This window comes from Stegostoma tigrinum, chromosome 10, assembly GCF_030684315.1.
Source record: "Stegostoma tigrinum isolate sSteTig4 chromosome 10, sSteTig4.hap1, whole genome shotgun sequence".
Classification (NCBI taxonomy): domain Eukaryota; kingdom Metazoa; phylum Chordata; class Chondrichthyes; order Orectolobiformes; family Stegostomatidae; genus Stegostoma; species Stegostoma tigrinum.
Window position 1 is genome coordinate 58,971,374 of NC_081363.1, and position 72,089 is coordinate 59,043,462.

At 40.6% G+C, this 72,089-nt stretch overlaps 1 protein-coding gene across 3 annotated transcripts; it reads left to right on the forward strand.

Moving 5' to 3' along the window:
• Positions 1–6,447: 6,447 nt before the first annotated feature.
• egln3 (egl-9 family hypoxia-inducible factor 3) lies at positions 6,448–50,711 on the forward strand. 3 transcript variants are annotated; one of them, XM_048538208.2, is made up of 6 exons: positions 6,448–8,021; positions 41,119–41,238; positions 42,190–42,326; positions 48,023–48,096; positions 48,189–48,268; positions 49,047–50,711. In XM_048538208.2, exons 1-5 carry the CDS (start codon positions 6,639–6,641, stop codon positions 48,218–48,220), a joined length of 1,746 nt encoding a protein of 581 aa, XP_048394165.1. In that variant the 5' UTR covers positions 6,448–6,638; the 3' UTR covers positions 48,221–48,268; positions 49,047–50,711. The 3 variants fall into 3 exon arrangements, with proteins under 3 accessions (XP_048394165.1, XP_059505182.1, XP_048394167.1); XM_059649199.1 differs by lacking the exon at positions 49,047–50,711 and having other exon boundaries at positions 6,449–8,021; positions 48,189–49,038; XM_048538210.2 differs by lacking the exons at positions 6,448–8,021; positions 49,047–50,711 and adding an exon at positions 11,411–12,063 and having other exon boundaries at positions 48,189–49,038.
• Positions 50,712–72,089: the final 21,378 nt, after the last annotated feature.

Here is a 72,089-nt window from a genome sequence, read left to right on the forward strand (position 1 = left end):
CTAGAGATCCTGCAGTTGGTGCAAATGTAGTGCTTCCTCCTTCACTAGGCCAGCAATGGAAGCCACAGCCAATGTTCACACTAAACCTTGTGCACTAGCACAGCTGCTACAAGGTTCTGTGCCTGCCATTTAGCACTGGTACACTACTCACAACATTCCCTTCCAGCTGTAGAAATCACTGCCACACATAGGTCCATACAGCCAGAAAGAAAATTAGACAGTATGTTGGCCACAACACCAGGCAAGACAGGTTACCATTGGGTTACAGCCAGCTCAGCCATTTGGAAGAATTCCTAGCACTTTAGGATAAAGATCAATTCGTTCTTCTTCCACTTGCTAATGCATGTGCCACCAATTTCTCTCTGATACTTCACTCACTCTGTCTCTGCTACTGTTCTCATCACCTACCAAGGCTTATGCTGTACCACTTAGTTTTGCCTGCAACATCTTCCATCACTTACCCTAATTCCTGATATCACTAACCCTGCATGCTGTCTGCGCAGCCTGCTCGCTCACTTGGGACACCTTCCCACCTACACCAAAACTGCCATCCACTTCATCTCCAGTAATACCTGCACCTCTCATGCCAGGAGGAAGACAAATCCAATAAGGTAGAAACAGTCAAGACAGGTGGTGGGCTGCCCAACATTTGGCTTCTCACTCCTTATGTGGACAGAACTCTGTGGACTGGTACTGAATGTTGTCCTTCACTTTCTATGCTGGCATCCACAGTGCAAAGGTCATTCTCCTTGACTTGACTGAGGTCTGATAAAAACCGTGACAAACTTCCTGCCTTTTTTTGTGCTAAACAGGACTATAAGACAGAAATTAAATAAGCCTGATAACTCTCGCACAAGGGCAAGCCAAGGATATGCATATCAGGGATGCTGTGACCATCCAGGTAGGTTAAAAGTGCAAGCAAACCGCAAGCAAAGATACCAGAGATGCAGCTTGGTCCAGTCCATGACCAGGAAGATGTGGGTTCAAGTCCATCTGCTCCAGAGGTGTGTCATAATGTGTCTAAAGAAGTTGATTAAAAATTTCAAGAAGGTAGCTCCCAAAGTCACAATAGGTGTAAATAAGCTTCTTGATTGATTGAATTTTCAAATATCAGGGGCTATGAGGGTGATGCTGTGTCTGTTGTCTACCTGCTTCTGCTGGAGCTTTATCACTGACAGTGTAGGTGTTGTGTGGTCTGCCTGACTTTTAGGTCAGTTGAGGTAATTGGTTTCATGATGGTCTGGGTGAAGAGAAATACAGTACTCCTCACTGCAGCAGAGGCTCTCTTGTGGCACAATGGTAGTGTACCCACCATATCCACAATGTCTCTCACATTCAGGCAAATATATTCAGATATTCAAATATCTGCTGAATATTTGTATTTGTGCTGAGTTGGATTAGAAAGAAGAGGTAGACATGTCTACATCTGGAGTAATTGCTGGCCTATTGTCTTCTTACTGTCTACATCTGAAGTAACTAGCAAGACATGAAGTCCATATCTCATAAAGGTTTTAGTAATAGACTGATAGTCCGAATTTACTGAGGGAAGGTGCTCAATCTTTTTGACCTATTATACAAACCGCTCTTCTGAAATCAGTTATCCTATTACTGCACTCACTTGTTAATTATATTCTTACTAAATTAATGTTCAGCATGTTTCTTTTAGCGTCTTATTTTCATTGATTTTGCAGCAGTCAGAAATTAATGGAAGAACTCATTTGTTAATTATATTCTTACCAAAATTAGTGTTCAGCTTATTTCTTTAAGCAACTTATTTTCCATTGACATTGTAGCCATCAGAAATTAACGGAAGAACTCAAACTGCTTTTCATGCACGTAGCAACAGTAAAAAGGTTCATTGTTCAGTCTGGTGCACTATGTCCTAGATAATGTGTACATAAGGTTACACTTCAATTCATAAGAAGTGAGGGCAGAAATGTACTTTTGCAACAGGCTTGTGTAGAAATTATCAGAAGAAGATTGCATTATAACAACTTATTGGGCAATAACTTTACATGCCATAAAAAAACAGAAATGTTTAGTAGGTCTGGCAACAGCTGTAGAGAGAGAAACAAAAACAATTGGAATTTTAACACCATCTTTAGGAAGGAGACGGGCAAGCAGAGAGCAGCATAAGATCGGGTGGCATAATGGGGTAGGGGACTGCAGGGGTGATCCTGTGTCTGTTGTCTAGCTGCCTCTGCTGGAGCTTTATCAGAGGCAGTGAAGGCGTTGTGTAGCCTGCCTGCCTGCCTTTTAGGCCAAATGAGGTAAATGAGACCATGGTGGTCTGGGTGAAGAAGAATATGGTACTCATCACTGCAGTAGAGGCTGTCTTGTGGTACAGTGGTAGTGTACCTACCATGTCCACAATGTCTCTTAGCAATTTTTACAGATGCACCTAATTTTGGGTCCAGTGACCTTTCCTCAGAACTGACTGGTATTAGGAAAAAGTTGGTATATATGCTGAAGATGGGATGGCAAAGCAAGGGAAGGAGTAAATGATAGGCAGAGATGAAGACCAGAGAGAATTAAAATTGAACAAAGGAATGGGTAAAGGTCAGTTTAAATAAATAGCTGCTAATTGGGACTATTAGAAACTGGCAATGTGATGGTTGTGATAGTAGCTCATGTAATGATAAGGCCTGGTGTATGAGGGTTGGGGATATGGGAGATGGTGAACAGGCTCTAAAATTATTGAACTTTATATTATATTGAACTTACTCTGAAGGTTGCAGAGTCCCCATGAGAAAATGTTATGCTGTCTTTCCAGCTTGCTTTGAGCTTTTTTGGAGCATGGCAGCAAGCTTGAGACAGAGATGTTGGCCAGGGAACAGGGCAATGTTCTCTAGTGGAAGACAACAGGGTCATTTTTATGAACAGCATGTAGGTGCGCTGAAAAGTGATTGCACAGTGTGCATTTAATCTCCACAATGTAGAGGAGAACACATCTTGAGCAACGAATACATGGACTACATTGAATAAAGAGCAGGTAATTTGCTAGGTGTGACTGGGGTCTTAGATAGTGAGGATGGAGGAGGTAAATGAGCAAGTGTTACCCTCTCTGCGATTGCGTGGGTAAGTATCGGGGGTGGGGAGGTGTTAGGAGTGGAGGAGGAGTGAACTGGGATGCTCCAGGGATTACCAGGTGTAGAGCTGGACGAACACAAAAGGCCAAGCAGCATCGAGGAGCAGGAAGGGTGACGTTTTGGGCCTAGGCCCTTCTTCAGAAGAAGGGTCTAGGCCCAAAACGTAAGCCTTCCTGCTCCTCTGATGATGTTTGGCCTGCTTTGTTCATCCAGCTCTACACCTTGTTACCTCAGATTCTCCAGCATCTGCAGTTCCTACTATCTCTGACCCAGAGATTAATAGTTGTTTGGTAGTACAGATCAAACAACGCCTCTCACCGGGACCTGACATACCTCCCTTGCCCTGCAGTTTCTGAAACCACCTTCCTTGGAACATGACACTCTTCTTCCCTGGGAGCTAACTTCTCTCCCTCCAAGCTGGGACTCAACACCTTCCCAGTGCCACACTTGACACCCATCTCTCAGTCCAAGACCTGACATCTGCCCTTTCTCACAGGACCGGACACAACCTCCACCTTACTTTAGATGCGACAAGGCCATCCCTCACCAGGTTTTGGCATGTCCCTCAGCCTAGAGCCCAAAACAATTCCCTCTGACTCCAGGATGTGAAAACACCTCTCATCTCGGATCCCCTGGCTCTCCTCCTGCCAGGAGCTGAAATCCCTCGCCCATCACTGGACCCAACACATTTTTCCCTCTCCAGCTACACTCAACACCCACCACTCACTTGGGATCCAGGACCGCCTTCTCAACTTGGATTTGACATACCCTCCTCCCTCTGTGACCTAATTACCCCTCTCCCTCTGGAGTCAACTATACAGTTCCCTTCATGATCTGACATACCTTTCTTCCCTCCCCTACTGCTCAAGATCTGCTTTTCCCCAGGACCGAAAACCTCCTTTTCCTCAGAGACCAAAGCTGGCACCTCTACTCCTCCAATCACTTCCTCACCTATCCAAGACATGACACCCTTTTCCCCATTACTGGATATGACACTCCACCTTTTGCAAACAGTCCCGATAGTGACTCCCCCACCACCACTTACCTGGTATCCTATACACTTGAAACTCTGGGATCCTACCAACCTGGCATCCTACGTACTTGCTTGGCACCTCACCCACTTCACACTTTACTTACCTGGCATCCTTCTCACCTAGCACTCTGCTACGTTAACCCTACACTTACCTTCATACTTACCCTTCCACCATTAGATGTGAAAGAGCTGTCTGTGATGCTGAAGATTAAAATCACATAATATGGCAACCAGTGTTGTGAAAAAGGTGGGGGGGGGGGGGTGGCTTGTCTTTGCACAACTATTCCGCACGATGAGAATACTGTTGGACTTAAGGTACACCCCGCATTTCTGCAGGATCCATGATCAGAATTTCCTGCCCGAACCTCCTACCCTATCCCCAACCTACAAATTGGGAGTTCTTCCTTAACCTAGAAAAATTAGGAGCAAAGTGACAATCTATAACTGCCTCTCCTGAAAAAAAACTGGTACAATAGGTTTTATTAAATAATTATCTCGCCATTTTGCCACACTTTACAACTTACATTAAGTGATCTGACTCTTCTTTGGTATCCCAAGTCATGTCATTTGCACAATATCCCTCCTATGCCATCCTTATCCCATTCCTTTCACTTCTCCGCTTCCCCGACCACCTCCCGAGGTGCTATCCTCAACAATCTTGCACCATTACAATCCCAAACTTCATGGAAACAATCTCTCCAATGAAGATAACATGTTGGCCTCCCCTTATCATCCAGTTCTTAATCGGTATTACCATATACCCTACCCCCACACGACAAATTAGGAGTAGGAATAGGTCATTCAGTTTTGAGTCTGCTTTGCCATTTGGTAAGGTCACAGCTGATCAGTGGCAGTCTCAACACCACATTCTTGCCTACCCTTGTTAAACTTTGACCCCTTAGTCAAAAATCTATGTAAATCTTTCCTTTACGTAGTTAACTGTTACACTTGACTTGCATTAAAATTGATAAAATTCAGTAAGTTATCTCCATATTGTTGATTTTCAATTAACATAAAACTTGGAAGAATTGTATATTTTGATGTGTGATAAACTTCAACAGCAGTGAGACAAATAAAAGGTGAAAGGCAATGCACAGAAAAGCTAAGTGATTCCTTTCGGTTGGAAGAACATGGGTTGATAATATAAAACAAAGTGGTGGGATTTAGAGTATATTGGGCTATTATCATTGATGAAGCAGGGTATATTGAGAGTGGTTAACAAAACATATGGCACCCTGATTTTATGAATAAAGACACAGAGTACACAAACTAAGAAGTTATGATGAAGCTGTATACAGCTTAGCTCACTGGAGTATTGTGTCCTAATTCTGGACGTCCCATTAAAGGATGTAAAAGCGTAAAAGTGGATGCAGCAACGATTAATGAGAATAGTTCCAGGGATGATAAACTTCAGCATTGTGGATAAATTGGAGAAGCTGAGGTTGTTGCCCTTGAAGAAGAAAACATTAGGAAGAGATTTAACAGAGGTGTGCAAAATAATGAGGGGTCTGGACAGATCAGATAGGGAGAAAGCGCTCTCGTCACCAGAAATGTTGAGATCGACGGGTTACAGATTTAAGGTGATTGGCAAAAAGCAATGGTAAGAGATAAAGTTTTGTTTTACATTGCACATGTTCAGGATCTGGAACGCTTTGCCTGAAAGTGTGCTGGAGACAGATTCAATTAAAGCCGTCAAAAGAGAATTAATTCCTTATTTTAGGTGAGTTGTCCTTCCATAACGCACGCAGAAAAGTGACCAATTGTTGTGTATTTTAAGGCATCGCCCCTTATTCTCACGATTTGTTGGACATCCCTCGAGAAATGTCATTTGCCCTTTATTTCTCTGACAGTTCGTGTGAGATTGAGTTTAGGAATCTCCTTTTGACTTCTGTATGCTTTTTTTTCCGTGAGTGTGCACTCCTCCCGAATGGTCATTAGGTCTTCAGCAATGGACTTTCCCAGTCACACCCTTAAGATAACCAATCACCCTCTCCATCACGGTCAGGACGGCTTTCATCTATGCTATAAATATAACGTGCTTCTACTAATTTCGTAACAATACTTAAGTTTGTGAAATGGTATTCGTTGAAGGAGTGCTATCCCACACATAAACACGTATAAAACATTAACCTCCCTTGCTACATTCACTTTGATCAGTTTTGAGTTTGTCTTCCTATATAATGTATGCTATCATTCAATTCCCAAAATACATTAGTCACATGGGTGGGAGTATAAATAAGAACAGCCTGGTAGAAATCCAGAGTTGCGATACCTTCTCATGCGTGCATTTCAAACATTCATTCCCCAGTAAGTTTTCTAACTTTATAAAATCGTTTTAAGGATGGGGTGGGCGGAGGAGGTAGATGTCCTTTGGGAAACGTCTTAGCCATGGAAAGCGCTTCGGAAGCGCGTTCACGTGAAGGTTGCTTCAGGTACAATGGAGTTTTGTTAATGCAGCATAATCCGTGATTGACGATTTGTCAAACGTTGCAATCGGTCCGTGAGAATCTTTGGAAATGTTGAGCTGGTTCAGGGACGCTGCAAAGCGGGAGCGTGGCACTGGCCACGTGCAGGAACGACTGGAAAATGACAGCGTCTCGCGGAACCTCGACTGCTCCGAGGGAGAGCCCGTTACGAGCACGCGCACCAGGTTCGAGGAAGAGAAGCAAACGCGAGATCGGGACTGTTCAAAGATCGATGCGAACTGGCTCGACTTTGGCTTTGACTCAGTCTCCTTGCTCCACCGGCGAGACAAGGGGAATGGCACGCGAGACGGTAACCGAGCGGGCGGCAGAAAGCGAGTTTCTCTGGCGGAGACTTGCTCCCGGGTTCCAGAAGTGAGAGGCATGGATAACGAACCCGACAGCGATGACACCGGGGCTCGCGGCGCGTTGGGCACAAGGCGCAGGTCGGGGAAAGTGGCTACGGAGCTCGGGCAAGGTGACGGTGCAGGCGGCCCGCAGCGGCTGGCTGTGGAGCGCGAGCGCGCGAGCGAGATCCAACGGCCGCCCGTGGAATGTGAGGGCGCGAGCGGGCTGGCGGTGGGAGGCGCGACGAACGATTGTGCGGTCCGGCGCGTGCAAGCCGGTGACAGTTGGCACCGCCTGGAACTGCGCTGGGATCATGGCAACCCTGCGAGCGCGCCGTTGGCAGGCTGGGACGCCGGGGAGCCACTGCGCAAACGCCCGTGTTCCCAACAAGTAAATAAACAAGCGGACATGTCGCTTTACACGTACAACACGAACCCTCCACATGCCAGCACGGTCCACAATCCTCCAGTTGTGCAACCCCAAATAGCAACACTACGCGGAAATTCTTTGGATCCACTGAACGTATCTTTCTCCAAAAGTTCGGGTAGTTTAGAAATCAACAAGAAAGTGCGGAAACAAGATACAAGTAGTGAGGATGAACTACCAAAGTGCTCGAAGGCAGTTTCTAATAACAAAGAGGATCAATGTCAAGTAAAATGCGAATCGTGGATAACACCTGACACCTTGAATAAACATCTTTGTACCAAAACCACAAGTAGTAAGAGAATGAATCTGTCAAAGTTAGTGTTAGATCACATAGCACCTTGCATGAATCAATACGGGTTGTGTTTTGTCGATAACTTTTTGGGGCACAAAATTGGCGACAAAATTTTGCAAGAAGTTGTAACTCTCTATCAGAGTGGCAGTTTTGAGGATGGAACGCTGGCAGGGCAGAGTACCACTTCAGATAAAGAAGTAACTGCACCTTCTGGCACTTCCAATAAAACTATTCGTGGAGACAAAATAATGTGGGTACAGGGTACTGAGCCTGGCTGTGCATCTATAGGGCTTCTGATGCAAAGAATGGATAAACTTATATTACATGCGGATGGGAAACTTGGGCACTACAGAATCAGAGGAAGGCACAAGGTCAGTGACTAAAATTTGCATAATGATTGAAAATGTCTATCAATATAAGCAATTTTTTCTGTTTCAATGGAATAAACTTATGATTATGTTTTTACAATGTATTCTACAATACATGAACATGTATTTTGCTATTTTGTTTGCATCAGTAAATTATATAGGAAATTTTTTGATGTATCTTTAAATCAAATATAATCAAATATAAAATATTAATTAAGTATGTACATAAAAAGAGGCATTTCCGAAATTAGAATCTGGTGTGTTAAATTGGAAGTTATAACACAAGAATTGTCGTCACATAGAACCGTCCCACCACATGTGCCATTACTTCCACATGCAATAAAGTTGTTAGCTATTGCCAAGTTATCCTGTGATTTTGGCCCTTCAGGATTTAGAATGCTGAATGTGAAGGGATAATTATTGTGCCAGCATGAAGGCCTAAAAAGCCTGGCTTAGTCTGTACCTGCACTCTGGCCTGCTTCTGTGAGAATCAAACATTACAATGCGTTGAAAGTCTTAGAACAGCATGGCAACATTGAAAATCGATATCTTATAAAACTGTCACAAATTCCCATGTACAGCAGCATTTCAGCCCTGAAGAGGCAAGAGAGTAGAGGGACCAGGTGGGAGAATATAAATGTAAACCAAGTAAGGGCAAAAAGTCTAGTGTGGAATAAAGGGATAGAGTGACAACAGTCAGTAGGAACTGAGGAAGGTGGACATAAACTGCCACTATAAATTGAGAGCAAAAGGAGCAGGAAAGAACTATTATAAACTGGGAAGGGAAGAAGAATCCTAGTATAAAATGAGAAAAGTGCAACCATGAACTGGAAAAGCTTACTACAGCAGCTTGCATTTTGATAGGTATTAAAGTGGTAGATTGTCTAAAGGAATTTCACAGGAGTGTTAAGAACAAAATTTAATATTGAGTCATGTAAGGATATTTCAGAATGGGTGACCAAAAGTCTGTTTTGAAAACTGGTTTTAAGGTGCACTATAAACCACAAAGGAAGATGAGAAAGGAAAGATTAACAAGTCAAAACAGATTGTTTGGGAAAAACGTAGCAGGTCTGGCAGCATCTATGTAGAGAGATACTGGACTTGAAACCTTAACTGTTTATCTTTTTGTCAGAATTGAAGGGGCTGGAAAGTAGTATTTTTTATGTTGTTGTCAAAAGGCAGGAGGAGCAAGTGGAACAGAGGTGATGGCACCCAGATCAAAGACAAAAGGAGTGCTGATGGTGGTAAAAGAGCGAAACAAATACAGATGGTTCACATCGCTGCACTCAGCCACTTTACCTATTTTGAAAATATTTTATTCATGTGACTGCATTGTTGTTTCCACGCAACTCGTCAACTCATTTTGTCTTTTTCTCTCCAAACCATCACATACAAGCACCTTCAAAGTTATCTTAAATATTTGTGCAGAAGACTAACTTTGTTTGAATTGTTTTTTTCAGATTTCGATTTTTTTGTTTCATGAAATGTCAGCATCTTTGGCAAATATTGACCATTCCTAATTGCCCTTGAACTGACTGGCTTACTAGGCAATTTCAGACAACAGTAAAGAGTCAACTCATTGTTTTGGGTTTGGGGTCATGTGGATCATACCTGCTAAGGATGGCAGATTTCCTTCCCTAAAGACCATTGGTTAATCGATGGGCTTTCTGCATTAATTGAAAATGGCTATCTTTTACTGAGATTCATCTGCCATGATGGAATTTGAACCCATGTCCCCAAAGCGTTAGCCCGGATGTCTAGATTTCTAATCTAGTGACAGTAGTCCTGTCTCTGCCTTCAGGATGGAAAAAGGCCCAAATTGCAGAAAATTAAACACAAAGTACTTTAAGGAGTGTTAGATAGGGTATATAGCAAGGTGGAAAAGAGAAGTGGTTAAGGAGAAAATTGACATGCTGAAATAACACTTTGGCAAAAAGAACAGATGGAAAATTTATGAGGTTTGGAAAAAATAGGTTCTCACCTATATAGAACTACATGTCCATCAATTGATAGCGTTTTGTTTTATTTTACTTCAACCATTCAATGTAACTGTATTCAGTTTTCATAATCATTCACTTTCAGATGGTTGTTCTCCCCTTTTGTAAAACTTCTATTTACTTTCTTTATATGGTAACATACTATAGCCACAGAATCATTATTTTTAATGCAGTTATACCTCAAGTTTTGCCTTCCTAAATATAACTGCCTTTCTACCTTATTTTGTTAATTTACAAGATGTTGACATCATTGACAAAACAGCATTTATCTGTTCCTAATTGCTGGAGAAGGTGGAAGTGATGCACCCTCTTGAACAGATAGCCTGTGTTTAAGGTACTGTTACAGTTTTGTGGGTATTTTCCTGATTTTGACCTCAGACTCTAAAGGAATGGTAATGGGGCGTTGTCTGAAGGGGAACGTATGTGGTTATGTTGCTATGCACATAGTGGGCTTGTCCTCCTTGGTCACAGGCTTGGGCAATGCTGATGAAAAAGATGGTGAGTTGTGCATTCTTGGTACATATTTCAGTCAAGATTTGCATGCTGACAGTGGAGGAAGTGAATGTTTAAGTTGGTGGACAACGACCTTTGAGACATTCCTTAAAACCGATGTGTGATCAAATTTTCAGTCAGTTCTTTTTGGCTGGGTCTAATTTCTTTTATTTTGCTGTACTGCTTAATTGCGCTTTGGGATATCTTCTTTAAAATAATGCTGAAATAAAACTTGCAGATATTGCATTATTATACTTGTTTGGTGACAAAACCAAAAATGAATACGAAAATCAATCTGAGAGGTTTCATTCGGAAAAATGTCACTGCTTTGTTCTGGTGCCTTGACCCTGAATTCAGAGTGCTGTACTGTATTTCGGAGAATTGGTGCGAATGCACCCTCAAGTTTGTTTAACATCGAGTTACTTAATCAAAACATTTCTTTAAAGTCCTTATAACACGTTTATTGATCGTGTTACTTTAGAAGATAGTGATTGGTTGATGTCGTTCCCACTTTGAAGTAGCCAAAAAAGTGGCGAACTTTATTTGCGTTCCCTTCATTATTTCAGAGGTAGTAGGTGCTGGAGAATCTGAGATAACAAGGTGTAGAGCTGGATGAACACAGCAGGCCAAGCAGCAGCTCCTATGATGCTGCTTGGCCTGCTGTGTTCATCCAACTCTACACCTTGTTATCTCCCTTCATTATTCATTCATATTAGTGACGGTCAGTGTTTCCCAACCATAACGAAACCGACCAAATATGTCACCATTTCTTTTCACGGTTCATCTTTGTGTGTTCCGGTTCAAATGAAAGAGCTGTGTACTGACAGACTCGCCCCATGAAACTTTGTCTACATGCTCTGCCGAAATTCCTCAATGGCGGCTCTCTCCTTCCAGCTCCTCCCACCGTCACACTCCGCACGTCGCTTCCAGCGGTTAAAAACACGTCGTTTGCCTGAAGCTCAACACTTAGTACAGGGTGTAAGTTTACCATCGTTGGTGCTGGAAAGCCAGGTTTAGGATTGAGGTGCTGGAGTTTCTGCTCTTTTAAGTCATCTGATACGGAAAGTGTTATTAGGATTCTGAACCAGAGGCGGAACCCTCGATATTAGTGATCTCAAAAAATCTTGCAAGCTCGTTAAGGGTTACTCAAAACTTACAGTAATTGGAAAAGTAACATACTGGATTCTCTGATAAGATTCGATTTACGATTTCACGAGATGGTTTTAGATCTTGAGAAGCTAGCGAGGGAGAGCGTCGTACCTCGTTTAAATGAACACGGTTATTATTATATTGATAATTTTTTGGGAAGTGCAGTCGGAGATTGTGTTTATGAAGAAGTTCGTGACTTGCATTCTGTTGGAGCGTTACGAGATGGGCAGTTGGCCGGTCAAAGAGCTGGTTACTGCAAAAGACATCTACGGGGTGATCAGATCGCTTGGGTGAGAGGAGTCAAGGACAGATGTTATGCAATAGACTTCCTTCTATCGTTACTAGACAAACTTATTATTCTTTGTGGAGGAAAACTCGAAAATTACAACATAAAAGACAGATCCCAGGTAAATTTTCCGAATACATAAGGATTTTTCAGTCTGTATGAGTTTGACTGAGCTAGTCAATTGGTATGGTTAGAATGGGCTTTTACAACTGTCAGAACAATTTTCTTGAGAAGCTGTCATTAGCTACAGTGTCCAATTCAATGTCTTGAATTTAAAAGAGATTTTGTGCAGAGAAACAATATTGCCCTCTGTTTCCCAAGTGTTATATTTGATCAGATTACTTTTTACCATTTGAATCTAGAAAGAGGTTTCATGATCTCGTGAGTGAGGTAGAGAGAGAGAGAGAGAGAATAATTTTTTTCTTAATTTGATTTGTATTGAGGATATAGTGCCACAATCACAGTGATTTGTATACACTGCTAGGCACAGGACCATGCTTCCAGCTGTAAAAAATGTGATGGCCATCATGGGGTAGATTCACCAATTACTACTTGGTGTTTTTAGTAGATGTTATAGAAGATACGTCTTGGTATGCTATACCAGGAGCAGTTTGTACCACATTATTTTGTTTCTAAGTGATAGGAAATTAGACTTGTGGGAAATATTAGCAAACTATTTTCAGGCATGAAAAGGAATTTGAGAACTATCGTTATTGAGTATACTAAATAGTCTGGAGAAAGTAACCCCAGAAAACTAGTTCAGGTTAAATTGTAAGTTTAGAGCAAAGAAACAGAAGTTCACACTAGTTGCACAAACTTAGACAAAAGTGTGGAATGGACTTCTGGATAGAATAAGAAGCGAGAACCACATAACAGCAAAATCTTAACTTTTTCAAAGCACTTTTAAGATAGTAGTAGTAAAAATTGAAATGGAACCATACAAGGATATATTATAGCAGATGAAAAAGTTCCGGTCAAAGAGAACTTAGTTGAAGGAGGCAGGAGAAGTCAAGAGGCAGACAGATAATGGAGGAGATTTATTATATTATGATTATTCAGTTCCAGACATGTAGTGCCACATATAAACTACTTGGCCTAAGTAACTGGAATTTATTTGCTAAAAGATCAGTTTGAGATGTAGGACCATGCATTTTGCCATTGCATAGGGAGGACAACCACAAGAACCTGTCCAACATAGATAACTGCAGTTGAGATTGCTAAAGGGCTTTTGAAGAACATGATGAGTTTTTGATGAGGTTGTATAGACTACATGTTGAGTCAAAAGTAGATGAGGTACAAAGAGGTAGATACAGCGGGGAGTCCAATATAACTGGCCCTACAAATTAGGTGGGCCCATAATAGAGAGAAGGCTTCAAGTGAGAAACCTGGCCAATTTGTTTGTATAAGTCAATAGACAATAGGTGCTGGAGTAGACCATTCAGCCCTTCGAGCCAGCACCACCATTCATTATGATCATGGCTGATCATCCACAATCAGTATCCTGTTCCTGCCTTATCCCCATAACCCTTGATTCCACTATCTTTAAGTCACAGGGAGAGGGACCACTAAGTGCACAGGCAATACTGAGATCACCATGCTTTTGGCAAATAGGTGGCATAATAGAATGGTCAAAGGCTTCCACACAGTTGGGGTGCCACCAAATGTAAGGATGGCAGCAGTTTGCAATGAGGGGCAGTATCTTCCACAGGAAAGCAGATCTCTGGACATAAGAAGTGTACAGGAAAGGAACTAGGATTGTGGGTATTATAGTGATAATGGTAACTGTAGATGCTGGAGAATTCAAGATATTAAAGTGTGAAGCTGGATGAACACAGCAGGCCAAGCAGCATCTCAGGAGCACAAAAGCTGACGTTTCGGGCCTAGACCCTTCATCAGAGAGGGGGTTGGGGTGAGGGTTCTGGAATAAATAGGGAGAGAGGGGGAGGCGGACTGAAGATGGAGAGAAAAGATAGGTGGAGAGGAGAGTATAGGTGGGGAGGTAGGGAGGGGATAGGTCAGTCCAAGGAAGACGAACAGGTCAAGGAGGTGGGATGAGGTTAGTAGGTAGGAAATGGAGGTGCGGCGTAGGGCGGGAGGAAGGGATGGGTGAGAGGAAGAACAGGTTAGGGAGGCAGAGACAGGCTGGGCTGGTTTTGGAATGCAGTGGGGGGAGGGGAGGAGCTGAGCTGGTTGTGTGGTGCAGTGGGGGGAGGGGACAAACTGGGCTGGTTTTGGGATGCAGTGGGGGAAGGGGAGATTTTGAAGCTGGTGAAGTCCACATTGATACCATTGGGCTGCAGGGTTCCCAAGCAGAATATGAGTTGCTGTTCCTGCAACCTTCGGATGGCATCATTGTGGCACTGCAGGAGGCCCATGATGGACATGTCATCTAAAGAATGGGAGGGGGAGTTGAAATGGTTCGCGACTGGGAGGTGCAGTTGTTTATTGCAAACCGAGCGGAGGTGTTCTGCAAAGCAGTCCCCAAGCCTCCTCTTGGTTTCCCCAATGTAGAGGAAGCCACACCGGGTACAATGGATACAGTATACCACATTGGCAGATGTGCAGGTGAACCTCTGCTTCATATGGAAAGTCATCTTGGGGCCTGGGATAGGGGTGAGGGAGGAGGTGTGGGGGCAAGTGTAGCATTTCCTGCGGTTGCAGGGGAAGGTGCCGGGTGTGGTGGGGTTGGAGGGCAGTGTGGAGAGAACAAGGGAGTCACGGAGAGAGTGGTCTCTCCGGAAAGCAGACAAGGGTGGGGATGGAAAAATGTCTTGGGTGGTGGGGTCGGATTGTAGATGGCGGAAGTGTCGGAGGATGATGCGTTGTATCCGGAGGTTGGTGGGGTGGTGTGTGAGAACGAGGGGGATCCTCTTTGGGAGGTTGTGGCGGGGGCAGGGTGTGAGGGATGTGTTGCGGGAAATGCGGGAGACGCGGTCAAGGGCGTTCTCGACAACTGTGGGGGGAAAGTTGCGGTCCTTAAAGAACTTGGACATCTGGGATGTGCGGGAGTGGAATGCCTCACCCTGGGAGCAGATGCGGCGGAGGCGGAGGAATTGAGAAAAGGGGATGGAATTTTTGCAGGAGGCTGGATGGGAGGAGGGGTATTCTAGGTAGCTGTGGGAGTCGGTGGGCTTGAAATGGACATCAGTTACAAGCTGGTTGCCTGAGATGGAGACTGAGAGGTCCAGGAAGGTGAGGGATGTGCTGGAGATGGCCCAGGTGAACTGAAGGTTGGGGTGGAAGGTGTTGGTGAAGTGGATGAACTGTTCAAGCTCCTCTGGGGAGCAAGAGGCGGCGCCGATACAGTTATCGATGTAACGGAGGAAGAGGTGGGGTTTGGGGCCTGTGTAGGTGCGGAAGAGGGACTGTTCCACGTAACCTACAAAGAGGCAGGCATAGCTGGGGCCCATTCAGGTGCCCATGGCCACCCCCTTTGTCTGTAGGAAGTGGGTATTATATGCTTGTTTACCCTGCATGGATAAAAAGTAACTATAGTTTTACGTCTATTAGTGGAAAAAAAATGTTAGTTAGTTATAAAGGAGGTACCAGCATTTGGAAATAGATAGAAAGTATGGCTACACAAAGAAAAAATTATCCCTTCAATTTTCAGAATTCTTTGAGGAGGTATCCAGCAGGACAGATAAAGGAGATGCAGTGGATATAATTATAACAAAACAGGCATTTTCAGAAGGCATTGGTACGGTGCCTCACATTAGGCTACTCCATAAGAGTCCATTGTGTCTGAAGTAATGCATTAGCATGGATAAAGGATTGGTTAATTTATAGAAGACAGATTTGGGATAAAAGGGGCACATTCAGTATAGCAGCCTCTAACAGCTGGAGTGTCACAGGATCAGTACTGGGGTCACAATTATTTACAAAATATATTAATGACTTGGATGAGGAAAGTGAATGACGAGTTTACATGTAACAGAAAAATAGTTCAGAATGCAAGCCATTAGAATGATACAGAGTCTGCAGACAGAAATAGACAAGTTAAGCAAGTGGGCAAAGTTTTAGCAGATGGAATATAATGTGAGAAAATAGAGGTCATGCACTTTGTTCTGAAAAAATAGAGGAGCTGAATGACATTTAGACGGAGAAAGACTACAAAAAGCCACAGCATAGAATAGTGTATAAAAAGTAAGGAAGTATTGCTAAAACAGCTGGATTACGATGAACAGTTTTGGGTCCCCTAACTAACAGGTACAGTGGCATTGGACAGTCATAAGAAGATACACCAGGTTCATCCTGGGTATGGAGAGACTGTCTTTTGAGGAGAAGTTGAGTGGTAAGGTCCTCGGGAGTGTTACTGAACAAAGAGACCTTGAAGTGCAGGTTCATAGTTCCTTGCAAGTGGAGTCCGAGGTAGGTAGGATAAGAAAGCATTTGGTATGCTTGCCTTTATTGTTTAGTACATTGAGTAAAGGAATTGGGAGATCATGTTGCGCCGTACAGAACATTGGTTAGGCCGCTATTGGAAAACTGCATTTACTTCTGGTCTCACTGCTAGTAAGGATGTTGTGAAACTTGAAAGAGGTTAGAAAAGGTTTACAAGGATTATGCTAGGGTTGGAGGATTTGAGCTATAGGAAGAGGCTAATTAGGCTGGAGCTATTTTTCCAGGAGTGTTAGAGGCTGAGGGGTCACCTTATAGAGGCTTTTAAAATCATGAGGGGCATGGATAGGGTGAATAAACACGGTCTTTTCCTTGGGGTGGGGGTGTTCAAAACTAGAGGTTGAAGATGAGAGGGGAAAGATTTAAAAGGGATCTAAGGGGAAACATTTTCATGCAGAGGGTGATGCATGTATGGATTGAGCTGCAAGGGGAAGTGGTAGAGATGGGTACAATTTCAACATTTAAAAAGCATCTGGATGCCTATATAAGTGGGAAGAGCTTAGAGGGATATGCTGTACATCTCAATGACTCTGAGGTTGGGTCTGTGCTCTTTGAAATTTAGTAGAATGAGTGGTGACCTTTTGAAACATACTAGATTCATAGCAGACTTGACAGGACAGATGCAGTACTGTTGTTTTCCCCTAATGTGAGAGTTTAGGAACAGAGGGCGTAATTTCAGAATAAGGGGTCACACATTAAGAGAGAGACAAGGAGAAATTTCTTCTCTGAGCATACGTAATTTGTGGAATTCTTTACTGCAGAGGTCTGTGTTGAAAGTTGGCGTAGATTTTTAATCAGTAAGGGAATGAAGGGAAAAGTCAAAAGTGGAGCTGCAGATTCTATCAGCCCCATTGAATGGCGGAACAGATCCAGTGCCAAAATTGGACTGTTTGTTGGACTGCAGACCTGTGACCAGCGCTGTGCTGCAAGGATCAGTGCTGGGTCCACTGCTTTTTATGACTTACATAAATGATTTGAATATGAATGAAGGACGTGTGGTTAGTAAGTTTGCAGATGACACCTGGATTGATGTGTAGCAGACAGTGAAGAAGATTACCCCAGAGTACCACGGGACGTTGATCAGGTCGCCAATGGACCAAGGAGTGGTGGATGGAGTTTAACTTAGGTAAGTGTGAGGTGTTGCATTTTGCAAAGGCAAATCAGAGCAGGACTAGTACACTTAATGGTAGGGTCCTGGGAAGAGTTATTGAATAAAGACACCATGGGGTGCAGGTTCATGGTTTCTTGAAAGTGGAATCGCAGGTAGACAGTGCAGTGAAGAAAGTGTTTAGTAATGTTTGCCTTTATCGGCCAGTGCATTGAGCATTGGAGTTGGGATGTCATGTAGCTGTACAGGACGTTGATTAGGCCACTTTGGGAATATTTGGTCTCCCTACAATAAGGAAGATGCTGTTAAACTTGGAGCTCAGCAATGCCTAGTACTTGCAGGCTTCTGCCACGTGACTTTGCATATAGGGACACAGATGTATCTATATATATTCATCTTCTGGCACTAAGCTTCATATCTAAGGATCACTCACTTTGTGCTTATTTGGAGGCGGCTAACCTATATGACTTGCACTGCTTTCTAGCGCATTGGAAGAGGCAGTATTTTATGTTGGCTTGGAGCGCTGAACAGTCGGACATGTTGCTGTATGGCATCATTCTCTGTCACACCTTCAGCATGTAACAGCAGCATAGCGGCAAGCATATTACGTGTGCTTCAATCAAATGGCCATATGTGAAAATTCAAAGGGCACCAATCCTTTGGGGTCAAGGTTAACTATATTTAGGATTACCCCTGCAGCCAATAAATAGGCTTGTTTGATTTGAGTTCAGGCACATGGTCAGTGTTGTAGATCAGTTCAGGAATTACAGATACATCATTTTGAATGCCCTGGAGACATCTGTATGGGAGGACAGGCCAGACTGAATGTGATGACAGTGGATGGAAAAGCAATTAATAGTGATGCAGGAGCAGGAGAGGGAGAGTTGCCTTCAGCGATTCAGTAGGAAGCAAAGAGGGTAGGAGGGGTAAGTAGTTTGGGTGTGTGAGGTGGCTGAGACCCATTGAGTGAACATGATACTTGAAATAATGGGAAATGTAGTCCACAAGCCTTGGTGAGAAGCATTTGCTGTAACAGAGTTAGTGTTTGGTGGCCTTGTGACTGTGATGTAACAAAGAGAAGATGATGTTATTTAAGATAAAGTGTGAAGCTGGATGAACACAGCAGGCCAAGCAGCATCCTAGGAGCACAAAAGCTGACGTGTCGGGCCTAGACCCTTCATCAGAGAGCTTAACTTTGCAGTGCAGAGAAGATCATAACCTTCTTCCTGTACCCAGACACTGCACTCAGCCAGCTTCTGTCTGAGTCCAGGGTGTTGGACTGGTGCTATGGCCTTCTTTACTGGTGGGATGCAGCTTCTGCATGCACTCAACACCTTCATACCTCGGTCACTGAAACGAGGCGCTAACTTTCCTTTCTTGATCATTTTTTTGGGGATAATGGTGCATAGCCACAATATGAAAGACTGTTTGTGTTTTGTAGCACAGAAGTGCTGTGGAGCTAATGTTTAAAAATGGCACCAGTAACATGAAGGTTGAAAAATCATGGCAGTGGTGAGGACTCCAGCGTCTCCTTTTGCGCACATGCATGAAACAGGCACCAAAGAGGCTAATTGCATCACCTAATGAGACGAAGAGTGGATGTTCGTGGGAGAAAATTTAATGTGGGTCATAGAAGACTGGCTGCCATGAATCCCCTTTGCCAACTTGGGGAAACTTAGCCCATTTTATTTCATTTACATGATGAGTTCTACTGGGCATTTAATTTTTAAAAGATGTGATCTTAATCTGTTTAACTGGATTTTTCCGCCTTTTAAACAATCATCAACATTCTGAAAACGCTTGAGCTTTTTACTTTTAAACTGCTCATAGATATTTTGTTCTGTAACTGTAATTTTAAAGATATGTAAACACACATATTACCTGTTTTTGGCTAAGTGTAAGTTGCATCAAGTCTGGTGGAGTGATTCTTGCCATGTGGCTTTAGGGTTTCCTTGCCCTATTTTGTCAAACACGCATTTAAGTGAAATTTTAACCCTTATGGCAACTATCATGTCCAATTTCCATCATGTCTTGCCACACACTATTTCCAGAGCAACTCGCCACTAACCTGACACCCAAACTGGCCATCATCCCTGGGGTATTGTTGGCATATTGTAAGGCCCTGACGTACAATTTGTCAGTCTGGAGGTGCTCTGTAAGATTTCTGACGTCTGCCCCAAAAATGACAGAAAGCGTGAAATTATTGCCCTGCTTTGGTGAACATGGTCTTGGAGCTCCTCTTAGCTTTGAATAAATATTTATTCTTCACATTGCATCAGCAGTGGAGAACATGATACCAGACCATGTTAGCCTGGTCTGAACTTGCCACTGAAGTTAGCAGTCACAGGCAAATGGGGGAATGCCCAGCACTGTAGGAAAAAGGTCATTGTGCTTCTCTACTCTGCCAGCTTCTCTCCAAAATTCACTATCACTCTATCTTTGCTACTGGGCCCACCTCCCACCAAGGCTCATGCTCTATCAATCCCACATAACAACATCGTCTCCACTTACTCTCGCCCACCTCAACTTGTGACATCGTTAACCCCCTGTGTGCCTAACCATTCACTTAGGAAAACTTCCCCACCTGCACCAACAGTAATAGTTTTGCCACGCTCTTTCATCTTCTGTGATATCTGTCTTTTTCTCATTCCAGGAGCTAAACAGGTCATAGTAGGGCACAGTTGAAATGTGTGATGTGCTGCCTATCATTTGGCTCCTTGCCCATTATTAGTAATGAATCCTGACTCTGACCATATTGATATGTGAGGCTGCCCTTGACTTAATGTGCCGGGATTGTCTAAGTGAAGGCTATCCTCTTTAATTGGACTGAAATCTGCTAATAAATGTTGCAAGCTTCCTGACTTTGAGCTAAATGGTATGTCACCAGATTACTACTGTCTTGAGATGTACTACTCACTAAGGCAGGAGTATACAAAAAGGCAAGGCAAGGCAGTGCAAGGCAGGGAAGCTGCACAGACCCAGGTAGGTTCCGAATGAGACAGTGTTAAGATAGCAAGTAAAAAGCCTGGGGATGCAGCCTGCCTCCGTCCATCGCTGGGTGCATGACCCCGAATGCAAAGTGTCCCTTCTACAAAATTACAGTGACAGTGGTGTAGCCCAAGGTGCATCATTAAAGTGCAGAAGTGTGCCTTCAGAATGCAGAGGCTGGCACATGTCGAATGTCAATATCTGTGAACTACCAACCTGCCCCTGAAACTATCATTGAATGGAGGACTGGTGGTGACACTGCCCCAACCACAGTCTAATACCCAGACATCATCCCATAATATGAGTTGATGAGCAGCTCTGTGGATTCCATGTAGCTGTCTCATACCGCATGCTTGCAGTGATGGACTCTGTTGTGTGAAGTCTAGAAGAGGCCAAGCTTGAAGACCACTCTGGTGCATCTGAAGAAAAAGGAACAACTTTTGCAGACAGGACAATTGACACTTTAAAAGTGTTGCTGTTGTGAGAAACACTCACCTAGTCAGTCAGTAACAAAATGCAATTAAAAATATGTCTGTCCGCACAGGCCCATTGAAGCAGTACTAATTAGTAGCTATACTCTGAAATAAAAAGACAACTTGACCTGGGAATGAAAGTGCAGAGAAGCCAGTGTGGGTTATTCCTATATTTGACAAGAAGGGAACAGGCCTAAGTTGGGATAATAAAATGTGAGGCTGGATGAACACAGCAGGCCAAGCAGCATCTCAGGAGCACAAAAGCTGACGTTTCGGGCCTAGACCCTTCATCAGAGAGGGGGATGGGGGGAGGGAACTGGAATAAATAGGGAGAGAGGGGGAGGCGGACCGAAGATGGAGAGTAAAGAAGATAGGTGGAGAGGGTGTAGGTGGGGAGGTAGGGAGGGGATAGGTCAGTCCAGGGAAGACGGACAGGTCAAGGAGGTGGGATGAGGTTAGTAGGTAGCTGGGGGTGCGGCTTGGGGTGGGAGGAAGGGATGGGTGAGAGGAAGAACCGGTTAGGGAGGCAGAGACAGGTTGGACTGGTTTTGGGATGCAGTGGGTGGGGGGGAAGAGCTGGGCTGGTTGTGTGGTGCAGTGGGGGGAGGGGATGAACTGGGCTGGTTTAGGGATGCAGTGGGGGAAGGGGAGATTTTGAAACTGGTGAAGTCCACATTGATACCATATGGCTGCAGGGTTCCCAGGCGGAATATGAGTTGCTGTTCCTGCAACCTTCGGGTGGCATCATTGTGGCAGTGCAGGAGGCCCATGATGGACATGTCATCAAGAGAATGGGAGGGGGAGTGGAAATGGTTCGCGACTGGGAGGTGCAGTTGTTTGTTGCGAACTGAGCGGAGGTGTTCTGCAAAGCGGCCCCCAAGCCTCCGCTTGGTTTCCCCAATGTAGAGAAAGCCGCACCGGGTACAGTGGATGCAGTATACCACATTGGCAGATGTGCAGGTGAACCTCTGCTTAATGTGGAATGTCATCTTGGGGCCTGGGATGGGGGTGAGGGAGGAGGTGTGGGGACAAGTGTAGCATTTCCTGCGGTTGCAGGGGAAGGTGCCGGGTGTGGTGGGGTTGGAGGGCAGTGTGGAGCGAACAAGGGAGTCACGGAGAGAGTGGTCTCTCCGGAAAGCAGACAGGGGTGGGGATGGAAAAATGTCTTGGGTGGTGGGGTCGGATTGTAAATGGCGGAAGTGTCGGAGGATAATGCGTTGTATCCGGAGGTTGGTAGGGTGGTGTGTGAGAACGAGGGGGATCCTCTTGGGGCGGTTGTGGCGGGGGCGGGGTGTGAGGGATGTGTCGCGGGAAATGCGGGAGACGCGGTCAAGGGCGTTCTCAATCACCGTGGGGGGGAAGTTGCGGTCCTTAAAGAACTTGGACATCTGGGATGTGCGGGAGTGGAATGTCTTATCGTGGGAGCAGATGCGGCGGAGGCGGAGGAATTGGGAATAGGGGATGGAATTTTTGCAGGAGGGTGGGTGGGAGGAGGTGTATTCTAGAATACACCTCCTCCCACCCACCCTCCTGCAAAAATTCCATCCCCTATTCCCAATTCCTCCGCCTCCGCCGCATCTGCTCCCACGATAAGACATTCCACTCCCGCACATCCCAGATGTCCAAGTTCTTTAAGGACCGCAACTTCCCCCCCACGGTGATTGAGAACGCCCTTGACCGCGTCTCCCGCATTTCCCGCGACACATCCCTCACACCCCGCCCCCGCCACAACCGCCCCAAGAGGATCCCCCTCGTTCTCACACACCACCCTACCAACCTCCGGATACAACGCATTATCCTCCGACACTTCCGCCATTTACAATCCGACCCCACCACCCAAGACATTTTTCCATCCCCACCCCTGTCTGCTTTCCGGAGAGACCACTCTCTCCGTGACTCCCTTGTTCGCTCCACACTGCCCTCCAACCCCACCACACCCGGCACCTTCCCCTGCAACCGCAGGAAATGCTACACTTGTCCCCACACCTCCTCCCTCACCCCCATCCCAGGCCCCAAGATGACATTCCACATTAAGCAGAGGTTCACCTGCACATCTGCCAATGTGGTATACTGCATCCACTGTACCCGGTGCGGCTTTCTCTACATTGGGGAAACCAAGCGGAGGCTTGGGGACCGCTTTGCAGAACACCTCCGCTCAGTTCGCAACAAACAACTGCACCTCCCAGTCGCGAACCATTTCCACTCCCCCTCCCATTCTCTTGATGACATGTCCATCATGGGCCTCCTGCACTGCCACAATGATGCCACCCGAAGGTTGCAGGAACAGCAACTCATATTCCGCCTGGGAACCCTGCAGCCATATGGTATCAATGTGGACTTCACCAGTTTCAAAATCTCCCCTTCCCCCACTGCATCCCTAAACCAGCCCAGTTCATCCCCTCCCCCCACTGCACCACACAACTAGCCCAGCTCTTCCCCCCCACCCACTGCATCCCAAAACCAGTCCAACCTGTCTCTGCCTCCCTAACCGGTTCTTCCTCTCACCCATCCCTTCCTCCCACCCCAAGCCGCACCCCCAGCTACCTACTAACCTCATCCCACCTCCTTGACCTGTCCGTCTTCCCTGGACTGACCTATCCCCTCCCTACCTCCCCACCTACACCCTCTCCACCTATCTTCTTTACTCTCCATCTTCGGTCCGCCTCCCCCTCTCTCCCTATTTATTCCAGTTCCCTCCCCCCATCCCCCTCTCTGATGAAGGGTCTAGGCCCGAAACGTCAGCTTTTGTGCTCCTGAGATGCTGCTTGGCCTGCTGTGTTCATCCAGCCTCACATTTTATTATCTTGGAATCTCCAGCATCTGCAGTTCCCATTATCTCAGGCCTAAGTTGGGATTTGGCTACAGAACAAATGAACAACATATCTTCCAAAAACTCGTACTGGCAGACTGGAACTACAAGACAGGAGTAGTTGCTGGTAAAATTAGCATTTTAAGTTGCAAATGGATGCCATCAGATATAGCTGCAAAATTTAAAATGGTACTGTAACTTTTTAATTAACACTGAAGTGTGAATATTGGGAATAAATTTAAACATCATGAATCCACTGAATAACAAGTTTTGCATTGGTAAAGCATTTGAAATGCAATTTAAAAATGTTGGAAAATTAGAACCTATTTTACTGGCAGAAAGACAACAAATATTTTGTCAGGGAAAATAGGCATGAATCATCTCAAGAAGAGAACAAGGTTTTTTTAAAAAAAAGCAAACCTTCCAGACAAAGCATCAAAGGCCATTATCTTCCACTTTGATTCCACAAACTTGGAAGATTATGCTGTAAAAATCTTGTGGCATATTTAACATGATTTAAAACTTTGAAACACTTTAAAGAATTTTAAAAGCCTTATTACAAGGACATTGCTACAGTAATGAATTTTAAAATTCTGAGCAATTTTAAAAATGAGGTTTCTGAAGAAAGAAAATTTTAAAGCTGAGCGGTAAATCACGACAGAACAACCAACTGTTTTGTAAGAACTTAATATAATTCAACAGTGATACAGAATTATCAAGGATGGGCAAATAGCAAAAAAGCTACAAAAGACAGTGGCAAATTTTATAGTATTTGAAAATAAAATTGTATTTCTGTATAGAAGAAGATAAGAGTATAGAACATAAGATGCAAAACAATATTGAAATTATTCAGATTTAAAATGCTTTCCCAGCAATAAGTTTAATCAATACATTATGAAGAAATAGAAAAAGTCAATATGTTCTAATAGGTTCAAGATCAGAGATAGTCCTAAAGAGCACAAGATTGGACCAAATGGAGAAAATGGCTAAGAGACAGCATTGTTTCAAAGATTAATGTCAAATCAGAATTGGAACAAGTTAATGCACAATTAGGTTGTACAGCTGATGAAATTATAAATTGTCGGAAGGTTAAAAAAGATTGACAATAAAAAGTTTTGAAAATTATCTTAAGAACAAATGGAATTCTTGAATGGATAAGATTTAACAGAAGAATTAATCTTCCGGAAGAAACTGCAAACAATTTCATTCACGACTTCTGAAATTAAAGGCATATTATGAGTGTCACTACAACGTAAAGAATAATATTTGAGAATGTGTATCATCCGAATCAAGAAAGCTTACCCCCCAATGAAGAATTGTGTTGTGCCTTCACCATTCTGTAATGAATTCATGCAGTTCAACCACTTCATCAGAAAACTACCATTGTCAGACCTATGAAAACACACAGTCTGTGGAAGACTTTATAGGTTTCCTGAGATTAATTGCTGAACCTGAGAAGTTTCAACCATCACAAATCATTTATATTGGAGTTTGATTTATTTCACACTATCAGCAAGGAAGAAAACACCAATTTCACAGGGTTACAGGAAATGTTTTCCATCCCTAACAATACTGAAAGTTATCCTTAGAAGATTGTTATCAGCAAGATTTTTTATCAAAAACCAAGTACAAGAGAAAGTAAACCGTACAATCCACCTGAGCACATGTGGAACTTTTACTTGAACCTGTACAGCATCTTAGTCTGCTACACTCCACGATGACACACAACAGTCAATACCACTGATGACATTCATGTGAAAGAAATTACCACACCAAATAAAAGAACAATAGTTTGATTGAAGACTTATTCCACAGTTATTCCTGGAACTATCACTCACTGTACAATTGGCTACATTACAGTTAAATGATCTTTTATAATGCTAAAATAATTTTCCATAAAAATTACTGTTAGTAAACTGTTCAATCTGGACCTCAATGTCTACGTAGTTCTTATAAAGACAGAGCATAAAAGTAATAGATCCATTTGATCTTCTGGTCAGTAGTGCCAGTAACAGATGTTACTCTTCATTTATCAACACTGCAGACCTATTGAGTGTATACAGTATTTTCTGTTTTGGTTTCATGTTCTTTGTTGTATATATTTCAATACTGTGTGGCTGAGCTCTTAGATCTTGCATAATCTGGTAAGATCATTATTACATGCACACTGCAAAGAGAAGTTCAGAGATACTTACAGGTTGGAGAACTATGATCTTTGTCACTGAATCGCCCTGATTGGCACCTTCCAGTTTTTACTCCAAATTGTAGCTTCTTCCTAATACTAAGAACTGCAGATGCTGGAGTCAGAGATAGCACAGTGTGGAGCTGGAGGAACACAGATGCTGCCTGGTCTGCTGTGTTCCTGCAGCTCCACACTGTGTTATCACTTCTTCCTAACCCTGATTCCTCGGAGTTTCTTGTAAGAATGCTTCTATATTTGTTCAAAAAAATTGTTTATATATTTCATTGTGTGGTTTTACCAGATGGTCAATACACTGGATTGTGTGACTATAAACAAAAGTTTATTAAAGTTGTTTATTTGATATGTCTATTTTTTCTACAATGGACAAGCTCCCATTCAGAGTCATCTCTTGCACCTGGGTCTTGTTTTAATTATGCAAAGGCTGCATTTATGGATACCATATGCATATGTACTATCATGCCGACCATAGGAAGTATGGAGAGATTAGTACAGCTCATCCCAAAATGGGGGTTGGGACCACAAGTGGTTCTGAGCTTTGAGGAAGAAGGGGGCGATGACTAAATTGTATAAACAGTAGTGCTCTTGCTCCAACAGACCCCTGCTCTCAGGATCTACCCCCTCCAGTTCAATGTCCCAGTTCTCACTGAGGGGTTGTAAACAATTTTCAGGTCTCAGTTCAGCATCATAGTGGGAAAATGTTCGGGGAAACAGTGGCTGATTACTTGGTAGATTGGGCTAGATTTAGACTTTGGTAAGAGAACATCTACAATACTGTTTACAAAGCACGCTCAAGAAGTGCAAACAGTAATTGGCCTACAAAAAATTTTGATTTCCTACATGTTGCCTCTAGCATAAGAAATGCCATAATGCTCAAAATAAATCTCCTAGGCCCTTCATCTCAAAGGTTCCAGAATTGATCTTGTCTAGATCCTTGGGTGAGCCCTGCTTTTGCTGCTTTAGTCTAGATACTTTTTTTTGAGACCAGGCCTGACTGCTCCAATTCGCAGTCCATTCTGACTATGGGTGTGGAGTGGGAAACACTTCTTTCACCCGCAGCTCCAGGCACTGCTAGCTTTTTAAGGTTGAGCAGAAAAATACCTGTGGAACCAGCTGAATTTATGATTGTTCTGATAGACTTAAGCTCAATTTTCAAAATTTGCTAGGAACAACCATGGATTTCTGGCCAATGATATACAATCAATCTACACAAATAATCAGCATTTGTATGCCTAGGAATGTAAGATTAAGCACTTGGTGCCTCTAAAACCAATGTTTTCAAACTTTGACTAAAAAACAAAAGGAACTGCGAATGCTGTAAATCAGGAACAAAAACAGAGTTTGCTGGAAAAGCTCAGCAGGCCTGGCAGCATCTGTGAAGGATAAAACAGTTAACATTTCAGGTCTGGTGACCCTTCCTCAGATTGCCAGACCTGCTGAGCTTTTCCAACAACATTGTTTTGTTTTCATACATTGGCATGATATCATGAAGAGGCACAAAATCATTTCCACACATGCCTTTATCTTTTTCTCATTTTTCTTTTACTTCTTCAAAGTCAATCCCGGTTAAATGCAATTCTTCTGCCATGATTAAACCAGGACCTCTAAATTAGACTGTTAACATACATTTCAGTGCACTGCATTCATTTGAACTCTTGCAACTAGTCAATATTTGGCTATCAATATAACTTGCATATATATTTGTTCAGCTTTTATCAGAAGACAAATTTTGATCACCTCAATAACCTTTACAGAATGTGCCCAACAAAACACCGTTTTAAAATTTCTATTCCATTTTCAAAACTGCAGTCACCTAGTAAAAAATGAATAGCCATTTTCAACATGCTGTACCTGAGTTGCTATTAGATGTCCATTTTAAACTTGCTCCATTCAATGAAACAACTTTGTACTTACAAAAATGTTGGTATAGTTCAGTAAATTCATGGAACTAGGGAATTCATCGTGTTTGTTTTTTTTGCGTTTTAATTAATTAAGTTCACATGTTGATTCTTAAGAAATGTCCGATTTTTAAAACTTGTTATAGCCCTCTGAAAACAGGATATGAAATACATGTTTTTATGATAGTTTTTATATTATGGTTTACAAAGGCAATTAAAAAAAATCTGATTTGCTTTTAGATTTCACACCTGAGGCTTTAAAATTACTGTTAACTTATCCCAGAATAGGCACTTTATTTATTTGCAGCATTGCCCTGTCAAGTTCTGCTTTGATAGAGGTGTTTGCTTGTACGTTAAGTTACTTCACTGGAGTTAGACTATCACTGTGTTCACGTTCTGCACGTAGCACTGTCGTTAAGTCAACAGGCAGTTGGCTGGGAGCCAGACCTCACCGGAAGCAGCTCTCCTGCTCCCAAACTGTTCATGATTATTTTGCAAAATATATGAAGCAAGTTACATCCATTGATAATTATATTCCATTATTATAAGTACATTGTTGTAATGCTTTTAGATATCTTCATTTTTTGTTCAATTTACCAGTTATAGTTTTATCTGATCTTTAACTGAGAAACTCTCAGTTATTCGTAGGCTGAAAAAATCCCTCTATCTAATGCTGATTGCATCTCATTCTTGAGTTGATGTTTATTACTTATAGGAAGTTTAGTTTCTCTGATCGAGTGGGGTTTGTAGTAGAAAGCTGCCGCGTTTGTTTATAGATTTTACTCTTGATTTATCTTGGTTTATGAATCACGTGATTTGTGAAAGGAGGTAATGATTAACTTCAAAATACAAAATCTAGTTCTGTCACCCGATTTTAATTGTTCTCATACTTTTCTTGCAAATATCTTTGTTTGAATATCCTATTTTGGAGGTGTTGACTTCTTTCTGAGATCCAGAAAATGAGGCACAATCTCATTTTTGAGATGCAGATTCATAGGTATCTTCCAGTAACTCACGCAAGTCAATCATCAGTGAAATTTGACATTAAGTATCAGTAGGCTATTCAATTAAGAAGGCAGTGCAACAAATCTCAATTTCATCCTAACTTGACATCCACATGCATCTTCCAGCATGAATCTTTGAATAGTTATTGAATGTGGAATCCTTGCCTGAAATACCATTTCTTAACCCAGGATGCAGAAGCAACTAGGTCACAGAATCACCCAAGGTTACGACAAGAAGAAGGTAATTTGGCCTATAGAGTTTCTATTCACTCTGTCAAGAATCAAGTTACCTGTACCACTGCCTTTTCCTGTGTAGTCCTCCAATGGTTCCTTTTCAGATAATAATCCAGTCTTCTTTTTAATGTCTCAGCTGAGATTCCTCCACACTCTAAAGCAGTGCATTCCAGCCTCTGACCAGTTACAGCTTTAAAAGATTTTCCTCATGTCAACATTGCCTATTTTGTCAAAGTCTGTCCTTTTTTTTCTCGATCTTTCCACTAATGGCAGTAGTTGTCCCAATATGCTATGTCTAGACTTACCATGATTTGAGTACCTCTGTCAACTGTCTCTCGACCTTGTGTTTTCCATTTTCTTTATCTTTTCTGTGTAACTGATATTATTTATCCCTGGAGCCATTCTTGTGATTTTGTTTTCTGCACATCCTGTACTGCTTCCCTTTTTTATAATGTGGCGATCACAACTGGACACATCATCAGTTGAGACTAAACCAGTGTTTCGTACAATTTTTAATATAACTCCCTTGTTTCTCTCAATACCGTTCTGATTTACATATTAACAATTCTTTCAATTTGACCTTCAATCGTTTATGCGCATGGATAGCTGGGACATCTGTTTCTGCACCTCATTTACAAATGCATGCAATCTTTCTTTAATAGCATTTTTTCCTATGACTACTCATTTTGTTCCAAATTATCATTTCTAGAAACTTGCTCAGTACCAAGGATAAACTTTTTCTAGCCTCAGGTTGCTGGGCTTTTTTTGATCAAGGATGTAACGTTTACAATTCTTCACTTTGGATTTTCTTCCGCAGAGCACTGTGGAAGCTCAGACTTTGGATATGTTTAAAGTAGAGATTGAAATCAGAAATCTGTCAATGGTGTAAAGGGTTTGGGGGGTGTTGTGGGTAAAAAGCATTGATGTTTTTAATCAGCCATGCTTGTATTAAATGCAGAGCAGAATGATGGACTGAATGGCCTACTCCTGTTGCTTTGTTCCTCTTGCAACATCCTTGAATCTAAGGAAGACTGGAAGGTTATGGCCAGTGCCTCTGCAATTTCCACATTCGCTTTTTTTCAATTGGTCCTGCTGTCTGAGGAAATTTAAGTGCAGAGATTCTATCCAATACTTCCTTATTGAGTTGAGACTAGTTGACTCAGCACAGACCTGGAATACTCCCATCATTTTGTTTTAAAATTATGAAGCTTTACTTTTCCATTCCAGTTCCTGATTCAGAAATGAATGATCCATTAATTAACTGGGAGTCAGAAGCTGTGGGAGATCAGTCACAGTAGCTGCTGTGAATGGAAAGATATGTATTTAACTTTTTCAGAAATGGCAACATGTGTTCTTGCCCTTTGTGTTCTTGTTCTTTCAAAAAGAAAGTGTAAATCCAAAAGTGCACAGCGTCTTCTCTGGCAGTTCAATTAAAAAAAACAAATATGTGTAAAGGCGGGCTTTTAAATCGCTGCAAAATACAGCAATATATATGTAAATAACCATGAGATTGAAATCACTATTGCATTTCAGCATTCCCAGCCTGATTATTTTTCCAAATCAATGGTAAACTGAATAGTTACAGAAATTGATTTCATTGTTTTAATTGTGCTTGAGATAATTGGCCGTAAACTTACTGAAAGTAAGCAGCTGTGATAATTAGGAGAGACAGAGGGGTGGGGGCTGAATATTAGCATGTTGATGAATAGTGAGAAGTAGTAGTCAAGCCCAAACCAATCTTTGGAAGGAGACCGCCTAAAGAATAAAGGGTCCTATTTGTTGTGCCCTGGATACCATTGGAGGAGCCTTAATCAGTACGGTGTACCTCTTGCATAAAATGGAATGTGGCATATATACCAGTCTATGCCAACATATTTTGTGCAAACAGGCAATCTGTCTGCGACTGATATTTGATTATATAGAATTAATAAAACCTATCAACATGAATAAATGCAATAACATCAGACGTTTTAATAGATATAATTAGCATTGATTGTTTAAATTGCTGCTGAACTAGTGACATAATAAATTAACATTTTGTTTCAAATTTTAATAAAAAAATTCAGTAACATAAAGCACCATTATTTGAGTGGATTTACTGTTCCATCAAATCAATCTTCAGTCTTAGTTTTGGTGCTAAAAATGATATCTGTTTAATGGCCTTATGTTTATTTAAAATTCTGATATGGTGACTTTTGATAGAATGCAATTGAATTCTTATGTTATATTTCTTTATTCTTGTTCGTGCTTGGAATATGGAAGTCACTGGCAAGTGCAGCTATTATTACTCACTCCTGTTATCAAATGCTTGCCACAAAAGCTTGAGTTGCTTGTCATGGCATTTCAGAGGGCAATTATGAATCACATTGGTGTGGGATAGAAAGTCACATTTCAGCCAGAATGGATAAGGTCATTGTTAAACCAGTTGAGCGATCTCAACAACTAACCTCAACAGAAACGACAAGGTGTAGAGCTGGATGAACACAGCAGGCCAAGCGGCATCAGAGGAGCAGGAAAGCTGACATTTCGGGTCTTCATTTCCTGAAGAAGGGTCTAGACCCAAAATGTCAGCTTTCCTGCTCCTCTGATGCTACTTGGCCTGCTGTGTTCATCCACCTCTACACCTTGTTGTCTCAGATTCCCCAGCATCGGCAGTTCCTACTATCTCTCTCAACTAACCTCAACAACTGTTTTTGTTTCTTTGCAGATTACTTTTTAAATTCAAATTCTCAAAACTGCCGTTAGTGGGATTTGAATTTGAATTTTGCTTAGTAGCCTAGGTCTCTAAAGTACTAGTCCAGGAATGTGTAGTAATCACATTACGATGATTGCAGAATGTAAATATAGCTTGACATTACAACCTTCATTTTTAAAATTCCACTAATTTTATTTATAAAAACTTACTGTAAAGGGTTAATTACTCATTTAAAAAATTTGCCATATGAAAAATAATTTTACTTACTATGTATTTTTAAAATATATGGATCATTTTTCACATAGGGTGCTCAGTATGTATGGTAGCAATTTATTAAAACTGCTTTGCATAGTGTTTGACAATCTGATAGTATTATCTGAAATCATAAAGCAGGTGCTGTTATTGTTAGTGAATTTCTGTTGTTGTTTAGTAGTTCTATTTGTCTCTTGAATAACATAGATATCAGTGTATAAATCGACTTTTAAAATCTCAAAAAAATCCTTTAATAAAAAATAAACTAAGTGTGGGTGGTCACCAGCTTTGGATGTTTGCAGCATGGGGTCAGCTCTGTGTGGGTGAGGAAATTGAGGCGAGTACTAATATGAATTTAGTACTCTCTGGCTGAAAAATTGAAGTTGGGATTTAAGTGATGGTAGGTGTATGTGAAAGCATTATTTTTGGGGCTGAAAAGTTTGGGTCAATTTATATGTTATGATCTATTTTACTTACACCGCAAAACAAACCTGGTAAAGTCTGTACATCGTGGATTTGGTCCCTCAGCTGTGTTGCTTGTCTTTGCAAAGCCAAACTGAAGCATAAATTATTGGAATGAAATCAATAGTTTTGCAACTGCTGTGGCTTTCAGTTCATGATTGTGAGCACGTACTGCACTATATACTTAAGGCATGAAGTATTTGCAGATCTACACAGAGGAATAACACTGACCTCATTCCATTCAGCTTACTTGCCAACAGAAACTGTTCTTTGTCAGTGGCAGAAGATAAGATTGGAATATTTTGAGTTTTGAAGAAAATACTCTACTAATTTTTTTGTGCAGCTGTTAATTATATGCACGATTTGCGATCAATGCTTGTAATGTGGTTGATCCAAGTATTAGGTTCATCCATCTTCTAAGCAGGCTATTCATGTAGTGCAGTGCTATCAAATAAATTTCAATGTCTTGAAGCCAAGGCTTTTTTTGTCACAATATCTTTCATAAAGTTTAAATACGGCATCATTAAATGAGTGTAATGACTGATTTTGCTTTATAAATGTTTCTGTAGTTTTCTACTTGCTTTCTAAGATTTTTTAAAATTCAATTTTGGATGTAAAGTCCTTCTGAGAAAAAATGCTAATAGATACAAAAAAATTTACCATGGATTAAGTAAAAAACAAATTAAATATATTAGAACATCAGAATATGCTAAATCTGTTCTTGTTGGGGTTGTAAATTGGTTGAGATCAGAAAATTACAGCCATTCATGATGACATTTGCCCTCTTGTTCCCTAGTCTTTAAAATCATTAATAACACTTGAATGATCTGGATTCAAAGGAAGTAACTTTAAGATAAAAGATTTTTAGTTAATTGTGATTGCATTTCACGACTCCTCTTTCCTACAATGAAAACTTCATTCTCTGAACCACAATACTGATAAAATCACCTTTTTGTGACTGTACATTTTTTTTTCCTCAAAAGCAGAAACATCCAATCCTCCCTTTTTGAATCCAGCATATTTTTTATCCTGGGGTACACATTGTGCTTAGATTGCAGGTGTATGACCAATTTCGGTCCCATGCTTAATACTAGAGTGTGCGTTAGAATAGGTTGAGTAGAATATAAAACTTGGCATTTTGCAAATTACACTTAGAACTTAAAATGTTCTACATTCCTCGTACAAGACACTTCTACTGCATGTAATTTTTTATTACATAATTCATGCAGGGCCTCTACCACCACCAACCCCCTTGCAGTTTGTGGCTGGGAGGCTGTAAAATTAGATGAGTACAATGGGTGCTCTGCTCATCACTTTTTTGCTACACTGGCATTTCCCACTTGCAGGTCAGGTAGAGTGCAGTCTGCCAACCTTTTAGGCCAATAGAACTCCTTCGATGAACCATTTATTGTTTTGTGCTGTGGTGGTTGAGCTCTGTGACGCCTAGAGAGGCCAATTTGGCAGCCTCTTTTGTAGGTTTATCGAGGGTGGAGAGGATTGGATCCCCCTGATTTAGGAACCTTATGGTCCACAGACACCTTCTCCAGTGTGTATCTCTCTTGAAAGATCTCCAGCCCTTGAAATCAACCCAACCAATTTCCTTATCTCCAGCATTCAGCCTGATTGGTCCGAGAGAGCCTTGAACCCATTTTCTGCATTCTGGGCTTCAGTAGTGACTGATTTGGGGACTTATGCACTCCTGACCAAGGGCACAATGACAGTGTTGGGTTGGAAAGCTGCTAGCCCTGTAAGTGGTTTACAGCTCTTGGATGTAGACATCAAGTCTTCCACAGCTTGGACACAGGCTTCCCCGAATCTTTGACCACTGTATTCACTCCATCACATTGTGTGCTGATTCCTGAATTGTTTTGAATTATTCTTGCATACATTTTTGATAATAAGGCTCCACACCTGCCTGGAATTAAATCCGAAATGGGTAAAATGAGACCTACGGGATCAGGATTTCAAGTTTACTGTATTCTTGACCCATACCATCTTATCCCAGTTTGAAATCTATTGGGTTGCAACCCCACAAACCCATCGTGTGATGCTGGGTTTGCCATTATAAGAGCTAGGTAACGTCTGAATTTCATATTGTTATCCTGACATAAAAGATTAAAGGAGCCAGTGGGAATGCCATTAGGTAAATTCAGTTTGTGATTGGGGAAGCCTGCTGAGGATTCATGAACCTTTTGACAAGTAAGCTTTCTTTTAAAATGTCTTAACAATACCCCAGTATTTACTCGTTTTGCTCCATACCTTCTCTTCCAATATCTAGTACATGAAGAACCAATGAACTGTATAACTATATAAGTTTTTGAAATGCCCCTACAATTGATAGATCCAGCAAACAGATGTCGATAAGCTGTATTGCAAAAAAACTTATGATCTTATAATGTCATAAAATTGTCAAATCAACCACAGCTATTCATAGTATCAGTGAATCAAACTTAATTGTCATTAACAATTTTCCAAAATGTCTTTGCTAATTGCATTGGTTTCAGGACTATTTCAAAACTTTCCAAGCTTGCAAATGGCTCAGTAGTTCTGTTAATACTGCAAGAGCGGGGATGGAGAAACGATGGAGTGGCATGTGTACAATAGTTAAGGTATCAAAGGGACCTGGGGCAATGAAAAAGAAATAGAAGGAGAAAATCTGACTGGAGGGGCCATGGGATATGAAAGACATATGAAGGGCATGGAAGGGTCAGGGAGACATGAGGGATGAGGAATATGAAGTCTAACAACCCTGTATAGGATTGGAACAATGCCCTAGCATACTGAGATGGACCTTCTGGTTAGCTTGCCTTCATGCCTGTGTTGCTACCATGTGCCTGCTTCTTGGTGTGACATTACTGACTGCAGCCTGACCCTGACTCCCAGAGAGTTAAAAACTTGAGGGAGTTTCTTGATTTTCAGAAATCATAAACAGAGTGTTGGAAAATGCCTCACTTTGTGTTTCCTGACTCAAAGGAAAATATCTGATCTGTATATTTGAAAGAGAATTGATTAGATGAATTTCTGTGAAGCATTTTATATAAACTAAAACTTTTATCCCAAAGCAGGCATCTTTAACTTTAAAAGATCTGTAACTGAAAATATAACAATTGCAGATGCTGGAAATCAGAAACAGATTGCTTGAAAAGCGCAGCAAGTCTAGCAGAATCTGTGGAGAGAAATCAAAGTTGACGTTTTGGGTCCAATGACCCCTCCTTCAGTCCGTTAACTGTATTATTACAACAATTTTTTCCATTAAGCAGTATCGATGGGACTAGGAGTATGCCGATTGAACAAATATGAAAATTAATCAAGAAGTCTGTATAATTAAAACACTAAGTAATAAAAGCTTTATGCGGGGATATACACATCACTACTATATTTACAGCATAAATCACTTAATGCAACTTTATTGTAATAAAACTCTTAAAGCCTTCTTACCTGCACCCTCAACGGACATTATGTAGATTATGATAATACTGTATTTCAGGTGTATAATTTTTGCCACTTTTTTGAGTTGCTGTATTTTTGACAATCAAACAATGTGTTTATATCCATTGAACAGAATGGGCCAACAATGATTATTATGACAAGGGTATGATCAGCCTAAGCCTTTCAGTCTAAAGCAGCTGTTCAATGACATGGCGTTACCCAGTAATCGATTCTGTCTGGCCCCATTAGTAGGGCATTAAGTAATTCTAATTTTCAATGAACACATACAAGTGAAACTTCACATTTGCAGCAAGCAAACTATGGCTAAGATTTTCCATTTTGCTGCCTCTGTATGGGAATAGGTGTGTTCAATGGTGACTGACTCTCCATCCACACCAACCAAGAAGCTTGTTGAATTGAATTCCAATGATCCTGTGAAGATCTTGACTGCCAAAATCTTGTTAAGAGTTGACCAGCAAGTTTCTTGGGAAATTACAGGCCGTGATATTGAAATCCAATCTTGCCAGAAACAGTTTGCCATTCAGAGGCGAGCATCTTTTATGCCCTAGAGGTCATTGCTGAAGACCTTGTCTTCAGGGGATCCAGTGGCGAGAGCTAAGTCTTTTTCAGGACTCGCTGGGTGGGGACCATGGGGAGAGTGATGTTGGAGGCAAGAGCAGAGGTTGGTGTTCAGTGACCACCCCTCAATCTTGCCCCCAATTGGTTCTTCTTGGCATTTCTCCAAGATCAAAGAATTCAGGAATGTTGAACTCATTGGTTGCAGGCTCTTGGGTACCTACTCAAGCCTATCTGTGATTGGCATATGCACCCACAGCAGATGCAAGTGAAGATGCAGTTGCTGCTACAAACAAATGGATTTAGTCTCCTCTGCCTAGTCTCTGACAGCGTGGTACTTTGCTGAATCTCAAAGGTGTCTACAGCACTTCTGATGCAACATCTCCAGGCATCATGATCTATGGCTTGTTTCCTGCTTGCAGTAATCACCGTGCTATGCAGAGGGACCTCTGCATGAATCCTTGAAATATTTGCATGGGGCTCTGCCAGTCCACAGTTCTACCACTGACCAGCTGTCCATACAATATGATCGTGGGCAAGTGACTATTTTTCATCTTGTCTACATGACTAACCCATGCAGTTGGCAATGACATTTGTGATATTGGAGCTTTCAGGCCTTGAGTATTTATGATGCAGTCCTGCCAGTGGATCTTGAGGATGCTAAAGAGTCAGTGCTGATGGAAGTGCTGTACAAAGTGTACAGCATTTGTTATTCAGTACCATACAGAAGAGTGTTAAGACCTATCGTTTTGTACCTTCTGAGTTTGTTTGGTCTCTAAGGCTGTGGCTACTCCACACTTGTTTGTAGAGATAGCCAAATTCATTGTTTGCTTCAGCATATCTATTGACCACTTCATTCTCAATAAGTTGCATTAAACAAGATGATGCTCCCAAATAGGTAAATTGTTTCTTAGCATTCAGTGCCGTTCCCTCGATGGTGATGCTTAGCTGTTCATATTCTTCTTGGGAGGAAGGACTTCAGTTTTCTTTTTAAATTGATTTTTAGTCACCGGAGAAAACTATGTTGTTATATGTTGCAGGTCTGAAGGATTGTGAGCCTGGAGAACATAGTCATCCGTAAAATGTAGTTGACGGATGTGATTTTTCCTGTGTTTTTTCATATAAACTCCAAGATACCCAAGGATGAAAAATCAACACTCCACTCAGGAGCATATATAAACTCTGTCCTTAAGTTCTGTACCCCGAGATGCAACGTCATACTAATGAATATTGTGAATACGGTCAATTCTAGCATAGAAAATAAGAGCAGTCCTTTGGGCCTTCTCAGCTATTCGATATAATCATGATGATCGTCCAACTCAATAGTCTATTTCCCTCCATAAACTATGTTCCCTTCAGCCGCAGGTACTATATCCAACTCTTTCTTGAAATCGTACAGTGTTTTGCCCTCGACTGCTCTATGTGATAGCGAATTTCACAGGCTCACCAGTATTTCGGTGAAAGAATTTCTTCTCATCTCACAATCCTTAGATTGTAACTTCTGGTTCTGGACACCCCCAGCATCAGGAATATCTTTCCTGCATCCTGTTTAGATCTGTTAGAATTTTAAATGTTTCTATGAGATCCCACCCTCATTGTTCTAAACTCTAGAGAATATAGTTGATTCATCTCTTTTCATACATCCATCCTGCCATCTCAGGAATGGGTAAGCTTGCACGGCCTCCATAGCAAGAACATCCTTCCTCAGATGGGGAGACCAAAACTACACTCAGTATTCCAAAATTGTCTTACTAACCCCATTATAATTGCATTAAGACATACTTATCCTGTGGCTGTAAAGGCAGACACACCATTTGCCTTCTTCACTGTCTGCTGCACTTGCATGCTTACCTTCTGTGACTTGGACACCCAGGTCACTTTGCACATCTTCCTTTCTTAATTGATAGCCAATCATGTAATAATCTGCCTTTTTGTTTTTGCTCCAAAAGTGGATACCGTCACATATATCCACAATATACAGTATCTGTCATGAATTTTCCCACTCGCTCAGCTTGTCAAAATCACACTGAAGCATCTTCGCTTCTTGCATATAGCTGACTGCCCCCAGCTTTGTGTCATCTGTAAATTTGGAGATACGCCATTTAGTTCTCCCATCTAAATCATTTATTATATTGTGATTATCTGGCATCCTAGCACTAACTCCAGTGGTACCTCATTAATCAATGCCTGCCATTTGGAAAATAACTCCTTTCATTCCCACTTTTTGTTTCCTGTCTGCCAACAAATTTTCTGTCCATTTCAATACATTGCATCCAGTCCCAAGCGTTTTAATTTTGCAAAATGAACTGTTATGTGGGACTTCGTTGAAAGCCTTCTGAAAATGCAAATGAAACACATCCTCTGGCTCCACATCAAGTTTATTAGTTAGTTGGTTGAAGAATTCCAATAGATTTGTGAAGCATGATTTTCCTATTAGAAATCCATGCTGATTCTGCCCAATCCTGATCCTGTTTCCAAATGCTATGCTTTTAAATCTTTTATAATGGTGTTTAACATTTTCCCACTAACAATGTCAGATTGACTGGTCTATAACTAGTTTTCTTTCAACCTCCCTTTTTAAATAGAGGGGTCACATTAGCATGCTTTCATTCTGTCAGAACTCTTCCAGAGTCCATAGAATCTTGGAAGATAACCATCAATGCACCTACTATTTTTAGGGGCACTTTTTTCAGTACTCTGGAGTATGGATTTCCAGGCCCTGGGGATTTATTGGCCTTTATCCCATCAATTTCTTTTCCAGTGCAATATTCCTAATATTCTTTCCCTACTACTACTGGTTTCCCTCAGTTCCTCCCTCTCACTATACCCTGTGTTCTGCAACACTTCTAGTATGTTACATATGCTCTCCTTCGTGGACACAGGATCAAAATATTTACAGAGTTTGTCAGCCATTTTTCGTTCCCTATTATAAATTAGCCTGTTTCTGCGCATGTGTCTTCACCAATCTTGTTCTCTTCACATGCCTATAGAAACTTTTGTAGTCAGTTTATATGTTCCTGCAAGCTGACTCTTGTACTATATTTTTCCCTTCTTAATCAATTGCTTTGTCCTCGTTTGAATCCTAAACGCTCCCTCCCCTGTGTGTTGCCAGTTTATATGCCATAGAGCCATTCAGCATGGAAACTGGCCCTTTGGCCCAACTCGTTCATGCCAACAAGGTTTGTTAAACTGATGTAGTCTCATTTACCTACGATTGGCCCATATCTCTCTAAACCTTTCCAAATGTCCTGGAAAAATATTTGTCTCAAACTGTACTTAAATATTGTGGCAAGAAGGTGGTATCTTTCCAGGGCTAAATTGTCCAATATTTGCCCATCTCACCACATTCTTTGGCATCTATGGGGGAAGGGCATGACAATGCACTATGCTTTAAGTTAATTATTTGCAAAATTATAAGAATAATTTTTGACGCTGTTTAAACTTCTCTCGTTTAGTTTCTAAATAGAACAATGGAATGAAAGCGTAGAAAGATTAGAGTATAGGAGGCAGTTTTCCCCAACCGAATCTATGATTTAGGTTGCCTCCACCACACTTTTGTCATATGCAGTGTCTGGTATCAGTTTCAGTAAACAGTGTCCACATTGCTACTTAATGAATAAGGAGAATGATGCAAAGGAATTGAATCAATTGAAAAAGCAAACATGTTAAATAATTACGTTGCGTCAATATTTACAGTAGAGGAAGTGGATAGCATGCCAGACATCCAACAGAAATGAATATTTAATCAAGGCCAATGACTTACCAAAGTTAACTGAAGCAAAATAACAGTAATGAAGAAAGTAAGGAATATGAGAGTGATAAATCCTCAAGGCCAGATGGTCTCCAGACCATGATTTAAAAAAACGTTGGGGACCAACATTTCATTTAGGAACAATTCAAATTTATTTGAAAATCATACATGTACCTCCACTGTTTATGAAAGTAGAGAGAAGGAAACAGTGAATTACAAACTACTTTGCCAAGCAACTGTTATGAAACAATTTCTAGAGCTGAATTTTAACTTAAAAGACATGTGGTTTTAACCTGTGTTGAGACAGGGAGGGGCAGATTAAAGTTTCAGAAATCTGTCTTCTGACTAAAATGTGCTTCTGACCCTGCCTATTTCTAGCCTTAACTGATTGGGAGGACGATCAGCCCAATCTAAAGAGGCAGCTTGGAAATTTAATTAAAGTAATGGATAAGGTAATGAGCTCATTGCTCCCTAGAGATTCATTCTGCTTTTGAAACTTAATTGCTGTTGGCCAAGTTTCTGCACTGCCCAGTTAACTGATAGCTTTTTCAAGGTGGGAACTTGGTGGATTTAGAAGGTAAGTGCCGTCACCTTGCTATGATCTTTGTTAGGATGAGTTTGTTTTAAGAAAAAAAAAGAACAAACTGAAAAATCTGAATTTGAAGTCTTAGTTATTTATTGAAAGAATGAAGCAGCTTGATTCCATAGTTTTAAACAATAAATGCGGGCCATTTTGATGAAGTTGGCAAAAGAGAGGGCATCCACAACCAGCACTTGCTGTGCTGAAGGGACTGTACCCATTCTGTGAATCTAACCTGCATTGTTGCTGGATAATCAAAATCTAATAAGTGAAGAAAAATTGCTTGCAAATAAACATTTTTTCCATTTTATCTCTGCAGGCAATGGTAGCCTGCTACCCAGGGAATGGAACAGGGTATGTCCGGCATGTTGACAATCCAACTGGTGATGGTCGTTGTGTGACATGTATTTATTACCTGAATAAAAACTGGGATGCAAAGGTATGAGACATTTGTTTTTTTAACGAATAGCAGTATGGTTATACAGGTTATGTTTGTGCTTGTCTTATTTCAGACAACACTTTCTAAAACAAACTGATTTTAATAATCTTTTTATTATTTAAATGTAAATGTTTCTAATCTATTGATTAATGTTTGTTTAGTCATACATTTGAAAGTGTTAGTTACATGTTGTTTTAATTTCCATCATGCATTAGGTAATAATGGTCAAGCAGTTTTTCAGTTTTTACGCAGACCACCATGGGTTCTCGGTTAAAACTTGTTTGCTGTGACACAGTGGAAATCAAAATTTCAATATTGGTGTTGCTATAGAAAAATGTGCAGCGGAAATCTGGAAAGAGATTAAGTTAGACATTGCCATCAATGCTTCGTCCTTGCAAATTTCATAGTGGTAGCCACACCTAATGATGTGCAAGCTCAGGAACAGATTGTCCACTGTCCATGTGATATTTATGGATATATGATGAAAGAAGCACAAAATGTGTTGGCACTCAGAATATCGTTTTGTTCAGTTGGCACAACAGTTTCATGAAATAACACTTCTAGTGAAGAAAAATTGCTTGCAAGTAAACATTTTTTCCATTTTATCTCTGCAGGCAATGGTAGCCTGTTACCCAGGGAATGGAGATCCAGCATCGTGTGTTGTGGCTGGTTACTTCTGTTAGAAGAAGTATTTCACTGTCCTTAGTTTTTGCTTTGATCCTTGCCTTAATAAATTCAATACTGGCTATGTTACGTGTTTTGTTTAAAAGCGCTAGGCATCATAGGTATAATCTGATTTCATCACATTTTTAGTGCTTTAATTTTGTTAACTTTTTTGCTAACTTTCATATCTTGAAAATTATTACAGCAAAACATTTACTTTCATAACATACCTGAATTGTCTTTCCAGAATTGATATTTCTTAGACAATCTGTTGAAACTTTTTTTTAGGTTGATGGTGGTATTCTTCGAATATTTCCAGAAGGAAAATCATATGTAGTTGATGTTGAGCCAATGTTTGATAGATTATTGTTATTCTGGTCTGATCGAAGAAATCCACACGAAGTACAACCAGCATATTCTGTCAGGTATGTCCTCATTGGAGTCTTTGTAGAGATAACTGTAAGACACCGCCACCTTAACAAACATACTTGGGGAAGGCAATAAATATTGACCCATTGGTAATGCCCACATTCTGTGAACAAATAGATGAGAAAATAAGCCATACCAATATTCCTAACATAGTGTACAAAATGTTTGGTTATTTCACTTGGTGTTAGTTATAAAACTTGAAATCATGTTGTCACTTAATTTATGGCAAAACTGTATTGAAGTTAGCAATACATAGATTCCTGAATGTCAGCTTTAAATGATAGCTGAATTAAAGTTTATAAATTCTACGTTTTGGTAAATTATTGAAGAAAAGCATGGCGAGGAAAGATTATGAAAAGGAAAAGATAATTTTCTGACATCCCTCCCCCCCCCCGCCTTTCAAAAATCTGTCTGCTCTGTTGTGCAAAAAGTACCTGTCAAGGAGTTTATGCTTCTTCTGATCTTGTTTGAACGTGTGCCCATCATTCATAGTTCCAGTCATTAATAGCAGTGGTATGCCATTACATACTTGTGGAAGCCAAATTCCTGTATAAAGATTCTGCAAAAGTTTGGGATTGAAGCCAAAATGAACACCTGATGTTATCATTAAGATTTGAGTTTTGAAAGATTTGCAAGTATTACTGTATAACTGAAGACTTCCAACCCTTGATTTTGACAAAATTTAATAAAGTACATCCTAGTAAATCTACTTATCATAAATATCATTGAGATAATGATGTGATTCAAAAGAAATTATGAGATCAATAGTAATGTTGCTCAAAAAAGTTGGATAAGCCATTATGCTGTCTAGACATAGTCTAAATCAGAATCTAAATCTAACTATTGATCACTTTAATGAGAGAAGGGCTGTTGCATCAAGACTTGTATTCTTTTATTTGATCATGGGATGTGGGCATCTCTAGCTAGGCCAGTATTTATTGCATATCCCAAATTGCCATGAGAAAATGCATGTGTGCTACCTTCTTGAACCACTGCAGTCCATGGAACATAGAAACAGGAGTAGGCCATTCAGCCCTTTGAGACTGTTCCACCATTCTGTGAGATCAGGTCCGAGTATGGCCTTACTCCATGTAACTGCTTTTGGCCTCCTTGAAATCTTTGCTTCACTAAAATTTATCTCAGATTTAAAATTAACAATTGATCCAACATCCACTGCCATTTGTGGAACAGAGTTCCAAACATCTACCATCCTTTGTATGTAGAAATGCTTCCTAATATCTCTCATGAATCATCTTGCACTAATTTTCAGGCAATTTCCCCTTGTTCTAGAAGTACCAAACAATTGTTTTATCTTTAAATTTTATCTTTATCTATCCTGTGTTTTTATGCTAAAATCTTGAAGACTTCAGTCAGGTATCCCCTTTCACCTTCTAAATTATGGAGAAAGCCAGCCTAATTTGCATAGTATCTCCTTACTTAACCCCTGAAGTCCAGCTGTCATTCTTGTAAACTTTCTTTGTATTCCCGCCAACCCAATATATCATTCCTAAGATGTGGTGCCTTGTTCTGCTCACAGTACTCTTAAGTGAGGCTAACCTGGAGATTTGTATAATTGCTGCATAACTTCTGCCTCCTTGTACTCCCAGTCCTCTCGATATAAAGGCCAGCATTCCATTAGCTTTCTTGATTATTTCCTGCACACGTTCATCACATTTTAAAGATCTATGCACCTGAACCCCTAAGTTTCTTTGGACATCCACCTGTATTTAACTTCATACCATCTAGAAAGCACTTCAATCTAACTTTTTTGACCCAAAATAGATAACTTAACAATTGAACTCCACTGCCAGTTTTACCCATTCATTTAGTCTGTCACTATATTCCTTTGTAATTTTATGCTACCATCTAGACTGTCTAACTATGTGTTATCAGAAAATTGGGGTATGTTGACCTTATATACTGTTATCCAAATCATTAGTAAATAATGTGAATAACTGAGGCTCTAACACAGATCCTTGTGGAATACCATTCATGCCATTCTGCCAGTTTGATTACCTAAACATTATCTCTACTTACTGCCACTCAACCAATTTTTTAGCCATGTCACTAATTTGCCCTTAACTCCATGAGTTTCCGCCTTTGTTAAGTCTCTTATGTGGGAATTTACCCAATTCCTTCTGGAAGCCCAGATAAACAGCATCCATAGATATTCCCCTGTACACTACTTTAGTCACCTCTTCCAAAAACTTCAGTGATTTTTCTCAGGCATGTCATACCTGTCATGACGCCATGCTGGCTTTCCCTGATTTAAAAAAAATTTCAAAGTGTTCAGTTACCTCATCCTTTATTATAGACTCCAACAATTTCCCCATCGCACATGTTAGGCCAATTGACTTGTAGTCCCCTGGGTTTCCTCTTTTGCTTTCTTAAAAAGCAGAGTAACAATCCGAAGGGAGCTCCGGAAGATCATAGTTGACAATGTGTTCCCTAACTTCCTTTAACACCCTCAAATGGAAATCATTAAGTCTCGGGAATTTCCCCAATACCAATGTTTTACTTACATCAATTTTATTTATTCCTTGTCCCTGAACCACTGTTCATGTCCTCAGGATTTGTGGCAAGTTATCCTCCTTTTCTACTTTAGGTATTGAAGCAAATTAAATGTGGATATATGCTGTTAAGAAAGAAGTCTCAGAAATTTGAGACCATGACAGTGAAGGAATGGCAGTGTAGTTCAAGGCAAAATGGTATGCAGCTTGGACGGGAAATTGAAAGTGGTGGTGTTCCATGTATCTCCTGCTCTTGTCCATCTAGATGGTGAAGGTCAAAGTTTGGATGGTGTTGTTGATGGATACTTGGTGGGTTGCTTGAGTGTATTTTTGGAGAAAGTGTGCACTGCTTCCACAGTGTATTAATGTGAAGGAGGTGAATGTTGCAGGTGTTAGCTGGTGTGCCAGTCAAGCATGATGTTTTGTCCTGTATGGTGTTGAAATTTTTTGAGTTTTCTTGGAGTTATTTCCATCCAGGTATGAAAAGGGTATTCCGTCAGAGTCTTGACTTGTCCCTTATGGGCAAGTATTGGGAAGACAGGATTTGAGTGACTTAGCACAGAATTGCCTCTGACCTAGTGGCTGGTTCAGTTCAGTTTCTGTTCATGGTAAACTCCGTGATGTTGATAGCGATGGATTCAGCAATGGTAATGCTATTGAATGTCAAGGAGAGGGAGTTAGATGGTCAGATTTCTGGCTGATGCTTGAAAATCTGAGATTTAGTTCCAGATGTTTAGCAATTAAAGGGATGATCTGCATTATTACAGCAGTTTTATCATACCCCAAAGTATTAAACAACAGAAAAAAAAATCAAGGTTAGCAAATGCAACAGTTAGTTTGCACAGAGCAAGATTCCTCAGCATTGGTTAAATGCTGAGAGTCCCTTCTCCTGGAATATCCTGGTATTAACGAACCCTATACATCAACAACAATGACTTCAGCTTTATGGGCAGGGTCTTATCTCTCAGCAGTGTGCCTGTTTCACTTAGCTCCTGCTCTGGTAGACACCCCTACAGTCATTCACCACTCTTTGTAGCAACAATTGGGCTTAGGACAAGTATTACATCTAACGGACACGGACCAATCAGATAGCTGGCAGCCCTTTAGCTCAAGTAGTATCAGTAATGGGAGTCTTCAACTTGGATTGCATCCAGACCCCAATGGAGATCTTTGCTGGAGTCAGAAGTGGGTGATGGCTTTGGCTGTTGAGGCTAGCACAGTCTGGAAGAGTTAATGAGGTTGAGGTTGAGGCTGTAAGGATGGACAAGCTAGAAAGGATGATGCTGTGTAGATGTCCAGGCACTTTGTCCCGTAGCAGCCTGAGGAGACCTTCCAGACTTCTCACTTGGGACCATTGGAAATATCATGGTGAACATGGGAAGATGTCTGTAGGTAATTAGCCAATTAAGGGCCTTATTCAGCCCAAAAGAAGGCAGACTGCTCAACATCTCCCACACCATTAGTAAAAATACAGTGGTGTGGGCACATTGGCACCAGGAATGGTACACATGGAATTACAGCCAATTTAATTGCCCCAATTGCTTTTTAACCCACTCCCAGGAGAGCACTTCTTCTAGCCCCAAACAAGTAGCTCATTACATTAGAACTTGGGCTATCAACTCCTAAATGCAGAGAAGGAAGAAGGCAATGAATAATCCAAATCCAGATGTTCTCTTTACAAAGGCATCCAGCTGCCTTCTGTAGCCATACAAAATGCAAACTATCCTGTGAAAGAAAAATCACTTCAAGGAACTCCTACACTTTGAGACATTTGCTCGAGTTCTGCGGCATATATTTGCTCATGTAGCATGTATTACACACTGTGACCCATAACCAGAAAATGGTTGTAACCTTTATCAAACTCCAAAGAAGTCGGATATATAAAGATATCCCCTACAAATACTTTTCTGTTAAGGAACTGAGGGGAAACTGTTGCCAGCGAGGAATGAACATCTTTGTGTCATTAAATAATGTTTGTTCACCATTGATGAAATGAGGGGATTAAAACAGGAAAATTAAATAAAATTTACAGTTGATGTCCTCTCTTTCCCACAATATATGCGTTGGAGACAAGGTATTGCCAATATGCAAATTTTAAAATGTTTATTGTTTTGAAGTTTTGTTGTGATTTGTTTCACCACTGTTTAAGAAATAGTTGATAAATGATAGCAGTGGGAAATTGCAAACCTGCTGTTTAGTGAAAAGTCTGGCAGGACAGAAAGCCCAGGCGGTGTTAGGTCACAAATTATCTGTGGATTCATTACTCATATCAAGATGGACTTTAAGATTTCAAAATAATTTTCTAAATGATTGAGGGCATAAAGGAATCTTATGAAAGTACCTAAGGTGTTTGAAGAGAAATGTTATCACTTTTGGTCCTGAAAATTTCGTAAGCTACATTGGAGATAATTTACTCTGCAAGGGTAATCTAAGATTTGAACAACAGGTGACACTAACCATTTCACTTTGCTACTGCACAGTGGCAACATTTAGTGTTATTTGCCACTAGCAGTATGCTGCCATCAAGCTGAGAGCCCCTTCTGTTACATAAATGGGTAATGCAATATATAAATTTCAGTGCCAGTGTGATGCAATAAATGTAGGCTGTACATCCCAAAGACTGGCAGTTCATATCAACTAGCATATCCTGTCAACTATACACAACAAGCAAGTTACCAACTGTGTCTAACCAGCCCATGCTTGCAAAATTCCAAATACGGTATCCAACACTAGATGTGAATCTACAGTTGGCCTACATTTGTGAAATACATTTGAGCATTATTCAGGCAATCAAATTTAGGGCTATCATGTCAGCAGGAAGACTTATAAGGTTATAGATAGATGAAACATGTACAGGCACTGTGCTTGTTTCAACACTAAAAAATAGATGACAACCATTCTGTGGTTAATTTTTCAGGGCAATATTTTGAGAAATCAGTGTTAGCCTTCCAAGTTTAAAATCGAAACAAAGCTTGGTAGTTAACTGTCAGAAACTTTGCATTCCCCTTGTCAATGCCTCTGCCTGTCGGCATTCATTTGCTAACCAAGCAGCAATCACTTTTTGCACAGTGTAAATGTTGTTTTCTCTTTGGTATTTCTTGAAAATTGCTCTAAAGAGTGTAAGATGAAAAGCTTCGAAAAAATGTGCCTTTTTCAACAAAGCTAAAAATTTTGTGTTCCAGATATGCTATCACGGTATGGTACTTTGATGCAGAGGAGAGAGCTGAAGCCAGAACTAGGTACCGTAATCGCACAGGTAAAATATGAATTTTGATTGACCTTTTTCTAAAAAAGTGATATAAATAATATGAACTATTTATATTAGTAACTTCCTTTCTTCTTCTTCAGCTTCTGGAGAAGCAACAAGCTTTTCGTCATGACTGTAACAGTGGTGAAACTTGACTGATGAGCTAAGCCTCTGAACAGTGGTAATTCACATGACCTTTTCATCAACTCCAAAGACAAGTGTCCTTCCACAATAATCCTATTAAAATGCCATGCTTATGAATAATAGTTGTATGTTGACTTCTGCTCTTATCTATAATAGAGATGGTACTGGCTGCTGTTTAACCTACCTTTCAATGAAAAGGTATTTAGCAGAATCAATCTGTAATCCAACATTGCACAATATAAAATTCAAAGTCAATGTAATTATGCGTAAGAATATAGCAAGTGTGATGTGTTAAATATTATGACCATTTTACATAATTAGGTCTAATATTGCACTTTATATATATTATTTCCAGATTGCAAGGGCGCTGATTAATAATTTTGATGGCTGTCTTTTTTTATTTAAAAGTAGTTGAATGATTTTATTTGTGGCATCTTTTCATATTCCACCATTGATGGTGTTTGACCATCACCTACTGATTGTTATTAAGAATGTTTGTTTGTTCAACTTTTGTGTAACATGTAAATAAACCTGATAACCTTACAGCTTTATTTAACTTTATTCTATTTATATGGAAGCTAAATATATCATTGTGCAAAAGAAACACATTTCTCCTAATGTTACTATGAATAATCTTCATCGCACTTCACTGTGATTAAACTCATTAAGTCTTTTACTTTTATTCTCCAATGATTTTCAGTTTATTCTTATTTGAGAGCATATTGTGCATTACTATATCAAACTTGTGTTAACTATGTCTGAAGAAAGAGCACAACATTATAAGTGAAATATTTTCTGTTGTTGCCTTTTAATAGGGAAGTATAATTCCATGGGAATTCCTGACGTAACTTGAACATGTGAGCTACAAAATTACTGAATTTGCACCTGGATGCCATCGTGTATGCTGGTCAACAATTTGGCAATTCAGTAGTGGCAATAAACAAGTTGTACTGGAAGGTTTCTTTGAAAACTATAAAAGTTATATTGCCAGATAATAAAATGGTTCCTCCTGTAAGGACTCAGAAATGATTTTATACAATATGGTTGTGTGCAGTTTTTGTTTTCTCTCCTCTTACTGCAACATTATTAAATGACTGTTATTGACCTTTTGGCGGTTCTGGTTCCATGTAACTATTCTTTACTTTAAACAGTTGGTCTTGTTTTCAGTTATCCTGTGTTGCTTCATGATAGACAAAATATGAATCTTTCCTTTTTTTATAAAAGCTGCTTTATAGCATATTTGGCACCATTAATTTTTAACAGTTGACCAAGAAGTTCTCAATTCATTACTGCCTAGGATGTCATGTGGCTGGGAGCTACATAAATCTGCATGCTAAATGAATTTTATGCCTGTTGACATAAAATTTGCATTGTAACAGGCAGTTTGGCTGAAGTAGTCTTTGCTGGTATTTATACTTGAACACTGAAAAAAAGTGTGCTTATTCTACAAAATGTATACAATTATTTATATTTTTCAAAGTATTTACTAGCCAAAACTGAGAAATATTGAGGAATGTAGGACGCTGATCTCCAGGCTGGGAGTTTTTTTTTAAAGAATGAATATATCTTTCACTATATAAACCAGAGATTGTTAAACATTTCATTGGAGAAGTAAAGATTTTTGAAAAATATGAGTCATTATTTTTTGATATGAAGTACTAATGGTCACAAGGTTCTAGAAACATGAGATACGGTATGGTATGTTTAACCTTTAGAACTGTTTTTCTTATTCTCCATTAACGCTTCAAAGTTATTCATCTGCATTGTTTCAGGCAAAAAAAAGTCTTTTGTCCTCAATTATTTGTGAAACAACCTTCATTACTGAACACAGATAAGTGGAAATTTAAAGCTGAAAGTACTTACAGAAGATACAAAACTCTAACAGTTATGCTCCTGAGATGCTGCTTGGCCTGCTGTGTTCATCCAGCCTCACATTTTATTATCTAACAGTTAGTTGTTTTACAAGTACAATGATCCGTAACCAAAGACTTGAGTAACAGGCTACTTGTTTGCACAGTGAATTGCTGATAATATGGTTATTATGTTGGCCATTGCCCCGAATGCTGGTATTTACCAGTGACAGAGGGTGCCCATGTCACCTGGTGAAGCTTTCAGATAAAACATGGCAAGCCAGCTGTGCTCTTGAGAGGGTGGAGGTTCCTGTTCAATCATACTGTGTCTAACCAAAGCTCCCTACAGCATTGCTATCCGGTCCCTGCATATTCCTTTTCCACTCTGAGCAACATATCACAGCCTCACAACATTGTTTCCAGACCAAAGCTGCCCACTTCCTTTGGTGCTGTAAGGAAGGATCACTGATGTTAGAGCATAGATCACTACTTTCAGTGGTGCTGAAGAGCAACCAGATATTTAACTGGCTGTCAGTGCCCATGGCAAGACATGGTGGACAAAGTGAGGACCTAATGGGTACTAAATCTGGTTAAGGTTTCCTGGTGATATAGAAGCAGGACCACAGACTCCACAAAAAAAAATGATGTAGTTACTTTTAGCTATATGAAATTGGTAGTTTGTTAATTCAAGATTTTGTATTGACATTAGCACTGTATTCAAAGGTAGCATATGAAGTGTGTACAAAATTTTCTTGAACTGATGTAACGCATGCAAATATTACTGAGGGCGTACTTAGAGCCATAGAGCTGTATAACATGGAAACAGATCTTTCGGTCCAACTCATCCATGCTGACCAGATATCCAAGATAAATCCAGTCCCATTTGTCAGCATTTGGCCCATGTCCTTCTTAACCCTTCCTTTTCATATACCCATCTAGATGCCTTTTAAGTATTGCATTTGTACCAGCCACTATCCCTTCTTTTGGCAGTTTATTACATAAATGCTTCACCCTCTGTGAAAAAGTTGCCCCTTCTGTCCCCTTTAAATCTTTCCCCTCTCATCCTCAACCTATGCCCTCTACTTTTGGACTCCCCCACCCCAGGGAAAAGACCTTCACTAATCACCCTATCCATGCCCCTCATGATTTTATAAACCTCTGTAAGGTTACCCCTCAATCTCTGACACTCCAGACAATAGCCCCAGCCAATTCAATCACTCCCTGTAGCTCAAACCCTCCAACCCTGGCAACATCCTTATACATCTTTCAGTAACCCTTTGAAGTGTCAGAACATCTTTACTAAAGCAGGGAGACGAGAACTGCAGGCAGTACTCCAAAAATGGCCCAGCCACTGTCCTGTACTGCTGCAACATGACCTCCCAGCCAATAAAGGCAAGCATACCAAACACTTGCTTCACTATCCTGCGTACTTGCAACTTCGCTTTCAAGGAACTATTAACTTGCACTCTAAATCTGTTTCTTCAGTAATGCTGTCCAGGACTTTACCATTAAATGTGTAAGACCTGCCATGATTTGCCTTTCCAAAATGCAGTACCTCACATTTATCGAAATTAAACTCCATGTGCCACTGCTCGGCCCGTTGGCTCATTTGGTCAATGTCCCATTGTACTCTGAGGTAACCTTCTCTGACCATTACCCCTCCGATTTTGGTGTTATCTGCAAATTACCAACCGTACCTCCTGTGTTCACATCCAAATCATTTATACAAATGACAAAAAAAAGTGGGCCCAACGGCAGTCCTGTGGCACACCATTGATCACAGGCCTCCAGTCTGGAAAGCAACCCTGCACCATCACTGTCTTCTATCTTCAAGCCAGTTCTATATCCAAATAGCTAGTTCTTCCTGTATTCCATGTGCTATAACCTTGCTAACCATCTTCCATGAGGAATCTTGTTGCATGGCTGAAGTCCATATAGATCACGTCCATTGTTGTGCCCTCATCAATCCTCTTTGTTCCTTCAAAAAACTCATTCAAATTAGTGAGACATGATCTACCACGTGCAAAGCCATGTTGACTATCCCTAATCAGTCTTTGTCTTTCCAAATTCAAATAAGTGCTGTCCTTCAGGATTCTGACCAACAACCTGCCCACTACTGATATCAGGCTCACTGGTCAGTAGTTCCCTGGCTTTTCTTTACCACCTTACTTGAACAGTGGCACCCCATTAGGCAACCTCCAGGCTTCTTACCTGCAGCTATCAATAGTACAAATATCTCAGCAAGGGGCCCAGCAATAACTTTCTTAGCTTTCCACAAGAGTCCTAGAGTACACCTGATCATGTCTCGGGGATTTATCCACCCTCATGTGTTTTAAGATGCCCAGCACTATATAATGGAGACTTTGTAAATTTATAACATGCATAAAAGAAATAAGTGAAGAAATATTACATCTAATTCGGAGATAAAGACTTTGGAGAGGATATAGAAGAACACTTACTAAAATGGTTTTCGAGATAAAAGATTATATTTAGATAGACTGGAGAAGTGGTTTGCTCGTTTTGAGCCGGGAAGGCTACAAGGAGATTTAATAAGAGCCTTTATCATCATGAAGCATTTGAAAAGAATAAGACACCTATTTTCTATGTTTGAAAGGTGATATTCAAATATAACATGGTCAGCAAAATATCTTGTTAGAATCTTTTTTACACAATACAATAAACTACAAGTCCTGTTAAGTCAGTAGAAACACATATAACAAGAGAGCATTCAGGAGAACATGTCATGTTGAGTTCACATTATTATAGGTGTATTAAAGCCTCCTTGAAGTTTTTCCCAGCCTGGTTGATGTTCTTGAAGTTGAAAAAGTATTTTAAGAGTTTCCATTTTGCTGAGATGACTTTGGGTAACCCATATGCATGATCTGTTGTGAAAATGCTGTTCATGTTTTTACTATTGTGACAAATTCTTGCACAGCAATTCAGACAATACACAGTGTTCCAAATAAAATTCACCCATTCTTTAAAAAAGAAACCATTTAGACCAATTTCTCAATGTTAACATTTTTTAAAAAGAACCTAAGTATTGGTCATTTAAATCAATTGATTCATTTTTGAGTTACATTTACAAATTTAGACCAAGAAATGGATGAAAACATTAAATAAAACCAAAAGAACTGCAGATGCTGTAATCAGGAACAAATACAAGTAGCTGGAAAAGCTCAGGAGGTCTAGCAACATCTGAAAACATGAACTTTTCCAACCTTTAGTGACAAATATGGTAAATGCTTACAAGAGGAAACTAAATACATATCCACAAAAAAATTGCATAGAAATACTGAAAGAGCTGGATGGTGGAACAAAATGCCTTCCTTGCTCTTGGAAGAACTGTTATAGGCTCCTATACTGTGCTGCATTATGATTCTAAGATACAAAATAGAAATCTGCCTCAAGTAAAATGTGCAATTTGCAATCCTCATTTATTCATGCATCCATTCTGATGTACTAAAGAATGTTTTTGTTGGTGTGAACGTTCTCCAGTGTAGCACTACAGAATTTCTTTCATCAGTTAGGTTGCAAAAACATCATTTTAATTGTCAACATAGGCTGAGAATAGTAGGCAGTAAACTGTCAAGCGAACTTTCCAAAATGAATGCTTGGTGAGCCTTAATGCAATGTTACATTTGCACATCCTGTTTAAAATCCTGGGAGGTTCATTGAAGTTTAATTAGCAATTATATGAAAAAATATAATTGATGTGATTTTCAGCAACTTAAAACTCAAAGTTTGAGCAATGCTGTGATAGATTTCAGTGATATATCTGTTAATTGTCATGGGAAGTGAGTGAAGAATTGCAGTTGCAACTGGAGCAGGTTACAGCATTGAGTTTTAGCACATGCTGAGATATTGTTTCTAGAACTCGATATAAAAAGAAAATTAAAATGCTCCTTCAAGCATGGAATGGAAGCAGCCAGAGTATGTTTTAATTACATCCAATGGTAAGCATTGACACAAAAATATATTTTTCAATTTACACCTGGTTAATGAGCTAAAACATTCTAGCTCCATGAATTATATAGTATTTTGTAGGTTTATACTACCACTGAAACTGCTGTAGGAGCAAGCTGTTAAGAAACATGTTATTTATCAAAATTATAGTTATTCTGACATGTTCTGCTTAAATAATAATCTTTGCTGCTTTCAAATGAATAGATCCAAAAATATCCCAATATTGTTTTCACACAATGTTGTGATGTATTGTACAGAATTTCTGTAAATCAATGACCGTAAATCAAAACAGCATTATTTTGAAAAGAACAGATCATCTATGTTGTTGAAACATGTGACTTCCTGTGACCACTATAATCTCAATTCCCTTCCATGTTTGGGGATTATGTGGCTGAGGCCACCACTAGTTTATATTCCAAAAGCTACCACCCATGTTTTATAGAGATATTATCCTAGTTCATCTGGATTGTTATAATGTCTATTATTAAATTGATCAGGCAATCTAAGAGTTAGGCACCAAAGGGTAATTTAATTTAGAATTTTTAAAAAGTGACTCACTGTATAGGATTCCTTGCTAACCAATTGTAGACATGTGAAGGAGCATTGATTGCTGACGATTTTAGTCCCTTCCCAATAATAGATAGGTAACAAAAGCCATTTGACAGAAAATGTTAAAATTCAAACTAATAGTTATTCATATATGAAATCATTACTTGTAAGTATGGTTTGAAAATATTTTGACACCTAACTGCAAGGAAGTGGGAATGTGAAATTGGTTACTATCATGCCATTTTTTTACATTGTTATAGCGGATATGTTTTTGAACAGAGTTAGCTTATCATATTTGGCTTCCTTGCTAGAGTATGACTTCCACCTCATTCCATTAATGAAATCTTTACATTATGTGTCTCCCAGCAAAGAAATTAATAACAGAATACATAGCATATCAAAACTACTCAATTGCAATATTGGTGCTAAACAGTTGGTCTTTGTGACCAAGTTACAATTTTGTATGATGGATCCTACTGCCTATGGCCTAGTGATATTATTGCTGGACTATTAATCCAGATACCCAGATAACATTCTAGGGACTCAGGTTTGAATCCTGCTACGGAGGAGTTAAGAATCTAATGATGACCACGAATCCATTGTCAATTTGTCAGAAAAACCCAAATGGTTCACTAATGTCCTTTAGGGAAGGAAACTGCCATCCTTACCTGGCCTGGCCTGTGTGTGACTTCAGAACTCACAGCAATGTGGTTGACTCTTAACTGCCTTCTGAGCAATTACGGATGGGCAGTAAATGCTGCCTCACCAGCGACACCCTCATCCCGTGAATGAAAAAAGAAAAAAATTCCTGAGCCCACTGACCAGGTTTGATTTGGCACTAGATACTGCTGGAGCAAGTCATCCAGGAGCAAATCCAGTTACATTACAGCCCTGGAGACATGTGGCAATGATTGTGAATCTTGCTGCTCTGGTGTGCCTAAAACAGTCTACCCAAGCCATTTAGTTAGCATAAACCGTAAAATCAGGCTGTTATGCCTTACAGCCAGTGTGTTAGTAGATGTTTAGGAGACATCCTCATATATCATTGCTGTTACTTGAGGATATGTAGGTTTCATACTCCAATGTGCCTCCAATTACTTTCATGACCTGAGACACGATGGAAGCATGCTGCTGTTTGTAATCTACTAGTTTAACATTAGCCCAGGCACTTAGGCATATGAAGAATGTAGATTGTACTGAATAGTTAACTATAACAAATTTATTTTGGATTTTTGAATCCAATGATATCCATAAAAAGTTTCTTATGTTATGAAGGATAACATAAACATTGGTACATCTCATAAAACTGGTGTCTGGAAGCAAGCATACCATGGGAACAGGAGTGGCCATCTATAAAAAAAGTCCACAAAAATCTGTGGTAGATGTTTAGAAATCTAATGGAAGACCAAGTGGATTTCTGACAAAGGGACAATTTCTCAGCCTTCAGCCATACAGACTGATAAGTAGGGCATTAACTTTTTGGAAGACAGAACTAATTTCATTTTGAACAGAAATTCTTTCAAGATTCAAAAATTTCTGGGAGAATAGATGGCCCTGGCATTTGAGCATCAGTTTTTTTAATCTGATGGTCCAGATTCAAGTTAACATCTTCGGAGCCTGCTGTGTTCATCCAGCTCCACAATTTGTTATCTTGGATTCTCCAGCATCTGCAGTTCCCATTATCTCAAGTCAACATCTGCTTTTGGGACTTCTGTAGTGTAATTGTAGTGTCCATGCCTCTGGACCAGGAAACTTGGATTCATGCCCCATTTGCTCCAGAGTAGTATAGTAACGTCGCTGAACAAGTTAATCAGAAAACAACTTATCCTGAGGAACTCCTGCTTGAAACACTTAAACCAGGGATTCCACCCGATCATAAGAAAGAATACATAACTTTCATACAAAACATGTTGATCACGGAAAATAAGAAGGCATGTAAATTTTGTCTGTGACATCAATCAGGATTGCTATGGCTGCATTTTTTCATATGTGAGCTCAACTTTTCTGAGATTCCTGGAAAATGTCATGAGGCAATGAGGGGATACTCCTTCTTCCTCAGTGGTCTGATTGGAATACTAAACATACTAAATACTTGGACAATATGAAAGTACTCATTATTATGGGCTGGAAGCTGGACATGGCATGCATGTATGCCACTAATGAATTAATTACTGAATAGAAGCCTTTCTCATTGAAAAATAGTTATGGTTTCTGATGGCAAGTGAAAGGAGATGAATTTACATAGTACCTTTCACAAACATTGGATGCCAAAGCATTTTTCAGGTAATGAAATACTTCTTGAATTGTATTACTGTTATAGTGTAGGAAACATGGCAGCCAACTTGCACATAGCAAGCTTTCAAATTGCAAAGTGATGATAAGTAGACAGTCTGCTCTTGTAATATTGATTGAGGAATAAACATTGTCCAGCTGACCAATTCCAACTGAGGTAACTCCCTAGCTCATTTTGCAAATAGTGCCATGAAATGTTATGCACCCACCCAAGTGTGCAGAAGAAATCTGTTTTAATATCTCATTCACTCGACTTGGAGAGTGCAGCATTCACTTTGAATTGGACTTTGGTTCAATTTAATGTTCATGTCCTGGATTGGGAATTAATTCCCAGATCTGGTGACTCAAGCAAGAATAATGCTGACTTACATGGCTGACATAGCGAACATGTGAATTAGCTGGGCAGGCACATCCTAGTGCTCTTAATTGTCAGCCTCCGAGGTGATGGTAATCAACGGTTGATGTTCATAAATAATGCATCAGTGAACTGTCAGATCATCATGAGCTCAATCGTTTCAAAGTTATCAGAAGAAGTTTAAAGAGGTGAAGAGTCAATAACACATGCAGTACATACCCTGATGTTGGGCTCCAATTCCTGCTCTAAGAAGTTCAAGTTTTATAAAAACAAGATATTTCGGATGCTGGGAATCTGAAATGAAACAAAAAGTAATGGGGAAAACTCACTGGGTCTAGGAGCAACTACAGGGAAGTAACTGCGTTAATGTTTATTCTGACTTTTCTTCAGGTATAATGTTGACTTCCAAATTGTTGTCTGGTGTTTCCGGCACCGTCCTCCTGCAGCAGGTATAGATCTTTGATGTCCTCCTTGCTGCTACTCTTTCTGAATTGGGGTATTGGGGGAAGGGGAAGGTGCAAGCTCATCAATAGACTGTGACGCATTTCCATGTTCAGCAATTGAGAACAAGCAAATGCTGTGAATTGATGTTCTTGTTTTGCATTAGTTCACCCCATTAAAATATCTCAGAGAAATACTTGCCAAAGTTGCCAGAAATCTGGCTAAGAGGTACCTTGGAAATAAACATGACTAAGTAGAAACTTACTTTAATAGACTTCAGGATCTGATTAAATACTGCTTGTGAAGTCTGTGCTCTAGTATTAATTGCTAGGCAGGTTTAGGACTTGGTATTTGAGGTGCACATGCCCATTAATTTCGTAAAAATGCCCTGATTCAAGGAATTTTTAAAAAATGAATATAATTCCCATATTCTGATGGCTGTCAGTATGCCTAATAAGTGTCCAAACTAATGGTATCAGCTTCATTTCCATTTTCATTCTGCTGTGGAATATTGAATTGTTTTGGATTGGGAAAACATGCAAAATACATACCTAGTGTACTTAGAGAACATGTATAGCTCAACAGGAGGGGATGCGTTGTGCTTGATGTTTATGTATCAAGAGGCAGTGCTATTTCCTTGCAACTGACAGTTTAAAAATCAGCATGAGGACCCTTCAGCACTTCAAACTAACATCTGAAATGAAGAGAATGGCGCATTAAGATTGCTCCTAAGTGTAGTGGAATGGTAACTGCTATTATACCTCATTGATTGGGAGCTGGAAATCAAACTCTGATACTTCTGGAGTTGTCTCAGAAATGTGCAATGTCCTTAATTTGCCTGTCAGATAGATATAGATTACAGAAAACAAGGACTATGTTTCTGTACTTAGCACAAGCTACAAATCTAAACCCCAGGTAGACAACTGTGAACCATCAAAATATAACTCAACTAGTTAAAACTCAAAAGCCTTCCAAGTTATCTCTGCCTCCGACATACACATGCAGGCAGACAAAAGAATATTAGTGTTATGAATGTAGAGAAAAAAAATCATGGAGAAGCAGTTTAATCTCCCCAGCCCGCAGGGTTCACTGAAATGATCCTTTTGTTTGCCAGGACTTGGTGTTCTTCATTTTTCAGGTTCTTTTCAGTTCTTTGTAGGAGACACGTGTTCTTCTTACAAGTTAAAACAAGAGCTTATGGCAACTGGTGAGTGAATAAATTGGTTTTCTTCAGGCTTTAGGCATTTTAGTGAAGAGAAAGATATACTATCTGCCTTTTTCAGCAGTCCAAAAACTTCTGGCATGATTGTCCACACCCACAAATTGTTCGGCTACTGAGGAGCCAATCAGATATTTGTTGCCTGCTAAAGCTAAGAAGGTAGATTTAATTAAAGGGCAAGCACAGTATTTGAGTTTAGTACAAAGAGATGGAAGGCCACTTACTCTAGGTAGTTATAAATTGGAATCAGGTAGTGTTGAATGGCATTTGAAACAGCTTGAGTATGAAGAAAAATTAAAGCAACTCAAAATTTTTTTTTAAAAAATCTGGAAGTGGAATTCCAAAGGGAAGATAGAGAAAATGAGAGTTTGCGAAACTAGAATTAGAATTACAAAGGGAAAGAGAATGAACATGAATTTAATCTTAATCTTACTGCAGTCTTAAAAAAGAACCATTAAGTGCTCATGACAGCTCCAATAGGGAGAATATTAATCATTACCAAGTGTCCAACAAGGAAATGCTTATTTTTATACAGAACCCACATTTGTGGGAAAAGATGCGATGGTATCTTTCATGTCCTTTGAAAATATGAATTAGCCAAAATAACTCTGGGAATTGCCAATGCAAAGTAAATTGTCAGGTAAATAAAATTTATGTTTCAATGTCAGAGGAAGTTTCTAGAGATTATGACACTTTGAAAAGAGTTATATTGGGTACCTGTGTTAATGCTTGAGGCAAATAGTCAGAGATTTCAGGATTTAAAGAAACAGCTTGGGCAAACTTACATTGAATGCGAAGGATTAAGAAAAATAATTTTAACAAGTGCACATGAGCATTAGAAGTTGGAACTGCCTATGCAGTCCTTAGAAAGATCATTCTCTGAGAAGAATTTAAAAACTCACAACATTCTGTAAGAATCCATGGTGAAGAGCAAAGGGTTGGTCCCTCGCGATAAAGGTGACATATCAATTTGCCTTCTTAATTCGTTGTTGCACCTGCATGCTAACTGTATTGCATTTCATGTACATGAACACCCTGATCCCACTGTGCTGCACATATTATGAGTCTCTCTTCATTTAAATAATAACCTCTCTTTTGATTCTACCAAAGTGTATAGCCTCACATTTTTGCATATTAAGTTCCATCTGCCATGTCTTGCACATTCACACAAGCTACCCATATCCCTTGCAAATTCCTTATATCGTCATCATAACATACTCTCCCAATTATTCAGAGATAGTAAGAACTGCAAATACTGGAGTCAAAGAGAAAGCAGTGTGGAGCTGGAGGGACACAACAGGCCAAGCAGCATCAGAGGAGCAGAAAAGTTGACCTTTCTCCAGAAAAAAACATCTTCTAATTGTCCGCAAATTTGGATACATCACATATGCCTATCTTGCATGCCATTCACATAAGTAGTAAATAATTGAGGCCCATCGGATTGGCCCTTCTGGCACTCCACTAATTATATCTTTCCAATCGGAAAACAACCCATTAACCCTTCATTGTGTTAACAAATTCTCAACCATGCTAATAGATTATCCCCAATACCACAAGCTCCTATGTTGTGCATTAATCACTTTTGTGGCATCTTATTTAATGCTTCCTGAAAAATCAAGCACATCACATCTATCAGTTTTCATTTATCAATTTATGGACTTCAGTAAGGCATTTGATAAGGTTCCCCATGGAAGGCTCATTCAGAAGGTCAGGAGGAATGGGATACAGGGGAACTTAGCTGCTTGGATACAGAATTGGCTGGCCAACAGAAGACAGCGAGTGGTAGTAGAAGGAAAATATTCTGCCTGGAAGTCAGTGGTGAGTGGGGTTCCACAGGGCTCTGTCCTTGGGCCTCTACTGTTTGTAATTTTTATTAATGACTTGGACGAGGGAATTGAAGGATGGGTCAGCAAGTTTGCAGACGACACAAAGGTCGGAGGTGTCGTTGACAGTGTAGAGGGCTGTTGTAGGCTGCAGCGGGACATTGACAGGATGCAGAGATGGGCTGAGAGGTGGCAGATGGAGTTCAACCTGGATAAATGCGAGGTGATGCATTTTGGAAGGTCGAATTTGAAAGCTGAGTACAGGATTAAGGATAGGATTCTTGGCAGCGTGGAGGAACAGAGGGATCTTGGTGTGCAGATACATAGATCCCTTAAAATGGCCACCCAAGTGGACAGGGTTGTTAAGAAAGCATATGGTGTTTTGGCTTTCATTAACAGGGGGATTGAGTTTAAGAGTCGTGAGATCTTGTTGCAGCTCTATAAAACTTTGGTTAGACCGCACTTGGAATACTGCGTCCAGTTCTGGGCGCCCTATTATAGGAAAGATGTGGATGCTTTGGAGAGGGTTCAGAGGAGGTTTACCAGGATGCTGCCTGGACTGGAGGGCTTATCTTATGAAGAGAGGTTGACTGAGCTCGGTCTCTTTTCATTGGAGAAAAGGAGGAGGAGAGGGGACCTAATTGAGGTATACAAGATAATGAGAGGCATAGATAGAGTCGATAGCCAGAGACTATTTCCCAGGGCAGAAATGGCTAGCACGAGGGGTCATAGTTTTAAGCTGGTTGGTGGAAAGTATAGAGGGGATGTCAGAGGCAGGTTCTTTACGCAGAGAGTTGTGAGAGCATGGAATGCGTTGCCAGCAGCAGTTGTGGAAGCAAGGTCATTGGGGTCATTTAAGAGACTGCTGGACATGCATATGGTCACAGAAATTTGAGGGTGCATCCATGAGGATCAATGGTCGGCACAACATTGTGGGCTGAAGGGCCTGTTCTGTGCTGTACTGTTCTATGTTCTATGTTCTATGTTCTAACTGTTTATTATATATTCAAAGAATGCCAACAAATTTGTCAAACATGATTTCCCTTTCACAAAATTATGTGGACGTTGATTGATAGCACTAAACTTTTCTAAAAATATCTTGTTTTTGCTTCCTTAATAATAGAGGAGTATCACAGTTTCCAATCCACTAGAATCCTCCCTGAATCCAGTGAGTTTTGGAATGTTTGATTAATACCCCTGTTATCTCTGCATTCACTTCCTCCAAAACTCAGTTTGCCAGGTCCTACAACCCATCTGCCTGTTGCCCTACTGATTTGTCAAACACAACATAGAGACTGTCTCAAGATCTTTCCTCCCATTATCACTTGTTTATCTGTTACCATTTGGATGTTTATTAAGTTTCCACTGTGAAGACTGGTGCAAAATATTGGTTTAAATTGTCTACCATTTCCTTGTTCTCAGTTCCCCAGTTGCATTCTCCAAAGGTCTCACACTGTGAGAGATTAGAAATGTTGTTTCTGCAGATATGGATGAATGGTGGGGTTTTGCAAAAGAAGAACATTATAGTCGCAAGATTTTGTAGCAGAAGTTTATCATTAACCAGAGATTAGGTTCTGCAAAGGCGGCAGTTAGCACAACCAGAAATATTGTTTCTGCAGACAAGGACGTGGTAGAGATAAGGGTGTTGCAGCAGAGGCTTATTTCTGCAAACCTGACAATTCGCATGTACAGCATGTCTAGCGCTCTTTAGGATAGCAAATAAGGATTGCAATAAACAAGGGAATGGGGCCTTCGGCCGGCAGAAAAGGGAGCAATAAACAAGGGCGGTCCGATAGGATGGGGAATGATAGGATAAGAGAAGACCAATGGGAGCAGGGAGGCGTGGTTCCGCAACTTGTAAACTGTATAAGAATGTTTAACATGCTTTGTAGTGTGTGCCTGTCTAGCAGACACCCTTTCTTGCAAGATGGTACAGAATAAAATTGTCTTGTTTCCAAGGCTTTGTCTCAGGCTGAAATTGTGAGCAGGTACTGTTTCTCACAATTGGGGGGCTCGTCCGGGATCCGACACTCCGACCGCTTGACACTCTTGGGACGACGGGGAAGGCGCGCTTCGCCGATTTCGGCAATCTCCAGCTCCGTTGTTTGTCGTTTGCGGTTTGGGCGAGTGTGATCCGGACAGGAGACCCTGGAAACAAGACGGGTAGACACGGCGGGTCCGGTTGGGTAACTCTTGTGCACAAGACCCGGGTCAGGACAGGTCTTAAAGATCTGTCCGGGCGACCGGGGGAAGCAGCGGTATTTGCTGCAGGTGTTGCCGCGGGGATGTACGGGAAGTACGGGGAAGAGTTGTAAAGACCAGGTAACTCTGTGCACGGACCAAGGTAAGAAAACTGGCCTTTAAGTATTGCCTTGGTGGTCGGGGACGTACGGAAAGTACGGGGAATTGGCGAAATATAAAAAGTATATAATTGGCCTGATTAATCAGACGAGTATATATGAGAATGCCCGAGCAGGAAGAGAAATACAAAAGTTGGCGCCTTCCCTGGAGGAGTTGGCCAACAATACTGCCGATGCGTTGGCCGAGACCCAATCCCAAGTGGCAGTCATAACGACCGAAATGATTGCCACCAGGCTAACATCTCTTCAGAATAAGATGGCTCTAGATTGTATTCTGGCAGAGAAAGGTGGTACCTGTGCACTAATTGGGGAAGAGTGTTGTACATACATACCTGACGTTTCCCATAACATTACTGATATCTCCCAACACGTGCGAGACAAAATCGCCAAGGGAGGCCGGTAACCGATACCGGAATGAAAAAGGCTGGGAATGGGGGAGTGGGGATTACCTGGTTGGGGAAAGTGGTTGGTTAATTTGGCCATCTATGGATTATTGATATTAGTGGGTCTGGTGGTGGGGTTTAATGTCTTCAAATGGATACTGAACCGATTAATGACATCCCCAGGGGAGCAAACCCTAATACATCACCAGATGCTTTTACAATCAACTGATGGCATGCAACAAAGAGAAAGTCAAAGAATGCTTCTAGAGTTCAAAAAACAAACATCACGAAGAATGATTTAAGGGCTAACCGTGTACAAGATTGTGAACCTCAACGCCAGCAAGTGTAAGAGGGCAGAAAATGGGAAAATGAATTAGAAAAGGGGCTTAATTAGTGCAGAAACAACAGTTTAAGAAAAAGAAAAAGGGGGAATTGTGAGAGAATAGAAATGTTGTTTCTGTAGATAAGGATGAATGGTGGGGTCTTGCAAAAGAAGAACATTATAGTCACAAGATTTTGTAGCAGAAGTTTATCATTAACCAGAGATTAGGTTCTGCAAAGGTGGCAGTTAGCACAACCAGAAATATTGTTTCTGCAGACAAGGACGTGGTAGAGATAAGGGTGTTGTAGCAGAGGCTTATTTCTGCAAACCTGACAATTCGCATGTACAGCAAGTCTAGCGCTCTTTAGGATAGCAAATAAGGATTGGAGTAAACAAGGGAATGGGGCCTTTGGCCGGCAGAAAAGGGAACAATAAACAAGGGCGGTCCGATAGGATGGGGAATGATAGGATAAGAGAAGACCAATGGGAGCAGGGAGGCGTGATTCCGCAACTTGTAAACTGTATAAGAATGTTTAACATGCTTTGTAGTGTGTGCCTGTCTGGCAGACACCCTTTCTTGCAAGATGGTCCAGAATAAAATTGTCTTGTTTCCAAGGCTTTGTCTCAGGCTGAATTTGTGAGCGGGTACTGTTTCTCACAACACTTAGTTTGACTCTCTTTGCATGTAGCTGTAGAAACATTTACGTTTTGTTTTTATATTTCTTGCTAATTCTTTCTCATTATTAATTTTCTTTATTAATATTTTAGTCATTTTCTGCTCATTCATTAAACAATCCCAATCCTGTGGCCTAAAATCAGTTTTTTTAAATTAGTTTTCAGCACATACTGGGCCTTACATTTCGATTAGACATGCTCCTTGACAGCCTTTATTGACCATGGCTGATTCATCGTTCTCATTGATGCCTTCATTTGACTAAAAGAAATTTCCATTGAATGGTATGAAATATCTGCCACTACTCAGACACTGACCTCTCATTCTACTTTTCCAGCTCATCTTAGGCATCTCTTTCTTCATACCTTTATAATTGCCTTTATTTAAGTTGAAGATATTGGCTGGAGACCCAAGTTGGTCTCTCTCAAACTCATTTTCAAATCATACCACATTGTGATCTCTACCCCAGAGAACCCTTAATTACAAGATCTCTTATTAATCCAACTTCATTATTCATTGCAAGATTTAAAATAGCCGGTTCCTAGAAAAGTTCTGCGATGTACTGGTCTAAGAAACAATCCCTAATACACTTTTCACCTTTCACATTGCCCTTTCCCATCTGACTTGCCCAGTTAGTGTGCAGTTTAAAGTCACCTTTGACAATTGTAGCGCCCTTCTTACATACCTCTATTATTTCCTGCTTTACATAGTGTCCTACAGTGAACTCTTGAACTGAACGGTTTACTTGGTCAATTCAGTGGGAAGTTAAAAGTCATGCACCTTGCTGTGAATTTGGAGGCATATCTAGTCCAGACTAGGGAAGAATAATGGTTTTCTTTCACCAAAGGCATATATTGAACCAGATAGGTTTTTACTGTTATGAAGTTGTGTAGAATATTCGTGAATTGGAGGGCAGGAATAAGAATTCATTTGTAAAAATGATTGTGGGGAAAAGCAGTATGTGGTCCCTTGAAAAGATAGTGCATTGTCTGTGCCTGAAAGTTTGCAAGGACTGTACAGAGAGCCCCAAATTGAAACAAATGTGTCAAAAGGCCTCACTGTTAGCTGGCAGAAGAGCAGTCTTGTTTTGATGTTTTGGCAACAAGCTGGACTCAGCTAATTAATTTAAACCTAGCACCCAGTGATTGAAAGGCCAATTGAATTTAAAACTGTTTCAGAGATAGTAGGAACTGCAGATGCTGGAGAATCTGAGATAACAAAGTGTAGAGCTTGATGAACACAGCAGGCCAAGCAGCATCAGAGGAGCAGGAAGGCTGATGTTTTGGGCTGAGACAAAAATTGATGTATCATTGAGGGTATGTAAGAAGGGGTTGTTTGAAAATCGTGGTGAGAGCCAAATGCCATCTGAAGCAAAAGCTAAACTACCATCTAAGAAACAAAGATAACAAAGTGTGGAGCTGGATGAACACAGCAAGCCAAGCAGCATCTCAGGAGCATAATGAGATGCTGCTTGGCCTGCTGTGTTCATCCAGCTCCACAATTTGTTATCTTGGATTCTCCAGCATCTGCAGTTCCCAATATCTCTGATCTAAGAAACAAACCTAGCTTTCATGCGTAATCGTTCAGCTCTCTAAAAAAATGCCATCAAAGGTATCACTTTTAGGCACTTCTAGAAGAAATTACAGAGAAAACATCCCTGAAAGCAAGATCAGCAGAAGAAAGGCTAGAGAGATAGCGGAAAAGGTAAAGCATTCCGGAAGACACATTCGGTGTGAAGTCTACGAGACTAAGTTTTAATTTATTATTTTCTGATTAACTGGATTTATATAAGTGGGACCTATGTTTGTTGGAACAGCATTCAATGAGAATCTTGTTTTATTAGGAAAGAATTAGTAGTTAGAGGGAAATTGTTTTATTGATAGTAGTTTTGTTAATTTGTTCACTGTTGGTGTTAAATAAATAAATTGTTATTTGTTGCTTATAAAGTGAGTATCTGAGATAATTTCATTTAACTACTTTTAACCACTCCACATTTTTATCCACAGTCACTTTCATTTTGCTGAAGCATTTCAAATGTTGGCCTGAGTCTGCCCAACAACATGCATCCACCTGATTAAAAAGTCAAAAGGACTTGCAATGTGTGGACAATGAGGACCATTACTATGTTTAGGTTCAACTGTGCAAAGTGGTGCTTTACACACTACAGTGGTGACAGCTGGGAAGTAAGAGTAGCTGAAAGCTTCGATTCTGTGCAACCAAGAGAAGCAAGAGTGCTCTGCTAGGCTTCCTAAATCCAGTCTAGCTACTATCTCCCACAAACATGACTTCTGCTTGTACTAAGAACCTTCTTACATCTGACTGTAGCTGTGGCATTGGCCTGGAATTGCTTCTGAGTACAGACTGAGAGCAAATCCACCAGGCAGCCCAACACATTTCAGATATTACACTTTCACTTTCCTCTTGTCAGTATGCACCCTACACATCAGCAACCATTCATGAATGGAGAATATGCAGATTCCAACCCTAACTCTTGTACATTTTCAATGACTCAATTTGTAATGGCATTTTTGTCTTAAAAGCAAATCACAATTTAATGTTACAGTGTCTCCACCAAGTGGTTTACAAAGGAATTAACACATAGATTGATAGCTCCGGAGGGATTGATAGTATTGCCATTTTCTTTTACGAGATTATTTGAATGTGAGGAAAATGACTGCCTGAACAGCCCTGATATGTGTACGATTTTAATAGCTATGATTCGTCATGTAAATCAGTTAGTAATCCAATTTGATGTAAAAGTGTTCACATTGAGTGATTTTGTGTGCAATATACAAATATTAGTAGCTTCAATGAGGTTATTTTTCAGGATGTTTTCTATTTTTGACTCTTTGAAGAGAGAGATCATTAGCATTTATGGCTGTTGGGCCTTGATCAGTTCTAGTGACAGACATTTCAAGTACATCGACAAACAAGTGTTATAGCGTTGTGTTTTAATTTTTTTAAAAGATACAGTACCAGAAAATAACGTAATTGGAAAACTAGAAATGGCATTGATAGCAAATGGAAAGAAAGAAAGCTAAGAAGGATAAAAGTTGAGAACCAAATTAAAAACAAAACAAGAGAATGAAAATTGGACAGAACAGAGAGAAAGTAAGAAAGAGGAAGAAAAGCAAAAGACAGATTAAAATTAGTATAAGACAGAGAAGGAAGCAGCAGGTTGTACTCTCCTGCAGTTTGTTGAATTGTGCTTACTCTTTGAGGTTAAAGAGCCACTGCACCATTGCAGTTATCCAGTGGGACACTTGGATTTAAGGGGAAACCTGACCAACAAAAGGTGGAATTTTAAGACTGACATCCTGCTCCCAATAACAGAAGCACAAGTGCGCTCACTTCCCTCTCTTGTTTTTTTCCCAGTACCAATATGACTCTAATTAAAATTTAAAGTGCTGGTAGTTTGAAATGGACACTTGTGTGAATGTGTGATGGACTTTGCATTGTTGAAATTTGCTCTCAGTCCACAACATAGCAGGTGCAGATGGGCTATAACAGAACATGTTAAACAAACAGGAAAAACTCTGCATCATGGTCACAAATTTATAGCTCGTAGCTTCATTGCTCACTGCTTCCCCTGATCAAGCCCAGTCCCCTCAGATATCCCCCCCACAATCACTTTTTTCCCTGGAATACTCCATCATATTCAAGTTCCTGTGCCTTGAAAATGTCAGAGCCAAGTCAAAGAACCCTATGGTTCAGCAAAGCTTTCCTTCAGGCTGTCTGTCCTTTGGGAAGTCAGAGAAACACAGCAAGTGGTTTTTCCTGCAGATGGCATCAGAAGACCATCTTCCTCACGATAGCCTGGGAATGGATGGCAAAGGAGGTGACCAACCAAGAGGTTCGTAGCAGAACCAGAATATAGCTTGGGATATTGGTGTATAATCTACCTGGTCCTCCAGTGTAAGAGTCAGATTAGCATCTTTTAAAAAGCATCTTGCATGGGAGTAACAATAATTCATGCAAGTGGGCAGCAATGCTAAAAGAATGATCAGCTCAAGTGCTACAAGATCAAGCTATTGGAAATTTGTCTCTTCATTGCCCTTGAATGTGGTGTTTGACTGACAGGCCTGTATGTGTGATCTACAGAGGAGGTGGGCATCCATCTTGTAGGAGTGAGGAAGGTCAATCACAGATGGTGGGGCTGGAATGGCCAGGCATGTAGTGGAAGAGATAATCATATTCATGATGGCACAGGTGCACAAAAGAGGCACCTAAGAAAATGTGTGATGTATTCATACTCTGTTGATGCTTAATGCGGTTCTGTTCATTTTCCAGTGCAGGATATCCCCATTCAGAGACCAAGTTGAGACTGAGCCAGGAGCCAAAAAATTCTCTCACTGAGGACATTGAGAGCAGTGTCCCAGAGCATGCATCATTCCAGGCCTCATTAGTAGCCTCCATCAGAGCACTTTTACCCACACTGTGCATAGAGGAATCAAGAATAAAATAGGTTCAGAGATAGTAGATGCTGGAGAATCTGAGATAACAAGGTATAGGCTGGATGAACACAGCAGGCCAAGCAGCGTCAGAGGAGCAGGAAAGCTGGTGTTTCAGGCCTAGACTCTTCTTCAGGAAATCTTCAGAAAATTTTCTGAAGAAAGGTCTAGGCCCGAAACGTCAGCTTTCCTGCTCCTCTGATGCTGCTTGGCCTGCTGTGTTCATCCAGATCTACACGTTGTTATCTAAGAGTAAGCTAGGGATTACTTTCTGATGAATGCATTGTGTACAGGTGACAACTGGATCCCCTGACTGTGGACGATGCTGGGGACCAGGCTCCAGCTGAGGCTGAGACTGCAGACAGGAGCCTGGTTGAGGCCGCAAGGACCCTGCTGGCTATGTAGAAAATGTTGGGGAGATTTGTTGGAAATGCAAGACATCATCCACTGTTTTGAGCAGCCAATGGAGTATTCTCTCCATAATGTCCAATTTGCCATGTCATTGCTGTTTGAACACATGGATTCCTCTCTGGACAGTTTGACAAATGTGATAAAGAGCCAGGTCAAGCATGTGACTGTTTGTAATTTGACCTGCATTCCATTGCTCTAGCCATTAGCTCCATATAGCAATGATTCAATGAGCGAGGGAAAGGTCACAATCCAGGAAACAGGAGATTATATTGCACATTAAGATGGAGGAGTAAAACATGCCAATTTTCCCAAGGCCTTAACCTTCTAGGATTGATGACAGCTCTTCAACCTCTCCAACATTGACTCCTTTTAACCAACAGTCCTGGCCAATGTGGGGTTGGGGCAGGGTGGGAAGGTTTCCCTGCAACTGTGAAGGAGCTCTCTGCTAGGCTGGAGCTCTCAAGGATCTCTGCTTCCAGGGGATATCTGCCCTGTTCAACCAAGGCACGGGTGGTGGGGCGAAAACAACCAGTAGCTAATATCAGTTTGTACCTTGATGAAATGATAGGAAAAGGATACTTAAGACATAATTAACAGTGAGATAGCATTAGTGTTCCATTAATATATGTATCACATGTAAATAGTGCACAATACTTCATTTTTGATATATTTGTATGTACTTTATTACCTTTATTGGGGTATAGCTTACTCAGAAAGCTAACTGTAACAACATATCATGGTTTTCACTCCGATAGCTATTGTGGATGAGGGGATTTTGCCTTTGCTGATGAAAATGATTTTCATGTATATGAAATTTTTATTGAATATGCATTTGAGTTTCCACTTTTATACTGACTCATCTGTGGTTCTTGGCTTAATACAGCTAACTTCAGTTCATCTTTTCTTTCTCTGCACTGGGAAGGAGACCGTCCAAGGTGACTCTCTACAAGGATAAGTTGCATGGTTCAGCCAGAGTAATTTGAAAACAGGGATCAAATTTATTGGTCAGGGCATGCTGATATACATATTTCTAAATACTGTACTGAATGCCTTTGTGCTGGTATGAACTAAGGTGTATTATAAAGCTCTGCTCCCTCTGCTATTGTATGTGGTAAAGAGTGCAAGTTCTGAGGTTGTGTCACAAGGGAGGATAGTAGGGTTAGATCTTCAGCCCCAGAAAGCAATGGAGTTGCAGCGATGGGCGAGTGCTAATGTTTTGGCCAAATTAATTCTACATTCTGACCTTCTGACCTAAGATTCCCTTGTACTGATCTCATATTTTATTTGCAGTACTACCTGGTTTTCTTTTTATATCTATCTTTCCCTGATATCAATTGCCCTTGTAGCTTCTACTTGCATCCATGCAGGCTGCAAGATCACCAAAACTATTCATCTTCTCCAGTTCTACTTTCTTAATCCCCTGACCTGCCTCACTTGCAGATATATCCTCCTGCCCCTTACTGTGGTTGAGAACTCCTCCGGCTGCAGATACCTACTGCAGGTGTGATTGCTGTGGAACCACAAGTTCTCACATTTTGTACCTGCTACATATCATCAGCCACTGCCCATTGGAGATGATCCCATAATTGGCTTGGCTTTGTAAAAGATCCACCTCAATTCCCCTCCCCCACCGCTGAGCAGTTTGTGAACCACTGATCAACAAACAAAATTCATCAGGAATATGAACTTGAGGGGTAAGCCTCACAATTGCTTTGGTGTCTCTGTGGAGTCTTAGTGTGGGTGATGTGAGCACCGGTTTCACCATTTATCCATGGTAAACCCAAATTCACAATCTACTCTTGACTGTATTTCACAGATCTTGCCTTTACGTATCTCATTATTAATATTAATGCGGAGGTGCCTTTTAATTGATTAATATGTATATGTAAGTACCCAAATATCTTTGGTCATGATCATGGTCCAGAGAAAACAAAAGGTTTTATCAGTGTAAAGAGGTGTCATTTTAGGTCAGACAATACACATTAGGTGTGAGACGTCATTTAGAACCTATTTGTGTTTTAGTTTGGAGTCAGATTGATTTAATTTCTAAAGTAGAAATTTATAAAATGCCGTATTGACTGACTGTCTATAAATTGTGTGCATATGAGAGGTTTTGTGTAGAGAGAGTGTGTCGGGGCAAAGAGTGTGCGTGTGTGTGTCGGGGAGAGAGAGTGTGCGTGTGTGCATCGGGGGGCAGAGAGAGTGTGTATATGGGTCGGGGAGAGAGAGAGAGAGAGAGAGTGTGTGCTGGGGGGAGTGTGTGTGTGTGTGTGTGTGTGTGTGTGTGTGTGTGTGTGTGTGTGTGTGTGTGTGTGTGTGTGTGTGTGGGAGACAGAGAGGGGGAAGCCTTCTAACTGATTAAAGATTTAACAACATCTAAGGTTTGTTTATTACATCCTCATCAATGCTGTTAGCCTTTGATCTTTTACTTATAAATTCTGTGTCTGATGGTACCTCTCTCACTAACACCTGAAGAAGGACTGAGGCTCCAAAAGCTTGTGCTTTCAAATAAACCTGTTAGACTATAACCTGGTGTCATGTGATCTACGTCATTATTAATAGGCATTCCTTACTGGTGTAAAAGCACAGAATAGATCGACAAGAAAAGGTTATTTGAATCTTGATTTGAAAAATAAATCAAATAGTAATAATAAAAGCCCCCAGCATTTCTTTGGATTTCTTTTGACCCAGTGTTATCATTTTGGTGGATGTCAATGGAAACTTTCATATAGAAGCAGTGTCCCCAGAATCCCAAAGTTTTTT

Coding starts and splice junctions, on each gene's coding strand:
- egln3 (XM_048538208.2), top strand. CDS start 6,639: ATGTTGAGCTGGTTCAGGGACGCTGCAAAGCGGGAGCGTGGCACTGGC. Junction 8,022..41,118: donor GAATCAGAGGAAGGCACAAG/GTCAGTGACTAA, acceptor TTATCTCTGCAG/GCAATGGTAGCCTGCTACCC. Junction 41,239..42,189: donor ATAAAAACTGGGATGCAAAG/GTATGAGACATT, acceptor ACTTTTTTTTAG/GTTGATGGTGGTATTCTTCG.